At 43.4% G+C, this 64,075-nt stretch overlaps 2 protein-coding genes across 2 annotated transcripts in view; both read right to left on the bottom strand.

Moving 5' to 3' along the window:
- Positions 1-22,817: 22,817 nt before the first annotated feature.
- AICDA (activation induced cytidine deaminase) lies at positions 22,818-32,752 on the bottom strand. The gene is made up of 5 exons (XM_047788573.1): positions 32,633-32,752; positions 26,723-26,870; positions 25,287-25,557; positions 24,612-24,727; positions 22,818-24,238 (listed from the first exon to the last, which is right to left on the bottom strand). The coding sequence occupies exons 1-5, from the start codon at positions 32,638-32,640 to the stop codon at positions 24,185-24,187; spliced, it is 597 nt and encodes a 198-aa protein (XP_047644529.1). The 5' UTR covers positions 32,641-32,752; the 3' UTR covers positions 22,818-24,184.
- A 19,854-nt stretch (positions 32,753-52,606) lies between these two features.
- Positions 52,607-64,075, bottom strand: part of MFAP5 (microfibril associated protein 5) — a 14,782-nt gene continuing 3,313 nt past the window's right edge. The window contains exons 4-10 of the mRNA XM_047787602.1: positions 60,695-60,739; positions 60,489-60,521; positions 59,787-59,822; positions 56,450-56,476; positions 55,680-55,767; positions 54,679-54,752; positions 52,607-53,033 (exon numbers count right to left, since the gene is read on the bottom strand). Coding sequence (XP_047643558.1) covers positions 52,921-53,033; positions 54,679-54,752; positions 55,680-55,767; positions 56,450-56,476; positions 59,787-59,822; positions 60,489-60,521; positions 60,695-60,739 — 416 coding nt within the window. The 3' untranslated portion in view covers positions 52,607-52,920. The remainder of the gene's footprint in view (positions 53,034-54,678; positions 54,753-55,679; positions 55,768-56,449; positions 56,477-59,786; positions 59,823-60,488; positions 60,522-60,694; positions 60,740-64,075) is intronic.

Below are 64,075 nucleotides of genomic sequence, written 5' to 3'. Positions count from 1 at the left end.
TGCAGCAGCTTTTCTACATGCGGAGGGCGTGGCCCAAAAGGAAAATTAAAAAGAAGAATATAGAAATTTTCACCAACAGTAGTATCAAGGACAGAAGGATAGTGTTATATACTGCTCCATCACAAATTACTCCACTACTTTGCAAGTTTTTTTTTTTTTTTTTAATTTTTTTGTCTTTTTGCCATTTCTCGGGCTGCTCCCGCGGCATATGGAGGTTCCCAGGCTAGGGGTCTAATCAGAGGCTGTAGCTGCCAGCCTACACCAGAGCCACACCAATGCAGGATCCAAGCCGAGTCTGCAACCTACACCACAGCTCACGGCAACGCCGGATCATTAACCCACTGAGCAAGGGCAGGGATCGAACCTGCAACCTCATGGTTCCTAGTCGGATTCGTTAACCACTGCGCCACGACGGGAACTCCAAGTTTGTTTTGGTTTTTGTTTTTGCCATACCCATGGCATACCATTCCTGGGCCAGGGATCGAACCGGCACCACAGCAGTGTCCCTAACCACAGCAGTGTCCTAGCCACAGCAGTGAAAACACAAGATCCTTAACCTTCTGAGCCACCAGGGAAGTCCACTTTGCAAGCTTAAAACAACAATAAATGTTTACTTTGTCACAACTACTCTGGGTCAGGAATTCAGGAGTCCCTTATCTGTGGGTTGGTGGCTCAGGATGTCTCATGAGGTTCCAGCCAACTGTCAGCCAGGAATCCGGTCATCTCCAGGCTTGACTGAGGCTATAGAACGTACTTCCCAGGTGGCACACACATGTGGTTACAAGTGGGCACCCGTGGCTGGTCAGGGTTCTCAGTTTCTCACCATGTAGGCGTCTCCACAGTGCTGCTTAAATGTCCTCATGACGTGGTAGCTGGCTTCCTACAGAGCAGGCAGCCTAAGACAGATCAAGGCCAAAACTGCCATGTCGTGGGATCATACAGAATTTCTCCTGAAGAGTCTTAGGGTCACACTGGCCATCCACAGTTCAGTGGTAGGGGGACCACACAAAAACCTGAATCCCGGAGTTCCCGTTGTGGCGCAGTGGTTAACGAATCCAACTAGGAACCATGAGGTTGCGGGTTCGATCCCTGGCCTTGCTCAGTGGGTTAAGGATCCAGCGTTGCTGTGAGTTGTGGTGGAGGTTGCAGATGCGGCTGGGATCCCACGTTGCTGTGGCTCTGGTGTAGGCCGGTGGCTACAGCTCTGATTCAACCCCTAGCCTGGGAACCTCCATATGCCTCGGGAGCAGCCTGAGAAATGGCAAAAAGACAAAAAAAAAAATTAAAAATAAAAATAAAAAGTAAAAAAATAAACATTTTGTAAGCATTAAAGTTAACATGAGCGACTACAAAGTACACTGTTCACATGTGAGCAAACCCCCAAATATTCATAGCTCTGTCACTGAAAACAGGATGGGTATCATTTCTGAAATGCTGGAACACAGGTTCAATCCCTAGTTCAGCACAGCAGATTAAAGATTACGGTGTTGCCGGGGCTGCAGTTTAGGTCACAACTGTGGTTCAGATCTGATCCCTGGCTTGGGAATTTCCATGTGCCTTGGGGCAGCCAAAAGGAGAAAGAAAAACAAATAAACAAACACGGTAAACTCAAATGAGTATATTGATTTGTCTGAGCCTTACATTTACACATCTATAAAATCTGGATGATTGTGGCTTAAGGAAAAGGAAAACTGAAGCCAGAAGCATCTATTTCTCTCTATTGCATTAGTTATCTCCTGTTGGATAAAAAAATCACTCCCAAACCTATCAGCTTATTCAAGACACATTTGTTATCTCAGTTTCTGAGTCAGGTATTTGGGAGGGGCTGAGCAGGGTGGGTCTTGCTCTGGGGGTTTCGGTCACATGATAGGCCTCTTCATAGGTTTCCTTATAACATGGTAGCTGATTGCAGCACAGATATCAAGTATTTGCTTAAAAGTTCATGATACTTCTCTAAAAGAATGTATTATGTTTTTATACAATAATAATACCTAATATTAATTTCCTATTGGAGGAGAAACTGGGTGGTTAGAGATATTGCAGACTTAATACTCTTTTCTTTTTGGTTTCTTTTTTGTTTGTTTAGGGCCACACCTGCGGCATGTGGAAGTTCCCAGGCTAGGGGTCGAATAGGAGCTGCAGCTGCTGGCCTACACCACAGCTCATGGCAATGCCAGATCCTTAACCCACTGAGTGAGGCCAGGAATTGAACCTGTGTCCTCATGGATACTAGTCAGATTCATTTCCCTGAGCCACGACAGGAACTCCCGTGTGTATAAATATATATATTTTAAAGGAATTTAATATACACCTCTATATTCCACTACCGTTTTTATGTTGGCATCTTCTAAATCTACGTTTTTAGTTAAGCCTTTCTCCTGAGACAATTCCTTGCCAATATCTGCATTCATATAGGCATAAGCATGGAGTTCCCAAGTTCCTGTCTTGGCTCATGGATAACAAACTCATGAGGTCTTGGGTTCGATCCCTGGCCTCACTTAGTGGGATAAGGATCCGGCATTGCCGTGTGCTGGGGTGTAGGTGGCAGACATGCCTCCGATCCCACATTGCTATGGCTGTGGTATAGGCCAGCAGCTACAGTTCCTATTTGAATCCTAGCCTGGGAACCTCCATATGCCGTGGGTGCATAATAAAATAAATAAATAAATAAAGGCATAAGCAACTCAGAGTTCCCGTTGTGGCGCAGTGGTTAACAAATCTGACTAGGAATCATGAGGTTGCGGGCTCGATCCCTGGCCTTGCTCAGTGGGTTAAGGATCCAGCGCTGCCGTGAGTTGTGGTGTAGGTTGCAGACGTGGCTCAGATCCCACGTTGCTGTGGCTCTGGCGTAGGCTGGCAGCTATAGCTCCCAGACCCCTAGCCTGGGAACCTCTATATGCTGCGGGATCGGCCCCAGAAAAGGCAAAAAGACAAAAAAAAAAAAAGGCGTTAGCAACTCAAAGTTGATATTGATTGATTGATTGTTTTTTTTTAGGGTCACACCCAGGGCATATGGAAGATTCCAGGCTAGTGGTCAAATCAGAGCTGCAGCTGCTGGCCTACACCACAGCTACACCTGGATGATTATGGCTTAAGGAGAAGGAAAACTGAAGCCAGAAGCATCTATTTCTCTCTATTGCAGTTGTTATCTATTGTTGTATGAAAAATCACTCCCAAACCTAGTGGCTTATTCAAGACACATTTGTCATCTGAGCCTTGCCTGTGACCTACACCACAGCTCACGGCAATGCTGGATCCTTTATCCCACTGAGAGGGGCCAGGGGCCAGAGCAGCATCCTCATAGATCCTAGTCAGGTTCATTACTGCTGAGCCATGAGAGGAACACGCAAACTTAAGTTTTAAAAAGATAAATATTCATGGAGTTCCCGTCATGGCTCAGTGGTTAACAAATACAACTAGGAACCTTGAGGTTTCGGGTCCGATCCCTGGCCTTGCTCAGTGATTTAAGGATCCGGTGTTGCTGTGGCTGAGGCATAGGCTGGCAACTATGGCTCCAACTGGGCCCTTAGCCCGGGAACTTCCGTATGCCACGCGTGCGGCCCTAAAAAGACCAAAAAGAAAAAGAGTACTTTCTAAGCTTGCAATTGCTAAACTGTGGTGACCAGACTCTCTTAAAGATTCATTATGGGAATTCGTTGTTTTTTTTTGTTTAAATATACAGTAGGTACCTTTCAGAGATTCTGTGCAGAATTTCCCAACTTCTTAGGAACTAAAGATACTTTTAAAAGACACGTATTTGAAACTCACGTAAAAATAGAGTTCCATGAAACACACTTTGAGCAATGGAGTACATCTGTGAGGAAACTGAAAAACCTGGGAAGGAAACCTACTTTCTGCAGAAATGATGCCGATTTGAAATATTAACAGAAGCCACAAATGCTGGACAGATGGTAGGTCTATTAGAGGTGCTCAAGTCCTGCCCGAGCAAACTTTCAAACATCAGGTGATGCTGGAGGAAGCTGCCCCAAGAAATCCTGACTTATTGTCCATGTTTTGTGGAAATCGGGATATTAGCCATCCATTTGAGTGGCTGGAATTAAATTTCTTTCTTTAATAAACAAACACTCTCATTCTTTTTTTTTCCCACTTTTTTAGGGCCACCATTGAGGCATGTGGAAGTCCCCACACTAGGGGTTGAATCAGAGCTGCAGCTCCTGGCCTACGCCGCAGTCACAGCAACGCCAGAGCCAAGCCGAATCTGCAACCTACACTACACCTCACAGCAAGAGCAGATCCTTAACCTACTTAGCGAGGCCAAGGATCGAACCCAAGTCTTCATGGATACTAGTCTTAACCCACCAAGCCATAAAGGGAACTCCAATCATTCTCATTCTAGTTATGCTCCTTCTAGTAATGGCAATTATCCAGACTAGGGAAACTTTAAGGTAACTCCAAAACCCAGAAGAGTAAGGAAATTCCCACTGAACTCAATGGGATGCATAGTCAGTTGAGATAGTGGGGAAACTGGGAATACAACTGTCCTACCTTAAAAAATGCAATTTGGAGTTCCTATTGTGGCTCAGTGGTAACGAACCAGATTAGTATCCGTGGAGGGCTCAGGTTCGATCCCTGGCCTTGTTCAGTGGGTTAAAGGATCCGGCATTGCCATGAACTGTGGTATAGGTTGCAGACACAGCTCAGATCTGGTGTTGTTGCTGTGGCTGTGGTGTAGGCTGGCAGCTGCAGTTCCAATTCAACCCCTAGCCTGGGAACTTATATTTGCTGTAGGTGCGGCCCTAAAAAGAAAAAAATGTAATTTGTTACCCACCACCATCAAGAACCTAACTCCATTCTCATAATCTAACTTCAAAATAGCCCTACCTACTCCTTTCAGTTTTGTTCAGTGTCATGTAGATTTTCTGCTTTATTTGCTTGGATTGAATTCCATAAAATCTAGAACCACACAATGTGATTTTGCAGACTGATGTGAGCAGACACTCAGTGCCCAGCTATCTAGATGAAAACAGACCCACATGGAGAGCTCTCTTGAGGCTCATAGGATTAAGGATCTGAAGTTGTCAGATGGCTTGAGTTTGGCAGGTTGGATCCCTGGCCTGAAAACTTCCACAAGCAGTTGGCAGCAAAAAAAAAAGACCCACAGGACTGCATATCAATCCATGTGGAATTTCAAACATAGTTTAAAAAATAGACTCCTAATAGCTTTGGGGGTGGGTGGGTAGGGGTGTTACATGCAAAAGATAAAAAGATCACTGTCAGACCTCTCAAGATCAGCACTCAAAAAAGCTTGACCCTTGCTTTTGAAATTTCTAATGGGACGGAGTTCCTTTGTGATGCAGTGGGTTAAGGATCTGGCCCTGGCTCAGGGCCTTCCGCATGCCATGGGTGAGGCCAAGAAAATAAATACGTAAATAATTTTAAAATTCTGAAGGGAAGACATTTCTCAGCTGACTTCTATAGTAAGTCACACTATCTAGTATAAGTGGGAATAAATACACTTTCAAAATGCAAAATATCCAAACAAACTTATTTCCCATGCTTTCTCAGGACGCCACTAGAGGGGTTTGCTACCTCAAAATGAGGGACTAGGAAGTTCCCGTTGAGGCCCACTGGGTTAAGAACCCAACTAGTATCTATGAGGATGTGGGTTCAATCCCTGGCCTCACTCAGTGGCTTAAGGAGCTGGTGTTATCACACGCTGAGTTGTAGGTAGCAGATGTGGTTTGAATTCTGAGTTGCTGTGGCTATGGCATAGGCCAGCGGCTGCAGGCTTGATCTCACCCCTAGCCTGGGAATTTTCATATACTGCAAATGCAGCCCTAAAAAGCAAAAAAAAAAAAAAAAGGGACTAAACCATAAAAGGAGACTGCTTGGCATTCAGGACACAAGTAATTCAACACAGAAGAGAAGAGAAAAAAAAATTCCCAGGACGATAGTGAAGGGAGATGTCAGGGTAATAGCAAGTAGTTACCAAGTTTGGGGAGAGAGTAAAGAATGCATCCAAGGAGTTCCTGTGGTGGCGCAATGAAAACGAATCCGTCTAAGAATCTTGAGGTGGCGAGTTTGATTCCTGGTCTCGCTCAGTAGGTTAAGGATCCAGCGTTGTTGTGAGCTGTGGTGTAGGTCGTAGATGTGGCTTGGATCTGGCGTTGCTGTGGCAACTAAAAAGCAAAAAAGCCAAAAAAAAAATCCCCTGGGGGAAACAAGCTGCGGGTCCTTGTTCTGCTCTTTAATACAACGTGTCCTCTTTCTATACTTGGAATCAACACCCTCATGGTGACTTGTTTTCTGATCTTATTTTTATTTTTATTTATTTTATTTTATTTTATTTTTTTAGGGTTGCCCCCGTGGCATAAGGAGATTCCCAGGCTAGGGGTCAAATCAGTACTGGAGCTGCCAGCCTACGCCACAGCCACAGCAACGCCAGATCCATCCCAGCCGCATCTGGGACCTACACCAGAGCTCACGGTGATGCCGGATCCTTAATCCACTGAGTGAAGCCAGGGATTGAACCTGTGTCCTCATGGATACTAGTCAGATTCGTTTCTGCTGAGCCATGATGGGAACTCCTGATTTGATATTTTTAAACATCTATTCATCATGAAAGATCTATTCTAAGAGTTCTCAGAGTTCCCGTTGTGGTGCAGCAGAAACGAATCTGACTAAGAACCATGAGGCTGCAGGTTCCATCTCTAGCCTCCCTTGGTGGGTTGAGGATCCAGCATTGCTGTGAGCTGTGGTGTAGGTCTCATATGCAGCTCAGATCTGGTGTTGCTATGGCTCTGGTGTAGACCGGCAGTTGTAGTTCCGATTGGACCCCTAGCCTCGGAATCTCCATATGCCATGGGTGTGGCCCTAAAAGGACAAAAGACAAAAAAATAAAAAAATAAAGGCGTTCCCTCGTGGTGCAGCAGGTTAAGGATCTGGTGTTGTCATTGCAGCAGATCAGGCTGTTGCTGTGGCTCGGGTTCAACCCCTGTCCTAGGAATTTCCACATGCTGCAGGCACAGCCAAAAAAAAATTTTTTTTAAATAAAACATTTAAAAAAAATGGGGAGTTCCCATTGCAGTTCATCGGGTTAAGAACCTGACTAGTATCCATGAAGATTCAGGTTCAATCCTTGGCCTGGATCCATGGGTTAAGGATCTGACGTTGCTGCAAACTGCAGTGTAGGAATTGGATACAGTTTGTATCTGGCGTTGCTGTGGCTGTGGTGTAGGCTGGCAGCTGCAGCTCTGATTCTACCCCTAGCCCAGGAACTAACACAGGCTGCAAATATGGCCCTGAAAAAAAAAAAAAAAACTATTTCTCATTTTAAAGGATAAAATGAATTTTCTGAGACAAGAGTTGCCATGTGCTTGGCCAGCTCTGCTTATTGCCTAATTACTAAAGAGGAAACAAAGCCCATAAAAACCAGAGACAAAGGAATCCACAAACTTGAGCCATTACCCATACAGTTTCTCCTTGTCCTAGAATTCAAATGGAGCTAGCACAGGTATGCGTATCTGTGTACGGACCTGGATGATGAATTTTGTCCTACCCACAAAAAAGTATAGACTTTTTTTACACAATATAATAAGAACTCTGACTTTTTTTTTTTTTTTAGGGCCGCACCCATGGCATATGGAAGTTCCCAGGCTAGGGGTCCAATCGGAGCTGTAGCTGCCAGCCTACACCACAGCCAGAGCAATGCTGGATCCTATAACTCACTGAGCAAAACCAGGGATCAAACCCATGTCCTCATGCATACTAGTCCGGTTCTTACCTGAGCCACAACGGGGACTACAAGAACTCTGATTATAGTGTTAATGACAGCCACGTAGCTTCACTGAGACCCTTCCTATACTTGTTGAGAACAGGCATCCTCTGAAACTGGCCAGGGCACTTCTTCTCAAGCTGAGGTTCTTGAATAATGGAAGATAACTTACAATCTTTCACATAAGAAACTAGATCATCTGGGATAACTATTGTATAACTGAGACTTGTCAATGTCAAGGGCAGCCTGAATGAGATCACTAGGTGTGCCAGAGAAAGATTCCCAGTAACTTGAATAAATTAAACTAAGGGGAAAGCTGAGCCATCCTGGGACACAGGCTGGAATTCTGAACTACTTTCCATTGCTCTGTTATTGGCTATAGTTATTTTGTAGCAAATATTTATGAAATCCCACCTTTATGTGAACTAGTGTAAAAAATCTGAGTAGTCACTGAAACATTCCCAGTTGAGTTCCCATTGTGGCTCAGCAGGTTAAGAACTCAGTGATGAGTATCTACGAGGATGTAGGTTCAATATCTGGTCTCACTCACTGTTGTCCCAAGCTTCAGTGTAGGTCGGCAACCACAACTCCGATTCAACACCTAGCCTGGGAACTTCCATATGCTGCTGGTACAGCCTTAAAAAAAAAAAAAAAAAGAAAGAAAAGAGAAACATTCCCTGTTAGGAAAAAAAAAAAGAAAGTTGGGACTACAAGTAGGTGATCACCCCAAATTCCTTCTATTCTTATGCTGCCATTGACTGATCTTTGTGGGGGTTTTTTGTTTGTTTTTTTGTCTTTTCTTGAGCCTCTCCCTCAGCATATGGAGGTTCCCAGGCTAGGGGTTGAATTGGAGCCGCATCTGCGACCTACACCACAGCTCACTGCAACGCTGGATCCTTTAACCCACTGAGCAAGGCCAGGGATCAAACCCGCAACCTTATGGTTCCTAGTCGGATTCGCTAACCACTGAGCCATGACGGGAATTCCCATGACGGGAATTCCCGTGATCTTTGCGTTTTTAAGGCTCTAGTTTAACTTCATCAATCTTTATGAAGGCCTTTGCAAACTTCTGTAGCTCACTGATTTTAAAATACTTTATCCCTCTTGGCTTAATTTTGGATTCAGATCACATCTATGATAAAGGTAACTGAAACCCCTATGGGAGTTTAAATTAAAAGGAAAAAGAAACCGAATTGCCTGGACCATGACAGCTTTAAAACCCCAGGGGCAGAATTTATTTGATTAACACTCCGAGGTGGTTATTTGTACCGTGTAGGTTTCATGGTCCAAAGATTAGAACAGCTTGTTATGCATCAAGCTAGCCAGGCTTTGCACCTCTCTCCCTCACGGCCTGTGACTTCAGATATGTTCTGTCAGGGCTGGCCTCTCCCTACACCTCACTCTTCCAGATCCTGGAAATCACACTTTTTCTGTCTTCTCAGCCAAGGTATGGGACAGCTCCTGAGCCCCAGGACATGTCACCATCTCTTTTTGTTTTTGTTTTGTCTTTTTGCCTTTTCTAGGGCTGCTTCCCTCAGCATATGGAGGTTCCCAGGCTAGGGGTCTAATTGGAGCCATAGCCACCAGCCTACGTCAGAGTCACAGCAACTCAGGATCCAAGCCGAGACCACGACCTATACCACAGCTCACGGCAACACCGGATCCCCAACCTGCTGAGCAAGGCCTGGGATCGAACCTGCAACCTCATGGTTCCTAGTCGAATTCATTAACCACTGCACCACGATGGGAACTCCAATCAACCTCTCTCTTTGGCTTCCTTAAACTCAACTCTCACTTTGTAAATAGTTCAAGCACACCCTCTGTTCCTGCCAGGATTCTCTTTTTAGGAAATCAATAGGAATTACCGTCTTGCTCTTCCTAGATTTTATAGGCATTGGCAATATTTGGTGATTCACCAGCACGTGAATGGATGTATTGGTGAGTCGTTGTGGTTTCCAGAGCCAGGAATAAAGCAGACACCACTTCTCACCTTGGACACTGGTATGGAATGGAAGCCAGGGACAGCACTCGTGTACCTAGCTCTGGAGGGCAAATACCCAGAACCTGGCTTTAGGTCACATCACATGCCCTTCCCACTGCACCAAGCCTTAGAGATGGCCAGTGATTCAGAGAAAGGACTTCCTCCAAACATCTCTTTTATTCTGGTTCATTTTTATTAGTTTCTGATCTAAAAGATCCAAGAGGGGCATATCTGAATGAAGAAGATTTGTTGAAGATGAGAATCCTTTTTTTTCTTTCAATTGAAGTATATTTGATTTACAATGTCATGTTTCAGGTTTATGGCACAGTGATTCAGCTTATATATATGTGCTTATATATGTATGGGTGTGTGTGTGTGTGTGTATATATATATATACTTTTTCAGATTCTGTTTCCTTATAGGTTATTGCAAAATATTGAGTAGAGGTACTTGTGCTATACAGTAAGTCCTTGTTGGTTTTTTTTTTTTTTTTTTGCTTTTTAGGAATGCCTCTGCAGCATATGGAAGTTCCCAGGCTAGGGGTCGAATTGGAGCTATAGCTGCCAGCCTGGTCCAAAGATTAGAACAGCTTGTTATGCATCAACCACAGCCACAGCAACATCAGATTCAAGCCTCGTCTTCAACCTACACCACGACTAGAGGTATTGGGGGATCCTTAACCCACTGAATGAGGCCGGGGATCAAACCCCCATCCTCATGGATACTAGTTGAGTTCTTAACCCACTGAGCCACAGTGGGAACTTCAGTTATCTATTTTATATGTAGAATTGTGTATATATTAACCCTAGCCTCCCAATTTATCTGAAGAACTTATTAACTTAATTATTAATTATCACCTTCAATCGCTTTTTAAAAGGAGAGAGAGGGCAGACTTGCAGTTTGGACTGGAGGTGAGAGAGACATATTCAAGATGCAAATCATGGGTGTTTCCTTTGTGGTGCAGCAGTAACAAACCCGACTAGTATCCATGAGGATGAGGGTTTGATCCCTGACCTCACTCAGTGGGTTAAGGATCCTGTGCTGCTGTGGCTGTGGTGTAGGCTGGCAGCTGTAGCTCCTATTCCACCCCTAGCCTGGGAACTTCCATATGCAGCGGGTACAGGCCTAAAAAAAAGACAAATAAAAGGGAAGTTCCCTTTATGGCTCAGCACCTTAAAAACCTGACATAGTGTAGGTAATGATGCGGATTCGATCACTGGCCTCACCCAGCGGTTTAAGGATCTGATATTGCCACACACCGTGGTGTAGGTCTCAGACGCGGCTTGGATCCAGTGTGGCCGCAGCTGTGGCATAGGCCTCAGCAGCAGCTCTGATTCAACCCTAGCCTGGGAAATTCTTTTTTTAAATGATTTTAATTTTTTCCATTGTAGTTAATTTACAGTATTTGTCAATTTCTACTATACAGTAAATTAACCTAATCATATATACATATATATACATATACATATATATAATTTTTTGTTAGCTCAGTTGGTTAGCCTAGGAAATTCTATATGCCTTAGGTGCAGCCATAAAAAGGAAAAAAAAAAAAAAGCAGCAGCAAAGCAGGCAATATGTCTAGCTTGCATTTTCTCTTGGTAATTGATGCTTTCACTTTATGCTACAACTTATCATATATCTCAGAAAAGCTGGTGGGTGGTCTGCAGCTCTTCCTGGGCTGAGTATGAGCTTGCTGCTAGGATAAACCGCAGGAGCTGTAGTCTGGTGTATATGTTCTTGATAGAGGAGGGAATTATTCTATGCAATTTCTGTGAAGGCTTGGTTGGTGGGCCAATCATATTTTCTGACAGGTAAATAGCAGAGATGCTCCGAGATTCTGACTGGTCAACTAGAAGACTCAAACAATGTTTCTAGGCTGATGATATAAAAAGAGTGCTATATGAGAGAAAATATAGCCAAGTAAGCAGGACCTGTAAAAATATCCAGTTTTTTAATTTGTTTTGGTTTTTTTTTCAGCCACACCTGTGACATATGGAAGTTCCCTGGCCAGGGATCCAATCTGAACCACAGTTTAATCTTCGCCACAGCTGCTGCAGTGCTGGATCCCTAACCTGTTTGCCACAGTGGAACTCAAATTATTTTATTAATTTTAAAATAATAAGAAATGGAGTTGTCTTATGGCCTAGGATCTGGCATTGTCATTGCAGTGGCTTGGTTAGCTTCTGTGACACGGGTTGATTCCTGACCCAGAACTTCCATATGCCAAGAGTGTGGCCAAAAAAAAAAATAGGCTATACCTTCCTGAATTCCCCAAATCTCTGAATATGGAAATGTTTGTTCAATTTCACAGATGTATCCCAAATCAAATTTCCATGGAGAGTCAAACACTTCTATGAATGTCCTCTTACTACAGGGTAATAAATTCTTCAACCTTTGTTAAAGGTTTTTTTTTTTTTTAGGGCCATACTGGTGGCATATGGAGGTTCCCAGGCTAGGGGTCTGATGGGAGCTGTAGCCCCTGGCCTACGCCACAGCCATAGCAACACTGGATACGAGCAGTGTCTGAGACCTACACCACAGCTCAGGGCACCACCAGATCCTTAACCCACTGAGCAAGGTCAGGGATCGGACCCAAATCTTCATGGATACTGGTCGGGTTCATTAACTGCTGAGCCACAATGGGAACTCATTAAAGTTTTATATATTGCCCCAAGGCATCCTCCCCCCTCCCAAAAAACCAAATGCATAAAGAATAATAAAGGTGGAGTTCCCATCGTGGCTCAGTGGTTAACGAATCCGACTAGGAACCATGAGGTTGCAGGTTCGATCCCTGGCCTTGCTCAGTGGGTTAAGGATCCAGGGTTGCCATGAGCTGTGGTGTAGGTTGCAGACTCGGCTTGGATCCTGCATTGGTGTGGCTCTGGTGTAGGCCAGTTGCTACAGCTCCGATTAGACCCCTGGCCTGGGAATCTCCATGTGCCAAGGAAGCAGCCCTAGAAAAGGCAAGACAAAAAAAAAAAAAAAAAGGAATAATAAAGGAGTGTTGAAATACAGAGATTCTGGTTTGTCAGCTTCCTTTGCACCAGCCTTCAACTTCATGCATATCATGGCAATTTAGTTTTCTAGGGAAATAATAAAACTATATAAGGCTGGAAACATTTTTCCTTCTTTCCTTCTGGGTTCTGTGGCTGGTGTAGAAATTAAATTGACACAAGACAAAGTAACAGGAGAAAAACCATTTTAATTGTGTAGACACAGGAGCCCCATAGAAACGTGAGACTCAGAAAAGTGACCAAAGCAGGACACTTTTATACCTTTTTTATTTTTTAATTTTTAAAATTTATTTCCTTTTTCCTTTTTTTTGGCCTTTTCTAGGGCTGCTTCCCGTGGCATATGGAGGTTCCCAGGTTAGGGTTCGAATCAAAGCTATAGCCACCGGTCTATGCCAGAGAAACAGCAATGCGGGATCCGAGCCGCTTCTGCAACCTACACCACAGCTCATGGCAAGGCCGGATCCTTAACCCACTGAGCAAAGCCAGGGATCGAACCCTCAACCTCATGGTTCCTAGTCGGATTCGTTAACCACTGCGCCACGACGGGAACTCCTATTTTTTTCCTTTTTGGCTGCCCCTTGGCATAGGGAGTTCCCGGGCCAGGGATCGGATCGGAGCTGCAACTGTGGCAACTCTGTAGCCTTAACCTACGGTGCTGGATGTGTATGTGTGTGTGGGGGGGTGGGGGTGGGGTGGAGGGCATCAAATCTGGGGCTGCAGAGACACTGCTGATCCTGTTGGGCACAGCAGGAACTCTTCTATACCGGTTAGACAAACAATACTTTTTTAAAGAATTGACAAGATTAAAGGGGTTCGGCTTGGCAGAGTAAATAGGTGAAGAAGGAATGAGGTCTGTTTATATGCCTTCTTGGCCCTAAATTCCCTGTCTCTGGTGACAAGGAAGCCTTCTACCCCGGCACAGGGAGGGCTCTTTTCACTTGGGAAACTTATCTCTTGCTTTCTGGGAGGCAAATGCGGGTCGGCCTGTCCTGCCTGTACTGATTTTACCAGTTATCTTTCATAAAGTGAAGGACCTTCTCAAGGTTTAAAGACAACACCAGTGTCTTAATTAGTATATGACTTGGGTGAGGGGTAAAAGCTTTCTCAAATTCACCAACTACAGGCATGGGCTTGGGGAAGGAGCGGGCATAAGATAAAATCAAGGAAATATCTAGGGACCATCCTAAGACCTATAGGTCTGAAGCAGTCTTTTCTGGGGCAGGTGTGGGGTGTTTTGTTCTGTTTCTTTTTTGGCCGCACCCTTGGCATGTGGAAGTTCCCAGCCCAAGGGTCAGCCCCCTCGACACAGCTATAACCAGAACCATAGCGTTGACAAGGCTGGATCCTTAAGTGGTTGAGCCACAGGAGAACTTCATATTCTGTTTTTCTGTTTTTCTCTTTTCTATTCTTTTATGAGATGATCAGTCAAATATAGCCACCCCAGGAGACAGAAGCTCGGGAAATGTTTTTTATGCTCACAGATCTTAGAGCCAGAAGGCACAGCTTTCCCTCCCTGCTCCAGCAAATATTTACTCTCTGTAGCCTCCGAGGCAAGAGGAGTTAGAGCCTGGTTGTGAGCAATGTCAGTAGAATTAAAGGTCCATCGTGGAGCTTGACCTATAGCCCAATTTCAGATGCTCAATCAGGCGTTCCCGTCGTGGCGCAGTGGTTAACGAATCCGACTAGGAACCATGAGGTTGCAGGTTCTATCCCTGGCCTTGCTCAGTGGGTTAAGGCTCTGGCGTTGCTGTGAGCTGTGGTGTGGGTCGCAGACGAGGCTCGGATCCCATGTTGCTGTGGCTCTGGTGAAGGCCAGTGACTACAGCTCCGATTAGTCCCCTAGCCTGCGAACCTATATATGCCACGGGAGCATAAGGTGAAAGACTGTTTCTCATTGACTTTGTAGCACCAACACCAAAACGAGTGTTGGATGAAATGTGAACAGGGATCAAAAGACACGTGATACAGAAAGAAATGACTCCTTCCCTCTGCTTGAGGGGGCTATGGCCAGCCAAACCAGTTGCAGTTACCAGGACATGTAATTAGATTCTGTGAAGTTTGTGTGTGTGTTTTAATTTGAGGGCCATACCTGCGGCATATGGAAATTCCCAGGCTAGGGGTCGAATCGGAGCTGTAGCCTCCAGCCTACACCACAGCCACAGCAACACTGGATCCTTAACCCACTGAATGGGGCTAGGGATAGAACTGCATCCTCATGGATACTAGCGGGTTTGTTTTTGCTGAGCCACAATAGGAACTCCTGGTCTGGACCTTTTCTTTCTTTCTTCCTTCCTTCCTTTCTTTCTTTTTTCTTTTTTTTTTTTGTCTTATTGCCTTTTCTTGGGCTGTGACCGAGGCATATGGAGGTTCCCAGGCTAGGGGGTCTAATTGGAGCCATAGCCGCTGGTCTATGCCACAGCCACAGCAATGCAGGATCCAAGCAGCGTCTGCAACCTACACCACAGCTCACGGCAACACCGGATCTTTAACCCACTGAGCAAGGCCGGGGATCGAACCTGCAACCTCATGGTTCCTAGTCGGATTTGTTAACCGCTGCGCCATGATGGGAACTCCGACTTTTTCAAATTAAGTTTTTATAAACTACTCAACACCTCTCATTTCTAATCCCTACTGACAATACTTGAGTAGTAACATACTTTTTTTTGTTTTGTTTGCTGTTTGCACTTATTACTATTTAAGTTTTATTGAACTATAGTTAATTTACAAGGCTGTGATAATTTCTGCTGTACATACTTTGAATGGCCCAAAAGATTATTTGGGGCAATTAAATTGTTCCTCTTTGGGAAATTAAAAAAAAAAAAAGCCAATGAGAAGTTCCCGTCGCAGCTCAGAGGAAATGAATCTGGCTAGTATCCGTGAAGATGAAGGTTTGATCCCTGGCCTTGCCTAGTGGGTTAAGGATCCAGTGTTGCCATGTAGGTCGAAGACACTGCTACACCTCCCATTGGACCCCCAGTCTGGGAACCTCCATATGCTGTGGGTGTGGCCACAAAATATATGTAGTAAAAAAAAGCCAATGAGCCATAATGATTAAGAATCAAAAGTAGAGGAGTTCCCATTGTGGTAGAGTGGAAATGAACCCGACTAGAATCTATGAGGATGCAGGTTCGATCCCTGGCTTTGCTCAGTGGGTCAGGGATCTGGTGTTGCTGTGAGCTGTGGTATAAGTCACAGACTCACCTCAGATCTGGTGTTGGGCTGTAGCGTAGACTGTAGCGTAGGCTTGTGGTCCTAGCTCTGATTTGATCCCTAGCCTGGAAACTTCCATATGCCCAGAGTGTGGCCCTGAAAGCAAAAGCAAAAAAAAAAAAAAAGAATAAAAAGTGGAGAAGATAGGAGTAAGAGTATCTATGATGTGTTAAGTTATCACGGAGAAGGAAATTTGAAAAGAGGAAGACAGCCGGAGTTCCCTGGTGGCTCAGTGGCTTAAGGATCCCATATTGTAGCTGCCGTGGTACAGGTTCCATCCCTGATCCAGCCACTTCCAGATACTGCAAGCGCCGACAATAAAAAAAAGAGGAAGACAGCTAATAAGGGAGAAGAAGGAGATGCTGAGCAAGACAGAGGCCATGTGGTCCCTGAAAAAGAGACAGAAGTATCCACTCACTGGAACCCTCATAGTCACTAGTGAAAAACCATGGCACTTTTCTATTTGTTGTCTGAGTGTGACTGTAAAATAAATCCCCTTTTTTATGAGTAAATTGAGTTGGTTTCCATTATCTGTAACTAAATAAGCTACACTAAGGCAAGTATAGAATCTCAAATACCTAAGTTTAAATCCATCTCTAGGTTAGCTGGGCAGGCTAAAACGTGTAATACGGCTAGTACTGTGACAAGCATCTAGTCTGAGCTCAAAAAAACATCAGCTCTCTGTAATGTGTTCTTTTTTACTTTGGGTTTTTTGTTTGGTTTTGCTTTTCATGTAGACACGCTGCAACATGGGTTTTATGTATCAGTTTTGTGAGGCTCCAGTTACTCAAACTGGAGTATCTTGTAGATTGCATTTATAGTCAATAATCCATTTATTCTAAGTATTTTACATAATCTGGGCGGGCCTCATTAAGTTGTTTTAAGGATTTAAGGAGAGAACTGAGAGGCTTCTCTGAAGATATTTCACCAGAGGACAGAAGTCTGCCCAGAATTCTTCCTCCCAGTCCTCCCAGCCTGTAGGCAGATTCTGGACTCTGCCCAGAGCTTCAGCCACGTGAGTTAATTCCTCAATTCCTTAATGTATTATGTATGTCTCTTGCTGGTTCTCTTTCTCTAGGTAAACCCTGACTAGATTCCCTTTCCTGCGCATTGTCCAACACTCCAAGTGTTTCAGAAATCAATGGTAATTGAAGGAAAACTTTTAGCCACGTGGGATCTATGTGCAAGACTTGTTTTACTAGAACCTTCTCAACTTAAAAGCAGTGGCATATTCTATATGTCAGTAAACACTGGAGAATAGAAAAATAGTGAATTCCTATTGAGTCCTAATTTTTAAATGTTATTTTTTTCTTCTTCAATATTCTTTAAAAGTTACAAATGACACTTTTATTTTTTTGTAGAGTGAAAAAAAAAACCAAAAAACAAAAAAATTTTTAGGGTTCCTTTCACCCCCACTTTTTTCTTCCCATTCAGTTTTTCTTCCTGGAAATAACCACAGCTGATAGTTTGGATTTTATCATTTCAGCCTTTGGTTAAGCATATGTGTATACATATATACCTTTATGTACATGCAGATTTTAAGAAACGTCTGTAACCTATATATACGCATTAAAGTACATATGAAATTAAGCTGTATGTAAGTGTTTTATAGAACTTTCTCTCTTAGCAATATGATTTGGATATTTTTGTATTATGTCTCTACATACGCAGCTTTAAATCAATCTTTTAAAATTGTCGCGTACTTTTACTAAGAATGGCGGTTTTGTAATATATTTATCATTCTACTGTGGACTTTCTTTACTGCAGTGTTGGAATGACTATGCTTATATATGTAATCTTGGGTACACGTGTGAGAGATTTCTTTAGATGAGATTCCTAGAAATGGAATGCTGGATTAAAGGTAATGTATATATGAAATAGTCTGGGGAGTTCCTGTTGTGGTTCAGCAGAAAGGAATAGGGCTAGTATCCATGAGGATGTGAGTTTGATCCCTGGTTGCATCCTCACGGATGCTAGTCAGGTTGTAACCCACTGAGGCACAACAGGAACCCCCAGAGGATTTTTTCATCACAGAGGCATCATTCTAGTTCTAGAAATCTAATACATTACTATTAACACGTCATAATAGTGACTTGCAACTTTTTCAAGCTGCATAGTATTTGTATTGTTATTTAACTTCCCACATAGTCACATAAGAATGACCTTGGGGAGTTCCCTTGTAGCCAGTGGTTCCAATTCCAGTTCCACCTTGGAATTGTGGTCAAAACTAATCCAATCGGTAGAGAAGGAAGTTAGCTGCAACCTGGGTTGCCAGATTCCATCTACCCATATCAGGTGACTAAAATTTAGTTGCTAAGAGTCCTTGGGGAATCTGATAACAAATCAACTTAGAATAAGAATGACCTAGAAAAAGCCTGGATTTCATGTAGTTCTCAGATTCCATGTCTGGTCTGGATCTCTAAATCTCTGGGCAAGCATCTACATTATGGTCCTTAATTTTGAGCTCATCTTAGATACTAAATTTTAAAATCTTTAAATAGATTAAATACTAAACTTGGAAGTCTGGGTTTGAATCATAGATGATGAAGTTGATCAAACCAGTTACATTAATACCTTTAGCTGTAGTTCAAGATAATATGCATTCAAATGTAATGTAAAGAATCCTGCAGTAGATATTGGCATTTTAAGCTGAAAGGTTTAAAGGAATTAGATTAAGCCTGTTAACAGTATTGAGGTGGAAATATAACATTTGTTTTGCCCTGTTATAGGTTTAATTTATTATGTTTGTTTGCAAATCTTCCCTATAAAGCAGTTTGGGTGGTATAACTTAAAATGTTGAAATTAGTGTAATCAAATTTGCTTTTTATTTTTTTATTTTTTTGGCTTTTTGCCTTTTCCAGGCCCCCCCCACCCCCCGTGGCATATGGAGGTTCCCAGGCTAGGGGTCTAATCAGAGCTGTAGCCACCGGCTTGTGGCAGAGCCACAGCAACTCGGGATCCGAGCCACGTCTGTTACCTACACCACAGCTCATGGCAACGCCAGATCCTTAACCCACTGAGAAGGCCAGGGATTGAACCCGCAACCTCATGGTTGCTAGTTGGATTCGTTAACCACTGACAAAGCCACGACGGGAACTCCCAAATTTGTTTTAAATTTAATCTCTGTTTCGAGTTGCTCTAATGTTAAAGAACATGTGAAAGGGATCACTCTTATTTAATACAAAATAATTTGTGTCATTTAACACAAATCACATAACACAAACTTTATTTTTTTGAAGTTCCCGTCGTGGCTTAGTGGTTAATGAATCCAACTAGGAAACCTGAGGTTCCGGGTTTGATCCCTGGCCTTGCTCAGTGGGTTAAGGATCCAGCGTTGCCGTGAGCTGTGGTGTGGGTCACAGTCGCAGCTCAGATCCCATGTTGCTGTGGCTGTGGCGCAGGTTGGTGGCTACAGCTCCAATTAGACCCCTAGCCTGGGAACCTCCATATGCTGCGGGAGAGGCCCTAGAAATGGCAAAAAGATTAAAAAAAAAAAAAAGATTTTTAATTTTTTCATTGTAGTTGATTTACAGTGTTCTGTCAATTTCTACCGTATGGTAAAGTGACCCAGTCATATATATATATTCCTTTTCTCACATTATCCTCCATCATGTTCAATCACAGGTGACTAGATATAGTTCCCTGTGTTATATAGCGGGAACACAAACTTAAAGAAAAAAAAATAGTTATTTAAATTTGTGTCTTTAGTGAATTGAACCTTTATATAAATTGTAACACACTGTATATGACATCTTCTGTGATTAAATTCCCCAATTTTCTTGAACAGGTTCAGCATTTATTTCTCATAAAAAAAAAAACAAAAAACATCATCCTCAGAAACTCAATATAATGTAATAAGAATTGGTAAATACCATAATGCTTGCAATAGACTATACAAGAGATGTGAATAGCTCCAACTAAGGTATGTCAATGGCCTCCAGCCAAAGACCAGGAAGAACACACCTACAGTTGGACAAGTAAGACTGATGACTCTTGCCCCGACGGGGAAACACCCGTCATGGGGCACCAGCGAAGTTTCTCTGTAAGAGAGTGTTTCTCTTACCGAGACGCTCCACAGCTACTAGTTCAATTATAGACTTTGGTTTGGTAATTTATTGGAGAAGGATCTAAGGAAATGGAGGTTTGCTTTAGATTGACATTGTGAGGGAGTCGGTTAATCCTATGATTGTTGACACTAAGCCTTTGGGGAAGAGCTGTAACTGGTAAAAAAGTAGCAGCCATTCAAGCCAAGAGATGGGGTGTTTGGTATTTTTGTGGGTGTCTCCGACAAATAGTGCATGGTGGTCTTAGAGTAATCTTGTCTGAGGTTGGCGTTCTTTAGGTTTTTTTTTGTTTTGTTTTCTATGAGACTGTTTATGTCCAACAAGAAAATGATATGGCCCGGTTATGTGTACCAGGCCAGTTCTCAACTGTCAGGAGCTGCCCCTTGCCCTCCAACTAAAGTGCTAGTGGAGCATAGAGAAAAGTAAATTCAAGAGATAATTTAGCACACCAAGTCTATAGGACCGGATACGGGGGCAGACAGTGAAGTCAAGTGTGGTTTCTAGGTTTCCACCTTATAAATAGGACGGCAGTGCTCTAGGACCAGGTTTGTATAATCTTCCAATTAAATACCAAAAATATATGAAGAATTGACCTTGATATGCCCATTTCACAGATGGGAAATTAAAGCTTTACAAAGTTCCAATACCTTGCCCACTGTTGCATGAAACCAGAACTCTAGATTTAACAATTTTGGGCATTTTCATATCAATGGAAATGTAGGATAGTTGGTCTTTTGCATCTGGCTTCTTTCACATTGTTTCTAAGGTTTATCTATGTTGTAGGATGTATCAGTACTCCCTTTTTATAACCAAGTAAAATACCATTCTATGGATATACCCCTTCATTAATCCATGGATCAGCTGATGGACATTTGGGTGTTTCCACTTTTTGGCTACTATAAAAACTGCTAGAGTAGTCATGTACAAAGTTTTGTTTGAACATATGTTAATCTTCTTGGATATTATGCCAAGGAGTGAAAGTGCTGTGTCTTAGAGGACGTGTGCGCATGCATGCGTATGTGTGTGTTTTCTTTTCAAGGCTGCATCCTTGGCATATGAAAGTTCCTAGACTAAGGGTCAAATCTGAAGCTGCAGCTGCCAGCCTATGCCAGAGCTCAGCCAGATCCGAGCTTCATCTGCAACTTACATTGCAGCTCACAGCGAAGCTGGATCTTTAACCCATCGAGTGGGGCCAGGGATCAAAACTATGTCCTCAGATACTAGTCTGGTTCTTTACCACTGAGCCAAAATGAATTGGCTTTTGAGGAATCATCGAATTGTTTTTCATAATACAGTTTTACATTTCCACCAGCTAACACATGACTGTTTTAATTTCTCCACATTCTCACCAATAATCGTTTAGTGTCTCATTGTGATTTTGATTTGCATTTCCCTAATCACTAAGAATGTTGAGAATCTATGTACTTACTAGCCATTTGTAAATGTTCTTTGGAGAAATGTATTTGAATCTCTTGGCCATTGTTAAGTTAGGTGGTCTTTAGAATCTTTTGTATATTCTGGATACTCAACTCATCAGATAAAATATTTATAAGTATTTTTCCCCCATTCTGTGAGTTTGAAATCTGAATCCCCCCAAAAGAATTCCCCTGCTGAATTTATGATTAACCTCTCTGTCAAAAATTTTATTCCCTTTCTTGTCCCACCCCCATTCCCCTTAGGATTGAGTCTTAATTAAAGAAAAGGGAAGATTGAAAAGGACTCTTCTGGGTACAAAAGCCCCTCTGTGTCCCCCATTTCTTGTTTCTTGAAAAATGTTTTCGTATCTTAGGCCTTCCCTGAGTTTGAAAGACCAGACTTAAGCAGGTACTACTTAGGGCTGGGTTCTTAGATTTAGGTATTTGATACATTTTGAATTAACTGTTGTGTGGAAGAGGTTCACATTCATTATTTTGCATATAAGTTCAAGTTGACCTAGCATCATCTGTTGAAAACACTGTTCTTTGTCCCTTTGAATGGTCCTGGCATCCTTGTCAGAAATCAGTTGAACATTGACACATGGGCTTATTTCTGGACTCTGAAGTCTGTTCTATCATATTGACTTTGTTGTTGGATTTTTCATTTTCTTTTTAGGGCTGCATCTGTGGGGCGTTCTTTTTAGGGCTGCATCTGTGGCATATGGAGGTTCCCAGGCTAGGGGTAGAATTGGAGCTGTAGCTGCTGGCCTACGTCACAGCCACAGCAACGCCAGATCTGAGCCACATCTGCGACCTACACCACAGCTTACGGCAATGCCAGATCCTTAACCCACTGAGCGAGGCCAAGGATCAAACCTGCGTCCTCAAGGATACTAGTCAGATTCGTTAACTGCTGGGCCACGATGGGAACTCAAGATTTTTTAAAAAATTATTATTATTTTTATGGTTGCACCCACAGCATATAGAAGAAATTCTGGGGCCAGGGATTAACCCAAGCCACTGCAGTCAGATTCTTAACCTATTGTTCCACAGCGGGAACTCCCATACTGACTTTGTAATTTAAACTTTTTTTTTTTTTTGGCTGCAGCAGCAGCATGTGAAAGTTCCTGGGATAGGGCGCGAACCTGCACCATAGGCACAACCTGAGTAGCTGCAGTGACAACATCACAGCCTTAACCTACTGTACCACAAAGGGCACTCCTGTAATTTAACTTTAAAAATCATTGGGGATACTTTAATTTGGCATTTTATCTCCAAAATTATTTATCATTTATTCAGTTGATTGAAATGAGCCAGAATCAAATCTGCTGTGGGAAAAATTTACTAAAAATCAGGAGAATGGTTTTATAGCAATTTTATTACAATACTAGACCACGACAGAATCACGTGCTTGCTATTAGAAGCATTTCTAAAGGTATAAACATTCAAAATGTTTCAAAGGTAAGACATTAGGAATCCATTTCAATATATCGGAAAGGGAAAGAATGATAAAAAAAAGATTAGATATTACGTAGCACAATATACAATATGAATGAGTAATACATGAACAAGGATTTTTAATAATTAACTTTCAGAAACTATATACATACAGTAAGAGTAGAATAATACAATTAGGAGTTCAAATTTTCCTGTGGATTTGTTTATCTGCCTTGCAAGGGTTGCTAGGTGATAACTGCACAGTGATATATGGTTATTCTGATATTTTTCTCACAGTCCAGGGGAGTTGTTAGGGACAGACAACTGCTCTCCGCCGTTTGGCTCACTCTGCTATTTTGCTGGATAAAACACTTTCCTTAGAATGGTCATCCTTTCCAAATATTCTTTTTTTTTTTTTTTTTTAATCACAGCCTCTTACATTTCTTTGAGAGAAGCAATGCATACATACAAAAGGGAAAACCTTAACCTGGCTGGCCTTACTGAGGTTCAAAAACCCACCAAAGAGAATAGATTTTTCTTAGCTTTCAAGCAACTCCCTTCGGGGAGTTCACTAGTTTTATGGGAAATGTGTGCTTTCAAAACTTACTGTCAAAAGATCTGTTTGCACATTTGTTACTTGAGGCATCAATTCACTTTTAGAAGGTCTTCATTCATTTTAAGATCCTTTATTATAAAGAGCCTGAAGGTGACCATGTGCATTTCATACCAAGAAAACAAATTCTCTTATGTACAAACCTGAAAAACATGCTTCAGACAATTAAGACATACAGCACATGCTTGGATATTAATGCTCTGAAGAGATGGCTCAGGGTTTATCATCACCCAGGTTCTCTCCTTAGAAAGTTCTATAGAGCACAGCCTGACAGAAGCTTGTTCGCTTGCAAATGAACGCCAAAGGAAAAGAGCAGAAAAAATCTATCATTAACACCATGGAAAACTCAGAATCTAATAATGAAGGATATTGGTTATAAAAATTTGATCCTTTCACCCTGCTCTTGAAGCATTTACCTTCTGCTTCCTCTCTGCTTAATGTTGACACTTAGGTGCTCCAAGGACCTGCAGTTCTGACATCTCCCAGTAGGGTGCGATGTTGCACTAAAAACTGCACCAACACTGGCATTACCCTGGTGGGCCTGTGTTCGTTGCCTATTTTCAAGACGTTTCTTAAAGTCATATATGAATACTTTTTTCCCTAAACTCAAAAGAAAGAGAGTTGAAGAAAAACAGAATTCTTGAAGGACTGTTCTTGAAGGATAGCTTTTTACCCACTATCTTCAGAGATATTTCTTTGTATGTGGAGGCTGGTATCAAAGTCCCAACGTACGAAACGCATCTCGTAAGTCATCAACTTCATACAGGGGCTGTGGAGAAAGAGTGGGTGACGTTGGTAACATTTTTAAAGAAAGTAAGTTGAGAGGGAGAGGAAGTAGGAAGAAGGAATTTTACAGGAGAAACGGATCCTGAGAAGTCTAAGAAGATGTGAGTGAGGAAAAAGAGGGGAAGGAAGGAAAGGGAATCTTAGCAGAGGGCTCTGAACTGTGAAATAACAGAAGAGCAAACTCAATTACAGGAGAAATGACAACAAAAAAGAGAAAGTTTTCATCATAGGAAAAAGTGATAAATAGACACATATGCACAGAGGAAAATGCAGGGAATATAGGAAACAATAGAAGTCGCTGTAGGAAAAGATGACTTTGGGAGAGAAAGAAAGTGAGAAGCAGGAAAGTCCCTTACCAAAAGAATGCGACGAAGCTGTCTGGTCAGACGAACCGAATTTTCATGCAGCCCCTCCCAGGCTTTGAAACTTCTTTCGCGATTTTCCACAAAAGTATTCCAGCAATAAAAGTAATCTTCAAAAAAAAAAAGGGCCGGGGAAGGGGGTAGAAGGTGGCTCAGATCTCACTCAAGTCAAGAGGAAAGAGAGAAAAACCCGGCCCCCTCAATTCTCATTTCCCCCAAAGCCTCGGGTCCAAGTCATTGATTCTTTTCCTCCAATTCTAGCTGATTTTTTTTTTTTTTTGGTCTTTTTGCCTTTTCTAGGGCTGCTTCCCGTGGCATATGGAGGTTCCCAGACTAGGGGTCTAATCGGAGCTGTAGCCGCCGGCCCACGCCAGAGCCACAGCAACGCGGGATCCGAGCCACGTCTGCCACCTACACCACAGCTCAAGGCAACGCCGGATCCCTAACCCACTAAGCAAGGCCAGGAATCGAACCCACAACCTCTAGGTTCCTAGTCGGATTTGTTAACCACTGCGCCACGACAGGAACTCTTAGCTGATCATTTTTGACTCCAAAGGCAAACTAGTAACACCCATAGGATTCTGCCCCCGTGAATTTCCCCTCTGGCTCTTCCCACTCTCAATGGCAAGCCCCGCCTGGCTGAGCTGGGTGGAGGGGATCCCCGCACACCTTTGAAGGTCATGATGGCGATTTGGACCCCCGCGCGGTGCAGCCGCCGAAGCCCCTCAGGCTCCGCCTTGTAGCCGTCGCAGAAGTAGAGGCGCGCGGTGAAGATCCTCAGACTCAGGTTGGGGTTCCCTCTGAGGAAGTTTGCCACGTGACGTGCACAGTCGTAGCAGGGGCTCCAAGACGTGAACCAGGTGACACGATAGCACCGGCCCGGGTCCAGGTCCCAGTCGGAGATGTAACGAAGGAAGAGCAATTCCACGTGGCACCCGGACTGCACAGAGAGTGGAAGGCTCAGAGAGGGTCCACTGAGCCTTCATGTTGACTGGCGTGCTGGTTGCTTTTACGGTCATTAATGTGGGACCCTCCCTCTGTGACATTTTATTTTGGAGTGTCTGCAGTTTTGTCCTGCAGGTGTCAGAAAGGTTAAGCAACTTCCGGAAAGGGTGCAGTGCTAAGTGGTGACCTCAAACTCTTTGCCCTAGGAAGGGGAAAGCCTATGGATTTGCTGTGGAATGGGGAGGATGGAATGAGTTGAGTGGATGAAAGAAACAGCATCATGCTATCACAGGGCTTTCATTTGCGTTTGTGAAGTTACTTTTCCTTCTTTGGAGGGGAAGGAAAATTGCTTGGAAGTGCCTGTTGACCTCACTAGCTGGAGGTCAGGAAATTTGGGGTTAGGGCATAGATTTCGATGAGGCCTACAAGAGGTGCTGGCTGCTATGGTCTAAGAGCAATGAAATACAGGCAGGTCTTATTTTACTGTGCTTGGCTGTATTGGATTTTGCAGGTTTTGAAGGTGTGTGGCAAGCCTGCCTGGAGCAAGTCTCTCCGTGTCATGTTTTCCAACAGCGTTTGCTCACATTGTGTCTCTTGCAAATTTCAAACTTTTATATTTGTTAGGGTGATCTTTGTGGTCAGTGATTTTTTTTTTTTTTTTTTTTGTGGTCAGTGATCTTTGATGTTACTCCTGAAGGCTCAGATAGCAATTCTGAGCAATAAACTTTTAAAATTAAGATTTGTACTTTTGGGGGGGTTTAGATATAATGCTCTTGTACACTTCAAGGACTACCATATGGTGTAAACACAACTTGTATCCCCTGGGAAACCAAACCACTGCCGTGGCAACACTGGCTCCTTAACCCATTGTGCCACAAGAGACCTCCTTTTCCCTAGTTTGTAAAATTGCTAAATACTCAATTTGTTTTTCACATTTAAAATTCAACCTGAGGAGTTGCATTAGGTCCAGTGCGTTAAGGATCTGGCATTGATGACACCCTTTGAGGCAAAACTGTTGTGCTTGCATGGACATGTGAAAAAGGTTTCAGGAGTCTAGTGGAGACCAATGAACAGGCTGAAAGTAGGACCATAAGCAGGAGGCTCTAAAAGTGCCTTGAGTTTAGCTTTGAACGGCCTGGGAAGGAAATTTTAATTGATACCTTGTTTCGAAGGTGCCCGAAGTCCAGTGAGAAGGAGGTGGCACTATCCCGCCGCTTCACCACATAGCACAAGTAGGTCTCGTGGCGGCCCTTGGCCCAGCGCACGTTTTTGAATTGGTAGAGGAACTGCCTCTGCTTCATCAGGAGGCTGTGGGTGAGAGGAAGGAGGAAGTGTGTGCAGGAGCTCAGCTGATCCACCCATCACAGCAGGCTTGCTTTCTTTTAATTTAATTTAATTTAATTTAATTTTATTTTATTTTTTTGTCTTTTTGCCTTTTCTAGGGCCGCTTCCACAGCATATGGAGATTCCCAGGCTAGGGGTCCAGTCGGAGCCATAGCCACCGGCCTACGCCAGAGCCACAGCAACGTGGGATCTGAGCCACATCTGCGGCCCACACCACATCTTACGGCAAGGCCGGATCCTTAACCCACTGAGCGAGGCCAGGGATCGAATCCGCAACCTCGTGGTTCCCAGTCGGATTCGTTAACCACTGCGCCATGACGGGAACTCTTTTCTTTTTTTTAATTAATTAATTAATTAATTTTTTAGGCTTTCTTCAGCTTTTTAACAAATCTGATACTTGGGCCAAATCAGAGAAGATGCTCTTGCCTTCTTTGCTGGATGATGCCTGAGACTTACTGAATCCAATATAAACCCCCTTTCATGCTTATATTTAAGACCAGTCGAGAGACAGCAAGAACTTCAAAGCCATAGGCAGGACAGTCTACCTTCTAGATGCTGATAACTTGGAATTACAAACATGTTCTCTCGTCCCATACTGATCTTCTTGGGTTCCCCCTCCAATCTCTAGCTAAATGTCCAATGTGTACCTCAAACATGCTCATAACAGTATTTATCCCCAAATTGCCCTCCATCCTGACCTGCCTCTCTTCTCCCACCGACTTTCCACCCTCGGTAACCAGGTTCAAAGCTTGGGATCATCTGCTTCTTCTTCACTCCTCATATTCAATTAATCCTCTGCATTTACTGATTGGTCCCTGTTCTTTTCCCTCTGTTTTCGGTTTCAGTCCAAGCCCTAATCTTTACCACTGGCCTAACCTCTTATCTCTCCAGTCCCTTCAAAATAACATTGGCCATGCTGTACCAGAGGGACCGCACAAGAAACCCAGGTGTGAGACTAGACTATCATTCCCACGCCAAAAACCCCCAACTTTTTTTTTTTAATTTCTTTTCTAACTTTTTTTTTAGATTTTTATTTTTAAATAAAGATTTTTTTTCTTTTTTTCTTTTTTGGCCATGGCTATGGAATGCAGAAGTTCCGGAGCCAGGGATGGAACCCATGCTACAGCAGTGATGACCCCAGATCCTTAACCCACTGCACCATCAGGGAACTCCCCAAGAGCCCCTAGGTTCTGCCCACAGAATAAACTCCAAACTCTGTAACGTGGTATTTAGGCCAGCTTTTTCAGTATCAATCTACATTTCTAGTTTCCTAGGACTTTTTTTCTCTTTTCCCCACCACTGCAGCCCTCCTCCCCCCTCTGTTCCCTGCTGCACTCTTTTTTTCTTTCCAGTGACATTGCTGATGCATGTCCCCTGACCAAATGCTTCCTGCCTTTTCCCTCTGGGCAAAACCTTTACATCCTTTAAAGCCTAACCACAATTTCAGCTCTTCCGGTAAGATGTATCTCACAGTCACTATCCCAAAATTTCTAGGCAAAAATCGAATATTAACAGCAACCAAACCCTTCAGTGATTTCCTGTTGTTCTCTGCTTACCCCATCAAAGCAGTCAGCCTTTGTAATCAATTGATTGCTGACATCTGTCTCCTCAATTAGACTTCCTATTTTGAGTCAGGAAGTGTCATTTTTTGAGTCAAATGTAAAGTCATGGGAGTTCTCCTGTGGGGCCTCAGGTTAAGGATCTGGCGTTGTCACTGCAGGGGCTCAGGTTGCTGCTGTGGTGCAGTTTCCATCCCTGGCCAGTGAACTTCCACATGCCTTGGGCAAGGCCAAATTTAAAAAAGTAGAAAATTAATACTTGGCTGTCAACTTGAATTACTCCAAAAAAGTAGACAGAAGTTTTTAAATATGAAAGAATTTAAAAGCTTAGAATACCAATACTAATGATAATTAGACATACTATCTAGTGACAACTACTGTTAACATGCCTAAGTTTTCCCTTCTGGTCTTTTAATAGGTATAAATTTACAGGATTTGATTATGCTGATTTCTTGTGTAGTTTTGCAACATAACATAATTATTTTGCTGTGTTCACACACAGGGACAGAGTGCTCTGTTTCCTAGCAGCTTCTTTGAGATGAATTTGTGGAAATACTCTCTGCTAACACAAGTTTCTCTGTGGTTGTGAGCATAACCCAAGCTATAGTGTGGTTAATAGCAAAGCCCGGTAGTGTCCCTGGTTTTTGTCCCGCTGTGCACTTATCTAACTGGTGGAGAGAATTCTGCCATCTAGTGACAATGAGCAGAAGTGCAGAGAACTTGTAAAAGCAATGACTTAGTAATTTGAATACGGTTTGCTGGCATGAGAATTGAAACTTTAAAAAAAAATTTTTTTTTAAACATTGAGGTATAATTTACATACTTCACCCACTTAAATGTACAATTCTATGAATATTGGCAGATGTAAACATCCAAAACCCCAATCAGGATTCAGAACATTTTCAGCGCACCCCTCCCCACCAGTTTCTTCATGCACCTCTTCAGTCCGTTCTTTCCCTCCCTCCCAGGCCCACCGCTGATCTGCTTTCTGTAGCTATAAATTACTGCTTCTTTCCTAGAATTTCATATAAAGCAGACATTATGACCTCCTTTGTGTGTGTCTGACTTCTTTCACTAAGCATGTTATGACTTTGACATTCATTCATGGTGGTATGTGTATCAAGAGAGGTTTTTTTTTTTTTGTAACTGCAAAGCAATATTCCATTGGCTGGGTGCTGCACATTCATTCAGCTGTTGATGGACAGTTGGATTGTTTCCACTTTGGGACTCTTGTGAATGAATAAAGCTTCTACATTCATGTACCAGTCCAAAGACATAATGGACAATATGCTGATTATTGATGTTTTAATAATGGAGTACATGAGATAGACCCTGAATTTAAAAGTCAAGTGCTCTAATATTTTGTTAAATAAGCAAGGGCTGGAGGTTTTTTTTTTTTTTGTCTTTTTTGGGCCGCTCCCATGGCACATGGAGGTTCCCAGCCTAGGGGTCTAATCAGAGCTGGAATTGCCAGCCTATACCACAGCCACAGCAACGTGGGATCCGAGCCCGCATCTGCAACCTACACCACAGCTTGTGACCTATACCACAGCTCATGGCAATGCTGGATCCTTAACCCACTGAGCGAGGCCAGGGATCGAACCCGAAAACTCATGGTTCCTAGTTGGTTTCGTTAACCACTGAGCCACAACAGGAATTCCAGGGCTAGATATTTTTAAAGTTATTGCACTTTGAATATCTTGAATGCAATTTGAAGCTTATTGGAATCCATTTTAAATCCTGAGGCAGAGAATTAGACATATTGCCCCATATCCATTATGTATATAAAACTATAAAAAATTAGTCAATCATTATTTTAAAATAAAAAATGTATATTTGGCAAGAATCTGATTTGGATGCTAACAAGAATCTAATAAAAATTGGCTTGGAGTTCTCTTGTGGCCCAGTGGGTAAAGGATCTGACATTGTCACTGTAGTGGCTTGGGCCACTGCTGTGGCACCGATTCTATACCTGGCCTGGCCTGGGAACTTCCACATGCCATGGGTATAGCCAAAAAAAAAAAAAAAAAATTTAAAAACTGTGAAAAAAAGGGGGGGGCCGCTTTATTTTACACTACTTTTTTTGGCTGCCCTGGGGCATATGGAGTTCCCAGGCAAGGGATCAGATCCAAGACGCAGCTGCAACCTGGGCTGGCTCCTTTAACCCGCCGTATGGGGCCAGGAATCGAACTTGTGTCCTGGTGCTGCAGAGATGCAAGCAATCCCACTGTGCCACAGCAGGAACTCCAAATTGACTTTATTTTAAAGTGATAGTAATTTACTATGGTAACCACCATAGCACTGCCACCGTTACTATTACAATTGTTAATTGTTAATTAACATATAATCACCCTCAGCATATTACATACAAACCAAATACATAATAAATGCTTAGAAAAGAAGAAACATTCTCTTTGGGGCCCAGTTTTAAATAGGTTCAAAATTTCCTTCTACTTTTAACCTGCCTTCCTGGGCTGTGTGGATGGGAAGTGGGTGTGGGGAGGGGGGACTAGATCATGCACTGCAGGTGGGGGGGAGGGGTGTTATCTTGAGGAGGAGGAAACGTCCAGGAGTACAGGAAAGGACAGGACTTAGGTTAAGGAATTCAGATGGCCTTCTACCTCCTACCTCACATGAAAATACAATAGTTCTGTTTCCATCAGAAGCTACCAGTCAGAGTGAGTTGCATCATGGTCACCTGTCAATTAACGTTTGGCGGGGTTGGGGCGGCGGAGCTGTTAAATGACTTTCCTGATTCATCACTTGCCCCTAACGGGCTAGGAACCTGTTTCTACACCCTGTCCTCTTCGTGGTTTCTCTTCAGGGTACGAAGGACTCAGCAGAGAGAGTCTTTCACGTCCGCAGGTTGACAGCTGCTAGGACAGCTGTGTTCCCTGACGCAGAACACTGGCTGCATCCCCAGCAATGCAAACCAGAGACAGATGCTTTAAAAATAATCAGCCTCTCCTGCCGTGTGCCGTCACTACTGGGCTCTGCAGAGAGGCTTTTCCTTAATGAAAATAATTCTCTCCTATTGAATATCATCTTTTCTCCTTCTCTGACTTTCTCTGAATTTTGACTCTTTTTACCATTGCTTTGCATTTCAGTATTTACAAGCATCTCCACTGAGTCCTGTTCCTCTCTTGTAGCTGAGATTCATTTTCAAAATCTCACTGTGAACAGAGCTGACATTTGACATTTTTGCCCTCAAAATTTTCCCAAAGAACATTTAGTCTACCATTAAGATTCTTGGCCACGTGGTTTAGATCCTTTGTAAAAGAATGAAATTGAGATAAAGTATTTGGATTAGATGTAAATTTTCATGCATTCGCAGTAATCATAAAAACAGGAATAAGCTCTATGAAAAAAAGTTCTATGATAATGTGTCATAAACTTCATGTGAAGACATTTTGAAAATCATACAGACTACACACTAAAGAAATTATGTCTGAAGGAATTGAAAGACAATGGAAATAGTAAAAATGCCATTAACTGCCTAACAATTGGGCCTATAATATTAAAAAAGTTGCTTGAGTGAATTAATCTCCTCATAACAGACACAGTCCTAGTGACTTTCAAGCAATTAATTTTGAATATAGGCATTTAAAAAAATAATTTCCTGAGTGTAATTATTCAGTAAAATCTCCCTTGGAAAGCTATTCTTCAATGGGTTTTCTTGTTGAATGTTTACAGAATTTATTTATTTTGGCCATGCCTGCAGCTTGTGGAAGTTCCCAAGCCAGGGATCGAACCTATGCCACAGCAGTGACCTGAGCCGCTGCAGTGACAACAACGGATCCGTAAACCCCTAAGCCACCAAGGGACTCCTGTTTACAGAATTATTAGTTACCACTACTGCTTTTAGTATAGCATTGCTCTTACCTTTTCATGATTTGAGTCTCTTAACATTTACTTAGTTAATATTACTACCATCAATGAGTGACAAGTCCATATATGGTGCATAAAAGTTAAGAAAGAGAGAATTTGGCAGAAAGCATGTAAGATCTGAACAGAAGATGAGACAGATCCAGAGAAATAAATGTGCATCTTGACCAAGCAAATCTTGTGAGTCAGACAGTGATAGGGAAGAAAGGGAGAGTTTAGCCGTCTCATTACTCAGATTTGCTCTGAGAGAAAGGCCACCCACCCACAAGCAGACTGCTTTACCTGTCCATGGTAGATTCCAGAGTGTCTTTCTTGGCTCCCTGAGACTCTTAGGCCAAGGAAAACTTGCCTCCAGCACCACTGCTGCTGCACTGACTTCTGACAGTGCATTGGCTCCACACATTCAAATTTGAACTTGCCCCCTTGGGCTCCTCCCCCAGTAGCATCACCACCACCAGGGACCCCAGCAGCCTTCCTCCTCCTGTCTGGGTCCAATGAAGATGGGCGGGGGTTGTCATGAGTTGCATAGGTAAAACGGTTGAGGGCCACTCTGCTTCATGTATGGGTTCTTTTAGGGCTGCCTTTCTAAAAATTCAGTTCATGCTCCACAGGTAATAAAGATCAGGAGACAGGAGGAGCAGAGAGTTTGGAAATTTGTAATCATGGTGAAAATGATTAATTTTAAAGGCATCATCATAATAATAGGAATAGTATTTAAATAGCATCTTTTTTAATTTTAATTTTTTTTTTGGCTTTTTGTCCTTTCTAGGGCCACACCCATGGCATGTGGAGGTTCCCAGGCTAGAGGTCTAATTGGAGCTGTAGCCACCGGCCTACGCCAGAGCCACAGCAATGTGGGATCCGAGCCGCGTCTGCAACCTACACCACAGCTCACAGCAACGGTGGATCCTTAACCCACTGAGCAAGGCCAGGGATCGAACCCGCAACCTCATGGTTCCTACTCGGATTCGTTAACCACTGAGCCATGACAGGAACTTGGCTCAGTTCCTGAGCATCTTGTTCCATCAGCCAATGCATGTATTCCCTCATTTAATTACACAGTATCTCTGAGTCTCAATAGAGACCAGCGCTAACATCTTTAGCTGTGTGGCTCAGCAAGTAAACTCAGTTATATAGGACTTAGGACAGAGATTTCGCCTCCAAACTATTGATTCCCCCCCCCTCTTTGATTGCTTTACAAGAACAGCCAGAAGACCAGATGACACCAAAAATTAACTTTCAGATAAGTCATCTCCACAAAAGCCATATATTAATTTGAACTTAGAGGCAACAGCATCTGAAACACTTGAAAAATATTTCAGGAGTTCCTGTTGTGGCTCAGCGGAAGCCAGCCCAAATAGTACCCATGAGATATAGGTTCGATCCCTGGCCCCGACCAGTGGGTTAAGGATCTAGCGTTGCCGTGAGCTGTGGTGTAGGTCAAGATCCGGCTTGGATCTGGTGTTCCCGTGGCTGTGGTATAGGCCAGCAGCTGCAGCTCTGATTCAATCCCTAGCCTGGGAACTTCATATGCTTTGGGTGCCGGCCTTAAAAACAAATAATAATAATAATTAGTTCATCAGACGGAATTGGCATTTAAGAAATAGCATGGAACTTGGAAAACAGATTGAGCTTTTCAAATAGCTATTCCTTTCCTGATACAAACTGGTCTATTAAGATTTTGCTTCTCAGAGTTCCTGTTGTGGCTCAGTGGGTTAAGAATCCAACTAGTAACCATGACGACGTGGGTTTGATCCCTAGACTTGCTCAGTGGGTTAAAGGATCTGGCATTGTTGCTGTGAGCTGTGATGTAGGTCACAGATTCAGTTCGGATCTGGCGTTACTATGGCTTCGGCGTAGGCCGACACCTGCAGCTCCTATTCAACTCCTAGCCTGGGAACTTTCACAAGCAGTCCTAAAATGAAAAAAAAAAAAAAAAAAGGTTTCTCCCTCCTATTTGAGTCCATATGCATTCTATTTATTCATTCAATAAAAAATTAATACCCACTAGATAGTAGGAACTCTCCCAGGTGCTGGGGATACAATAGTGCATAAAGCCACAGCGGTCCCCTTCTCTCTTCCTGTCTCAAGGCTTTGAATACCATCTGTACCTTTGATGCCCAAGTCTGTGGTTCTAGCTTGGACTTCTCCCTTGAACTCAAGGCAAGTATCTATCTTCCACCTCAGCATCTCCATCGGGATGTCTGATGGGCATCTTAAACATGGCTAAGTCTAGTACCTGTTCTCACTCCCAATCCATAACCACCTCCTTTGTCACGTTCCCTGTCTCAATGACAATGTCATTCATTACTCAGGCCAACCTGGCCGTCTTCTTGATTGCTCTCTTCCTTTTTAAATCCCATGCCCAGCTCCCGTTAACTCTGTTTTCAGAATAAATCCAGAACACGGATTTTTCACAACCTCCAGGTCGATGCAACCTGGATGATTGTATTCAGCCTCTCAACTGGTCTTCCTGCTGCCTTCCACCTTTCTTCAATTAGTCTATTCTCCCCACAGCTATCCAAGTAGTCCTTCCAAAACGTTTCGGATTGCGTTGCTCTTCTGTCAAAATTCTCCATGGCTCATTCTCAGTAATTGCCAATATCCTTACAATGGCTCACAAGACCCTCCACCACCTGCCCCGCCTTAACCTGTCTTTTTGCTCATGCAAAGAACATGCCTCAGCCTTTGCACATGCTGGTTCCTCTGCCTGAAATGCTCTTCCCTTGGATATTGTTACAGTTGATCCCTTATTTTACATCTTTACTCATAAACTCGTTGTAGTTGGAGTTCCCGTTGTGGCACAGTGGAAACAAATCCAACTGGGAAACATGCGGTTGTAGGTTCGATCCCTGGCCTCGCTCAGTGGGCTGAGGATCCGGCATTGCAGTGAGCTGTGGTGTAGGTCGCAAATGCGGCTCAGATCTGGCGTTGCTGTGGCTCTGACGTAGGCCGGCGGCTACAGCTCCGATTAGACCCCTAGCCTGGGAACCTCCATGTACCGTGGGTGAGGCCCTAGAAAAGACAAAAAGACAAATAAAATAAAAAAAGTTTCAACTCTATTACACCATTATTTTCGCTTTTCCCAATTTATATTTCTTTAGCACTTATCACTTAAAATACACTATTATTGTCTATGTTCATTGAGTGCACGAGAGGAGGGGTTTTTGGTCTTTTTTTTTTTTTTCTTCTGTCTTTCTGTTTTTTTCTAGGGCTGCACCCATGGCATGTGGAGGTTTCCAGGCTAGGGGTCTAATCAGAGCTGTAGCCTCAGGCCCACACCCAGCCACAGCAACACAGGATCCAAGACATGTCTTCGACCTACACCACAGCTTACGGCAATGCCGGATCCTTAAACCACTGAGCGAGTCCAGGAATCGAACCCGAAACCTCATGGTTCTAGTTGGATTTGTTAACCACTGAGCCATGATGGGAACTCCAGCTTGTCTTTTTTTTTTTTTTTTTTTTAATTTATGGAGAAAAAGTACCTAGCACTATGTTGGCATGTAGTAGACACTGAAGCAATGTTGAGTAAAATCAATAAGAATCTTATTGAACTTAAATTCAAAAGGGGAAGAGACATGAATCAAGTAACTGAACATGTAAATATATAATTGAAAGTGATGGGCTGGCAACTCAGCTTTCCTTGACAGGACGTTGAAATAGCTCCCATCTCAGTCTTGGAATTATTTTGAATGCTTATAATGATTAGGATGCGGTTAGGAATGCTTATCTTGTGCTAAGCACTTTCAATCCAGGTAAGCCTAGGAAAGCTGGTTGTGGGAACAGTGTCTCCTAAGCTCCTGAGTTGTGATCAAGGTCACCGATTCTATGAATTACAAATTCTTTGCTTCCGTGTAGGTCCCCAGTCAGGGATGGAAAGATGCTAATTCACCCTCTAAGACTTATCTAGGAGGGGGTGGATTTGATGTGGGGCAAGCCTCACTTCCCTTTAACCATGCCATCTCTCACTTTCCTCCAGGACAATCACACCAAATTATAAAGGTTCAGTGGGTTTTACCAAAGCCTTTATGCATTAACAGATTAATTATGGCTCTCATATGGTTGGCAAGGAGTCTCTTCACAGGAGCCTTGCTCGTGACCACACCCCAGTCCTAGCCTTGCTCCTCTGTCCTCAGGTCTACCCCCTCTACTACAAATCCTCTTTTCTATCTTGTATTGTCATGGGTTATTCTCACCTGCTTCCTTTATAAACATTCATTTCTCCAAATCTCTCACATGCCATGCCCACAGCATGGTGAAATTTCCCCAGGCCAGGGATCGAACCCTCGCCATAGCAGCTACCTGAGCCACAGCAGTGATAACGTCACATCCTTGACCCACTGAACCACCCTATTCTGACCATTTTAAGGGCATAGTCCAGTGGTATTAACTGCATTCACGATGTTGTGCAAACATCACTACTGTCTCCAAAACCTTTTCATGACCCCAAAAAGAAACTTCCCATGATCATTAAGCGATCATTCACCATTCTCCCTTCCATCTAACCCCTGCTAATCTATATGAATTTTCCTATTCTAGACACCTCATATAGGTGAAAACATGTTATAGCAGACTTCAGAACTTCATTCATTTTTATGGTCAGCCTTACTCCAAAGCCTATGTGATACTATCATTCCCGTAAAATCTACCCTGCAGATCTTAATCTGACCATATCAGAAATCTTCATCAGAGCTGCAGAGAAGGGTTTTCCCCCTATCGCTGTGTCTTTAGAATTGGTTTGGCTGCATATATCAGGCAAACTCAATAAGTTACTTATGCAAGATAACATTTCTCTCCCACATTAAAAAAAAATGTGGACAATTTTGGTCTAAGTAATGAAGTCTAAATCTGATTGAAGCTGGGACTTTTGGAGTTCTTTGTTTCGTCAAAAGAGTCTCTGTTGGCCATTTTTAGTCAGAATGAGAATGTTTTCCCATCTCTCATTTCAATGATGGAACATGAGTTTGAGCCAAGCACCAAAAAGATATACGAAAGCTGCATGTTGAGAAACGTACAGGACCAGGAAGTGTGGGAAAGAATAGAGAAGGGCAGCAATCAGTCAATTCCTTCAAACCGGTTTCCAAAACAGAATTATCCATGGATATTTATTCTATTGTATAAATTAGATTGGATTGAGTTTGCAAAATCTAATAAAAACAACACAAAATAGTCAATGTACGTTCTTTTGTTTTTTGATCATGCTCACAGGATATGGAAGCTCCTGGGCCAGGGTAGAACCCATGCCACCACAGTGACACAAGCTGCTTCAATGACAACTCTGGGTCCTTAACCCACTGAGACACAAGTGAACTCCTCAAGGTACAGTCTATACTATCTTCTGATGTGAAAATTTTTCCTTTCAGTGTATAGACTACATAAAGAAGATTCTCTCCAACATACACAAATGTTTTAGATATTCAGGACTTGAAAGTGAAGGTGCTGGAGAGAAAAAAAGAATCTGTTGTGTTTTGATGTTCTACCCCTTTGCAAGCAATTTAAAAAGTGCTTTTATAAGTACTTGGCGCAGTGGGTTAAAGTTCCCTGTTGTTACAGCTGTAGGGTAGGTCATAGCTGTGGCTCAAATTTGACCCCTGGCCTGGAAACTTCATATGCCATGGGTGCAGTCAAAAAGAGAACAAACAAAAAACTAAAATACTTGATAATGAACACCATCTTTGAAAACTGAAATTCATTTATTAATATTTATTGAAGACCTGTTGCGAGAAAGCGTAAGGCTGAGCTTTGTAGGGGAACAGTGATACACATTATATTTAAATTTTGCTTAAAGCTTTAAAAATAAACAATACTTAAATGACAAAATTAAGGTATTAAATGTCAAAAGACTAAGTCCTAGCATCTCAGATTTGAAAGAACCTTAGCATTTATCTAGCCCCGTGTTTCTCTGGGATATGCATATCTTAGCATTTATCTAGCCCTGTGCTTCTCTTGGGTATACATATCTGGAGCTATGCCTAAATTTGAGTACATGGCAGTAGATCAGGGAGTTCAAAACTATAGGATAGAAAAGTTATGCTATCCTAGAACATAAAAATTTCAAAAATTAGGGGAAAACAGTATTTTCATTTAAAATTATTTAGAGTCGAATATATATAATATGCATATTAGTGTTTTTTTGAAACTTTTTTGAAACCATTTTTGGAGTTCCTTTTGTGGCTCAGTGGTTAACGAATCCGACTAGGAACCATAAAGTTGCAGGTTCGATCCCTGGCTTGGCTCAGTGGGTTAAAGATCCGGCATTGCCGTGAGCTGTGGTATAGGTCACAGACGCTGCTCACAGATGCTGCTCGGATCTGGCGTTGCTGTGGCTTTGGCATAGGCCGGCAGCTACAGCTCTGATTAGACCCCTGGCCTGGGAACCTCCATATGCCGCAGGAGCAGCCCTTGAAAAAGCAAAAAGACAAAAAAAAAAACCCCAAAAACAAAAAACCATTTTTTCCTCATTATCCTCTCTCAACCCCATATAAAAAGTAAAAGTCCTTGGAGTTCCCACTGTGGTACAGTAGAATCCGACTGCAGTGGCTCAGGTTGTTGTGGAGCCTTGGGTTTGATCCCCTCCCAGGCACACTTGGTTAAAGTGTCCAGCGTTGCTGACTTGGATTCAATCCCTAGTCTGGGAACTTTGATAGGCATGGATGCGGCCTTAAAAAAGAAGGCAAAAAAACTTTGAAATCTTCCATGTCATGATTTTTATTCTCCAACACTGGCAGGTAAATAGAGCAACAGGAAAATGTTAAAGGCAAAACATAGATTCCAGGGGAATTTCAGCTCAGTGTGGGTGATTTGGGATTACAGTCTCGGATGCTCAGCATTTCTCATTTTACTCTTTATAGGACAGTTTAATGGGGAAATGAATTGAGAAGCAATGATTCCATAGTTCTCTATAGAGAATTATAGTGACAGCATCCCAAACAATGGCCTCCTGCCCTCCTGTTGAATCCCAGTATCAGGACACACATCCACCCACTCGGTGCCGTGGGTTCAGAGGAAGAAGAGATCCTAAAATCTCACAATAGACCTAGTTTCTTTTTTTTGCTTTTTTTTTCCTCCTTTTTATGGCCGCACCTGAGGCCTATGGAAGTTCTTGGGCTAGGAGTCTAATCAGAGTTACAGCTGCTGGCCTATGCCACAGGCCCAGTAATGCAGGGTCCGAGCCACATCTGCGACCTACATCACAGCTCATGGCAATGCTGGATCCTTAACCCACTGAGTGAGGCCAGGGATCGAACCCTACTCTGGTGAGTGGATACAATTTTAATAGAGACAATAGGAAGCAGAGATTTTCTGGAGGACAGTCTTGGAAGATAGACTTGGGCCCTAGATTTGCGCCTTTCACTTAAGAAACACCTGACTCTGGGAAAAAGTTCTTTCCTCACCAAGTGATGCCAAGAATCTACTTAGCTTTATCGTGTGAGTATGAAAGCACAGCATCTGGAATGCGAATTTCTCATCCTCTCTTCCAAGTGTCAGGAGCAATGTGAGCAAAAGCAGAACCATAGCGATGTGCTTCTTAGGTATTAGCCACAAGGATTCGCTTATTCTGATTTGAGTGATGGCTCATAACAAAACAAGGATGACAAGCAACAATGAGATGTTACTCGTATTTCATAGAAGCTTCTTAAGAAAAAAAAAGCTTTCTAACAAAACTGAGAGTTATATAACTGCATAATGGTGGTAAAATATTATTCGAGGCATGATTCATCCAGCGTAAGATAATAACTTTATTTCTCCAAAAGTCCCTGCTCACCTTTCTTCTTTTAAAGGAAAGTACATCTCTTAGGACAAGAGCGTTTTTCATTCCTGGAGATGTGGACTTAGGGAGATTATAAAAAACAATTTTCTGGGCTTTCCTTCAGCTATTTTTAAAAGTTATTTTTCTAACTCCCTTCTCCCCTCACCTACTTCTCTTGAAGTTGAAAACCACCGGACAACCTGGTTGGGTTATTTTTAACAGAAAAAACATGACTTGGAAATTGCAGCATGTCTGGTGGCTGAGTGAAGTCTTGGACATCTGGACTTCACCATTGTTAACCTTCATGAGAAGCACAAAGTGGGGTTTCGTTATGGCCGGTGTGTGAGGCCAAAAGGCCCCCTGGGAATTTTCCAGGCTTTACATTCCTGTGTCTGAGAGCCGAGGTGTTCAGGCAATGACTCCCCAGGCCACTATTTTGGGGCACCAGGTAGATTGTTCAATATGATACTTGCTTGTTTTTGAAAGAGCCCAAAAAGGTTTCCGCGTGGGTTCAAGTGTGGTCTTTGGAGTGCTTCAACTTCTGCATTTCCCGATTTTTGTTTTTCTCACTTTACTGCCAGCCATGTTACTGAATTTCTCTGGGGGAGAACAGATCTTGAAACACATACAGGAATTACTCACTCAACTTCTGCTGTGCAGCTGCCCAGGACTTGCTGAGGTTGAGAGCACAAATAAGTGTACATTAAAAGTCTGGGGCTGGTTACAGGGCTAAAGAAGGGTTATTTTTGATGGGAAAATTAACCAAACACTCATCGATCAGGTACTTATAAGCAATAGTATAAGGTAGCGGAAAAAGTTGGGTTTTTTAATTAAAAAAATTTTTTTTTTGCCTTTTCAAGGGCTGCTCTCTTGCCCCATATGGAGGTTCCCAGGCTAGGGGTCCAATTGGAGCTGGAGCCACCGGCCTACGCCAGAGCCACAGCAACACGGGATCCGAGCTGCGTCTGCGACCTACACCAGAGCTCACGGCAACACCAGATTCTTAACCCACTGAGCAAGGCCAGGGATCGAACCCGCAACCTCATGGTTCCTAGTTGGATTCGTTAACCACTGCGCTGCGACGGGAACTCCAAAAGTTGGGTTTTTATAATCAGACACAGGAAGACTTGAATTCTGTCTCCATCATTTCCTAGTGAACTGTCTTTGAGTGTTCACATGCCATACGTTTCTCTTTCCCCATCTATAAAACGTGGATAGATAGTACTAATATAGCTAAACTTAATTGTGTACTTTATGCCAGATTCTGTCCTAAGCATGTTACATATATTATTTAAATCTACGAGGTAGGAACTATTATCCTAATTTTCAGGATGTGAACATTGAAGCTCAAAGAGTTGAAATGATTATCTTAAGATTGGTAAAAATAGTTCCTGTCGTGGCTCAGCAGAATCTTGAACCTGACTAGTATCCACAAGGGCATGGGTTCGATCCCTGATCTTGCTCAGTGGGTTAAGGATCCAGCATTGCCATGAGCTGTGGTGCAGGTCGCAGACGTGGCTCAGATCTGGCGTTGCTGTGGCTGTGGTGTAGGCCGGCAGCTGCAACTCTGATGCGACCTCTAGCCTGGAAACTTCCATATGCCACTGGTGCGGACCTAAAAAACAAAACAACAACAACAACAAAAGATTGGTAAAAATAATTGAAATAAGTGGCTCTGTGTGGAAGGTATTCTATAAAGAACAACTGTGTGTGTGTGTGTGTTTGTGTGTGTGTTTGCCATTTCTTGGGCCCGCTCCTGTGGCATATGCAAGTTCCCAGGCCAGGGAGTCTAATCGGAGCTGTAGCCACTGGCCTACGCCACAGCCACAGCAACCCAGGATCTGAGCCGCGTCTGCAACCTACACCACAGCTCATGGCAATGCCAGATCCTTAACCCACTGAGCAAGGCCAGGGATCGAATCCACAACCTTATGGTTCCTTGTCGGATTCGTTAACCCCTGCGCCACGACGGGACCTCCAAAGAACAACTGTTTTTATAAGTTGTTTGTATAAGTTGTTATAAAACAACTTATACAAGAAGACCAGATACTTGAAAAAGGTTATGATTATCAAGTCATCTGCTCCCATGATTCAAAACTTTCTGATGAGGAATAAAATGTGAGTAATTTTGAGATTCTCATATGGTGTAAGTATATAAAATTGCATATTCCAGTGTTTAATCCCTACAGATTTTTTTTCTATTTTTTTATTACTCGAATTTATCACATCTGTAGTTGTATAATGATCATAACAATCTGATTTCACAGCATTTCCATCCCACAGCCCAGGCACATCCCCCCATCCCCCAAAATGTCTCCTCTGGAGACCATAAGTTTTTCAATGTCTGTGAGTCAGCATCTGTTCTGCAAAGAAGCTCAGTCTGTCCTTTTTTCAGATTGTACATGTCAGTGAAAGTATTTGATGTTGGTGTCTCATTGTATGGCTGACTTCACTTAGCATGATAGTTTCTAGGTCCATCCATGTTGCAAAAGATGCTGGTATTTTGTTCTTTTTAAATCCCTACAGATTTTGATTCAGTAATTCTGGAGTGCAACACAGGACTCTGCCTTTTGGACAAACAGCCATTAATTTCAAGCAGGTGGGCAGTTTATATTACCCTAGAGGACACCTGGATCTGAGTCTCCCCTAGCTCGAAAATGATGCATATACTTCTGGAAAATGTGTGTATGGTTTGCTTGCTTCTTAAGCAATTGAAATGCTCTAAATAATGTTCAGGGTTTTGGGGTTTTCTTCCCTTTTGTGGGTATGTATACTCCAAATTCCATATTTGTTTGCTCAGTGATATAAAGAATGATGTGATTCCATTGACTGGCAGAGATAATCCTGATACACATAGCTCTAAAAATGGATAAGGGACAATTCCTGAAGTAAGGTTAGCAGATTAAAATTGATGTTACCTGTAGAATCTCCATCCTCCACTCTATTTAGTCAGTTATTGGAGTTCCCATTGTTGCACAGTGGTTAACAAATCCGACTGGGAACCATGAGGTTGTGGGTTTGATCCCTGGCCTGACTCAGTGTGTTAAGGATCCAGCGTCGCCGTGAGCTGTGGTGTAGGTCGCAGACGTGGCTCGGATCCCACGTTGCTGTGGCTCTGGTATAGGCTGGTGGCTGTAGCTCCGATTTGACCCTTAGCCTGGAAATATCATATGCCACAGGTGCGGCCGTAAAAAGACCTAAATACAATGTAAGGAGTTCCCTGGTCGCTTAGTGGGTTAAGGATCAAGCATTGTCACTGCTGTAACATGGTTTGACCCCTTATCTTAGGAACTTGCATGCCATAGGCGTGGCCAAAATTTTTTTTTAAATCCTGATTAGGAGTTCCCACTGTGGTGTAGTGGGTTAAGAATCTGACTTCGACAACACAGTTGCTGCAGAGGCATGGGTCTGATTCCCACAGTGTGATCCAGCATTGCTGCAGCTGCAGCTCAGATTCAATCCCTGGCCCAGGAGCTTCCATAGGCCACGGGTGCTGCCATTAAAAAAACAACAGGAGTTCCTATGGTGACTCAGCAGAAACAAACCTGACTAGTATCCATGAGGACACAGATTTGATCCCTGGCCTCACTCAGTGGGTTAAGGATCCAGCATTGCCATGTTGCAGACGTGGTTTGGATCTGGCATTGCTGTGGCTATAGCATAGGCCAGTGACCAGCAGCTACAGCTGCTTTTCGACCCCTGATCTGGGAACCTCCATATGACTTGAGTATGGCCCTAAAAAAAGCAAACAAACAAACAAAAAAGCCCAAAATACAATACAAAACAAAAACCTGATTGATTCAGGGGCTTCAAGGGACTCAACAGCCAGAAAAAGGATGAGAATGATGATGGGTGTTCTCTTGGTATGTGTAAGCAGAGGGTCAAGTCCACAATTAAGAGACGAGAAGGTGGTATGTGCCCTGGCGCAGAGGAAAGAATAGAAATGGGAATGGGATGGAAGAACCCAGATATTAATTGGAAATTCACTTGACCAGATCAGGAGCTTATGGGGGAACTGAAACCTATGGGCAGAGCTGTTCAAACTTGAGATCCGTCTGTCCCTGAACAGGAGGAAACCCAATTTGTAGTATAAAATAAAGGATGACTCTATCCTTAATTGAGAAAAGAACCTGAAAAGAAAACACGAAAACATGCCCTATGAGAAGGGGAAGGTGTTAATCAAAGAAGACCCAAGTTGAGTGATAAAGGAGTGACTCTAATCTCACTGAGGGAAGACCCCCCCCCCGTGTCTTATGCAACTTTATCCCCAGCACTGTGCCAGGCTCGAAAGTTGCTGACTGAAGGATAATGAATGACTCACACGGACACGGGGGCCTGGGTGTCAGGTGCTATTCTAAACATCTTACTTAATCTTCACATAATCCAGGGGTTCGGTACCATAGTGCTCTCCTTTGACAGGTGAGGAAACGGAGGCACAGAAAGATCAAACTCACAACGGTGAAGTCAAGTCACCCCTGTAATCTAGCTCCCTGAGGTCAAGTCTGTACACTTGATATCCTGAAGAAATCAGAGAAGCCGTGATTACGTTTGACTAGTTTGGAGTTCACATTGTGGCTCAGCAGTAACAAACCCGACTAGCAGCCAGGAGGACACGGGTTTGATCCCTGGCTTCGCTCCTTAGGTTAAGGATCCGGCGTTGCCGTGAGCTGTGGTGTGGGTTGCAGATGCAGCTTGGATCTGGCATTGCTGTGGCTGTGGTGTAGGCTGGGAGCTGCAGCTCCAATTCGACCCCTAGCCTGGGAATTTCATATGCCATTGATGCAGCCCTAAAAAAAAAAAAAAAAAGAGAGAGAGAGAGACAAACCCCATCTCAAACATGACAATGGTCTCTGTGCTGCCCACCTCACAGGGTCACTCTTGGAATGAAATGTTTATTAAGGAAGGAAGGGAGGAGGGAGGAAGGGAGAGAGAGAGAGAGAGGAGTTAACTATCGTGGCTCAGTGGGTTAAGCACCCAACTAGTATCTATCCATAAGAATTCGGGTTTGGATCCCTGGCCTTGCTCAGTGGGTTAAGGATCCGGAGTTAACCACAAGCTGTGGTGTAGGTCCCAGATACAGTTGGGATGCTGTGTTGCTGTGGCTGTGGCTTAGGCTGGCAGCTGCAGTTCCTTTTCAACCCCTAGCCTGGGAACTTCCATGTGCCACAAAAACAAAAAACAAAAAAAACAAGCCAACAATGTTAAAATTTTAGTCACCTTAGCTGAGCAGTAGGCTCCACTGCAGGAGTCAGCCAGTAAGGACCAAGATGTTCAGTGCAGGGAACCCAAGGCCAGGACATCTCTCCAGGGCTGTTGTCAAGCTCTACATATTTCTGGCCGGGAACTTATCTCTCCTTCCGCCAAATTGTGCTAAGGAGGCTCCCCTAAGCAGCTGCTCTGTCCCTTTCCTGGATGGTGGGGAAGATGAAGCCTCCTGGCTGGGATGACAAAAACAGCTGTGGGGGTTATACCGGGTGACGCGCCTGTTCCAAACTGCAGCTGTGCACTGCGGCAAGAAGCCGCTCCTCCTGGAGCTGCACCCCCGGGGCCAGCAGCCAGATCCCAACCAGCTGCCTCCTCACTCCCCCAAGGGCTGTGGTCCCATCTGGCCCTCCTGTCCTCACAAAGGTGGCCAGATGTCCAGGCAAGACCAGGGGTACCCCCGACCCCACAGCCCTGCCAAACCTACCTGTGCTCCTAGCTCCCCAGGTTCCAGTGCTAGAGGCTCAGCCACTGCTACAAAAGTGAACCTGCCCTGCTGTAAAGATTTTGGATGCTGAAAAAAATTAAATGTAAATGAGGCAGCACAGGGAGTTCCCTTTGCAGCTCAGCACAAACGTATCTGACTAGTATCCATGAGGATGCAGGTTTGATCCCTGGTTTCACTCAGTGGGTTAAGGATCCGGCGTTGCTGCGAGCTGTGCTGCAGGCCGGCAGCTACAGCTCCAGGTTTGACCCCTAGCCTGGGAAACTCCGTATGCCATATGCCCCTGGTGCAGCCCTAAAAAAAAAGACCAAAAAAATATTAGGCAGCACATCGTTAGCGTCATTGGCATCAGAGCCTTGGCGGATTTCCATACCTCTCCACTGGTTAACCAACCGGCAGGCTTTCTCTCACTTTGTGACAAGGGAAAGAAGAGTCAACCAACCTACTTAAGAACAGCGTGTGTGTTGCGCGGCGGGGGGGGGGGAGGGGGGGGCGGAAGGATGACACAGGGAGAAACCAATGCGCTTCACTAGGAAAAAAGTCCCAAGGTTTTATTAGCTATGTAATAGTCTTAATGGCACAAAATCCTTTGAATGCATGAGTTTGTTAATTCTCAGAGCCATCAATTTTTATTTATTCCCTTAGGATCACACAACGTGAACGCTACATTAGGACTGGCCCTGACACAAATGCCAATTCTTTTATGTTAAAACGAATGCACCTTTTATCATACCTGGAATTACCTTGATTTAGTGTCTAGATAGATGTCTCATTTATAAATAGACTTTTTCATTTTTTTACATGGCAAGAGAAATTATTCTTGCCATGTGTTATTAGATAGAATACACTTTGATTCTTATGAATTGTAATTTAATTGTGAATAATTAAACTATGGTTTAATTTATGAAATATTGTGCTTTAATTATTGATTATTACATGATGTCAGGTCTTTCTGTCCCAGGTATTCTGAAATAATAACATAAAAGAGCAGAGTTGTTTAATTATGCTCGTTTATGCACGTTATAGCTCACCTTCCAACAAACAAATAGGTTTCTCTTAATAGCCAATTAAGGAGCTGTCATGCATGACGAAATGATCTTTTTTTTTATCAGGGCCGCATATGGAAGTTCCCAGGCTAAGGGTCCAATCGGGGCTGCAACTGCCAGCCTACACCACAGCCACAGCCACTCCAGATCCAACCCGAGTCTGTGACCTATACCACAGCAACACCGGATTCTTGACCCACTGAGTGAGGGTCGGGGATCCGACCCACATCCTCATGGATACTAGTCGGATTCATAACCTGGTGAGCCACAACGGGTGCTCAAGTGACCATTTTTGAAGTAATTTTTTTTTTCATCGCATTGATTTTGATGTTGATGTTGCACATTTTCATAGGCTTATTTGTATTAATATTTATTTTTCTTCCCCAACCCCAATCTCACCCATTTTCGGGAATGGGTGGGTATGTGTGTGTAATTTTATTCAAATGGAAGCAATGTTTGTTTTTCATTACCCATCGTTGTAACTCCTTGCGGTTGACCATTTGGGACAGAACAACGTATTTGGGAAACAGGGTGGTTCAGTTGATACCTCAATGCCCATCAATCCCTTAAGTATATTGGAGTTATTTCCTTTTACTTGCACAAAGCTCATTCGTTACTTTTTTAAAAAGGTGCATCTCGGAGTTCCCGCCGTGGCACAGTGGTTAACGAATCCAACTAGGAACCATGAGGTTTCGGCTTCAATCCCTGGCATTGCTCAGCGGGTTAAGGATCCGGCGTTGCCGTGGGCTGTGGTGTAGGTTGCAGATGTGGCTCGGATCCCGAGTTGCTGTGGCTCTGGCGTAGGCTGGCAGGTACAGCTCCCATCAGACCCCTAGCCTGGGAACCTCCATATGTCGCAGATGCAGCCCTAGAAAAGGCAAAAAAAATAAAATAAAAGGTGCATCTCACAAATTTATGAGATCATCCTGAAGGATTGTTCTAGAATTTCAATCATGTACTCCAAAAAGCTACACCATACAGATTTATGGCTGGGCAAACACACAGAAGAAAGGAAAAGGGAGAGGAGAGAGACAAACATTAGAGGCAGAGAAAAGAAGTTCAGGATCCCTGGCTTAGGAAAAAACTAGAATCTTACTGAAACTGATTGGACAAATTGAAAGAGGAAAAAAAAAAACCCTCATTATAAACTATTTTTAAAACCATTGAGGGTTTGAGGTGAAGCGAAGCTCATTTTGTCAACAGGAAGCTTTGGGCTCTGCACCTCTATTTATATAAACAACATTTGCTTTTCCATCTTAGTTTCTGCCCAGAAGTTGTCTGACCGCTGCTTCTGGTTCTGGTTGATGGGTTTTTAGTTAGAAAAAAAAAAAAGAAAGAAAAGAAAACCTGTGACCACCTGTTCCTCTCTCTCCACCACAGAAAAACTCAAGTCACTTTCGCTGGTGTTTGGTTAGTGAAAAATGCTAAAACATACACGGGTCTCGATTTTTAGTGGAGTGTTGTATTTTTAACCTAATCTTGCCTGGCTGAGTTGACTAAACGGTAAGGACTGTCCAGCCCCTCTTCCTTTGTTCCTTCTCCTGGTGTCCCTCAATGCCAGCCTTTCAGTCCCTCGCACCATAGTTTGCAACATAGTGTGCAAATTCCCTTCTCACCCATGTGTGAATTCCCATCTTCTAGCCTCTGGGTTGTACTGCTGCCTTGCTATCAACCTGTCATCCCTCTGCCATCTCCTTAGCCCCCTGGTCTGGGGCTCTTCTAACCTCTTAGATTTCATTCTTCACTTTGTTTCAGCTGTGTTGGTGCAAAAGGAAGGGGAAGCTTAGAGACTGCAAGTTGCTTGCGCCCTCTGACCAGGTGTAAAGTGTTTGGTTAGACATCAACTTTCACCACCAGCGTTTTGAGGCGGAGGAGGGAGGGGTTTGTGGCTGGCAACACAAACTGCTGGATGTCATCAGAAGTAGGGCCCAGAAGTGGGGGGACAGCTTGGGGTTTACATCGCCTGAGTCAAATGAATACTTAGAGAAAGTGTGAGTGAAGCTCTTCTCAGAGTATGGTGCACACTTGAATGTTCCAGAACTCGTGCATTCAAGGAGGAGGAAGAATTTTCTTCACTCACAAAGACTGAAATATAGGAAGAATGTTAGGCCTAGAGCAGGATCCACTCAATTTTAGAAGAGAACATGAGTTAAAACTTATTTTCAAGTGAGGCAAGTAGGCAGGTGACTCTGCTCTCTCTTCAAGGAACCAGGAAGGTGTTCAATCTCAAATTGCCCCATGGTACTTTTACCAAATCTTTTAATTCCTACATGAAAGATGTATTGTTTTAGGAGTTTCTGTTGTGGCACAACAAGATTGGTGGCCTCTCTGCAGTGCTTGGAGGATCCCCAGCCCAGCATGGTGGGTTAAGGATCCCAGCCTTGCCACAGCCTCAGCAATGGCTAAGACTGCAGGTGGGATCTCATTCCTGGCCCGGGAACTCCATATGCTGTGGGGTGGGCAACAATGAAAAAAGATCCACTGTTTTAGTTCATCAAAATGTAAGCACCTTGCTTAAGAAGGTTGTCATTTGTGTTCATCAGAAAAAGAATATTAGTACTAATATTCGAAAATTAGCAAAGATTTTCAAGTCCTTTCATAGAAGGAAGAAGGAAAGAAAACTAGAACATCAGGAGCGGGCCAAGTGTAAAAAGGCAGTGAATGGAATTCTGCAGACTGGGAAGGGAGGATAGAGGGAAAGAAGTAGGACAAAAACCAACCCTTCAAATTGGACCAGTTCTAGAGTTCCTGTCATGGCGCAGTGGTTAACGAATCTGACCAGGAACCATGAGGTTGTGGGTTCGATCCCTGGCCTTGCTCAGTGGGTTAAGGATCTGGCATTGCCGTGAGCTGTGGTGTGGGTTGCAGATGCGGCTCGGATCCCGCGCTGCTGTGGCTCTGGCATAGGCCGGTGGCTACAGCTCCGATTCAACCCCTAGCCTGGGAACCTCCATATGTTGCGGGACTGGCTCAAGAAAAGGCAAAAAGACAAAAAAAAAAACAACAAAAAAAAAACAAACCCCAGACCAGTTCTTAGAGCAAAGTTGTGAGGGAAAACAAGACTTTGGAAAGAAGAAAGAAAGTATGGAAAATGAGTTAGGAACATTGGTTTGCTTGGGTCAGTCAGAACTGCAGCTAGGACTTATATATACACCACAGCCACAGCTTGTGGCAATGCCAGATCCTTAACCCACTGAGTGGGGCCAGGGATTGAACCCGAATCCTCAGGGACACTCTGGTTCTGAGCTATAATGGGAATTCCAGAAATGTTGGTATGCATACTGAGGACAGTGAAAAAGACAGAGGACATGAGAACAATGAGAAACAGCACAGGCATCTGATCAGGCAAAACAGAAGCGGAGGGTGAAGCATGAAACCATTGGGCCTGAAGGGGGCAGGAAAGGGAAGATATTTTCCACGGGAGCTGAGGAGGGAGCCACATCTGGCAGAGCATAAACACAATTTGGGATGTTGAACCAGAGGTCAAGCTGTGGAGGGAAGGATGGAGAGGAGAGGAACAGAGGTCTGAGCGATGTTGGTCCTCAGCTCTCAAAGTGGGATAAAAGCGTAAATTCAGGTCGTCTTTCTAAAATACAGGTCAAGAAATAACCAGATCAAAGACCACGCTCTTCTGAGTAGGAAATGGGGAAAAATAAAGTATTTAATTTGCAATATACACACCACCAGGATTGGGGGCCTTGCTGGTGGAATGACACCTCTGCATGCAGTGGGAGGGTCAAGTTCATGAAGAAACCCTGTGCCTGTAGTTACAGTGGTTACAATATGCATTGACAGTGTCTGTCTATATACTAGTACATTGGCTTTGAGAGATTGGGGCAGGAATTACATGCTTTGGGGCTTTTGCTAGCATTTCTCTTTAATCATTTGAGCAAATCCTATTAAACGGAATTGCTTCTTAAGAGCAAGAATCTAGGCCTCATTTAGATAGTTTTTCCGCATTATCAAAGGAATCCCACACTTGGACTAAGTGGAATCCTGTTATGTATAACTCGTTTCAAAGTTCCCTAGTTTCTATTTAAATTCCGTCGGCTTTTTAAGAAAGTTACTGAGTTAGATGAAAGTGAGTCCAAAATAGATCATTTGTCCCTTGCAATGAGATTTGGCTCTGTCATTGCAGACTGCTGTCCTAATAGAGTACTTCTCTCCTTATAAAGTGGTGGCTGTGAATTAGACTGCATCTAGGCTTCAAGAAATAGGAACGATGCATTTAAGTCTCAGATCATTGGATTGAAAGAAACCTTAACTTTCTCTTGTGTTAGAGGTGGGGAAATTCAAACCAGGGCCTAATGAGGGAACATGACTTACCTGAGGCTACTCAGCGGCTGCTAGAGCCAGGATAAGATTTCAGGTTGTCTGAATGGTGTTCCTTTTACCCTTTCTTGTAAACTGTTAGGTAAACTTTATACCTGGCTATTAAAGTTCAGGCTTCTTAGGCCCTATATCAGGCTATTTCAGAATCCATATGTACAATGATCTCTACAGATTCTGGTAAGTTGTGGATGAAAGACAACAACTCAAGGAAATTCAGAGCAACATATGGTTTCACATTAGGTTGTCTACATAACTTGTGGAGAAGGGCTAACCCCACTACTACCATAAATGAGTAAGTAAATGATAAATGAGACTTTCTAACCCTATTTGCAGATTGAACAACTGCATGAGAAATCGCATTTTATACCTGGTGTTCTCTCTCTCTCTTTATATATTTATTTGTTTTTGGTCTTTTCTTGGGCCACTCCCATGGCAAATGGACGTTCCCAGGCCAGGGGTTGTATCGGAGCTGTAGCCGCCGCCCTACACCACAGCCACAGCAGCACAGGATCCAAGCCGAGTCTGCGACCTACACCACAGCTCACGGCAACGCAGGATCCTTAACCCACTGAGCAAGGCCAGGGATCGAATCTGCAACCTCATGGTTCCTAGTCAGATTCGTTTACCACTGTGCCACGACGGGAACTCTCCCTCCCTCCCTCCCTCCCTCTCCCCCCCCCCCCCCCCCCCCCCCCCCCCGCTTTAACCTCAGCCTCTGAGCTTGACAGAAGGCAACAACATTTTTGGTGTTTATGCAATATTGTTAGCAAGGCTGTAAAACTCTTGGCTATGAAGAATTTTCTAGGACTAAAAATTGCAATAATCCTTCTCATAAAAAGGGGTAAATGTTGAGATAATCCAGCAAAATAGTAAAAGAGTAAAGAAGACTATGTTGGTGAATGGAAAATAAATGATGTTTAGAGTTCCTGGTGGCACCACAGGCGAAGTGTCTGGCATTGGCTTGTGTTCAATCCCTAGCCCCAGTATTTTGTTATGCTGAGGCTGCAGCCAAAGGAAAAAAAAAAGAGAGAAAAGAAAAAACAAAATAAAGGAAGTTCTATGTCTAGTTAAGATAGTGATAACGGAGTTCCCATCATGGCGCAGTGGTTAACGAATCCGACTAGGAACCATGAGGTTGCGGGTTCGATCCCTGCGCTTGCTCAGTGGGTTAACGATCTGGCGTTGCTGTGAGCTGTGGTGTAGGTTGCAGACGCGGCTCGGATCCCGCGTTGCTGTGGCTCTGGCGTAGGCCGGTGGCTACAGCTCCGATTCGACCCCTAGCCTGGGAACTTCCATGTGCCCCGGGAGCGGTGCAAGAAATAGCAAAAAGACAAAAAATAAAATAAAATTAAATTAAAAAAAAAAGATAGTGATAACTTCTTCCATCCTCTGAGATCTATCAGATTCATCAATTAATGTTATTTTTAATAGTATTTTTATTTATTTTCTCAAAATTGTATGTAGAATGTTTGTACGTAAGCCACTCGGTCATCCTTTATCTTTCTAGGTCTATGGTATTGGGAAGCAGCAAAACCATGCAATAATATAGACTGTATTTTAAGTACTGAAAAATGAGATAAATTGGTGAAAAATCAAGTAGGGGCCAAAGCTAGACATTGCCAAGGGATCGGTTTAAGAAGTGCTAATGTCTGTGGGTTGGCTGACCATGCTTCCCTCTTCCTGGAGCATCCTCTCCCTCCCACCCACACATTCTTCGTTTCCTCTTCGTTGCTCACAGGCCACGGGGGCTCTGCAAATTCCCATTTTCACAGGGAGGAAGGCGGAAGTAGTTGGAGCGGCGGAGTCGCCTTGGCGGTAGACCAGCCATCTGTCGGCAAAGCTCATCTAGAAGAGAAGCAGCATGAGGGGGGATGAGAATGCAGGAAGGTGGCCAGGGCTCTCGTTTTAAGGAAGGAGGTGGTGGAGTGGAAGGGACGAAGAGAAGTAGATCTGGGTGAGAACTCCATCTCCACCGCTTACTGGTTATTTACCATCTACCAGATCGTTGCTTCACTTCTCTGAAGCTCAGAATCCCTTTCTGTAAAACAAGCATTAAAAGACCTGTCGCGACGATGCAGTTGTGGGTATTAAAACGAAAGAATGGGCGCACCTGTACCCCTGAAACTTAGAAGTCAACTATACTCCAATAAAGTTTAAACAAACAAAAAAGACTCATTTGGAGATAGCAATGTCTGACAAAAATTGACTGGACATCTAAATACAGTCCACCAATTCTAAGAACCATTCACATTGTTTACTGTGAAATTTCAGAGGTAGAGGAAGGTCCTAGCCCAGGTGGTCGGTAAAATTTTAGGTTCCTCTATATAGCTTGCTCCCAATTGTTCTAATTGGGGACGTATTAAATAGCAAAAAAAAAAAAAAAAATCCTTCAATGCATTTTTAAGTGTTTACTTTGTGCCAATGGCTAAATTTAGCAAGCCCCCTGGGACACTTGAAAGTGCCTAGAGTCCCTAATACTCATCCTCAATGTCAAGGTGCTTCCCTTGCAGGTGGCTTGCACAGAGTCAAGGGGAGCAAGCAGCAAGTTTCCTTCTGTGAAGTCAACTACAGCTCTTACTCAGGGGCTCAGTGCAAGGTGGGCTGCTGAGCCAAAAGTAGCTGTTTCTGTGGTGCCTTTGCCAACCGCAGCCAGAGTTTGGGGCTGGCCAGGGGGGAGGTGAGAAATATCTTTTTCCCACCATGCATGGTGTGTAGTAACCACATGTCTTTGGACCCTTGTAATTGTTTTTGTAAGAATCTTTCTCCCTTCCTCTACCTCTGAAATTTCACAGTAAGCAATGTAACTGGTTCTTAGAATTGGTGGACTGGGTATAGACGTCTCGCTGATTTTTGTCAGACATTACTGTCTCCAAATGAGTGTCTTTTTAGTTGAAATTTTCTGGGCGTATAGACATACAATGTTGTATTCGTTTCAGGTGTACAGCAAAGTGATCTGTTATATATCCATTGTTTTTCCCCATATAGGTTATTGTAGAATATTGAGTAGACCTCTCTGTGCTACGCAGTAGGTCCTTGTTACTTATCTATTTTATATGTAGTAGTGTGTATATATTCATCCCATCCCTCTAATGAATTAGTGGCTTTTTAAAGATTAAATTCTAGAGTTAAGAACAGGACAGCAGACCAGTAGAGTCTGTTATTTAGAATGGCTGGCTTGGTCTTTTCTTCTAGAACCCTGTTGAATGATCTTGCAAGCAGGCAGTGCATCAGAAAGCTCTACCTATATGTGAGAGGCGAGAGTTTAGTTTGGTTAGAGAGAGATCTAGGGTTGCTTTTCTTAGGGTCATGTATAAAGCACACTGATTTCCTTAGACTTTATTTGGGGTAACGTGGGTGGAGCAGGTGCTGATGGAAGTTAGGGAGTAGCCCCGAGCTCTCCTCCAGTGAGACCTTGGGTCCGTTAGCATCCTGTCCCTACTTACCTCTCTCTTTACTGCCCTGACCACTGAAAAGCCAGACAGCATCTCACCTTTCATAGCTTCATGTTCTTTACAGACAAGACGGGAGCAGATCTCATTGTTGATGATGTACATGCGCCGTAAACTGCCAGAGTCCCAAAGTCATGGTGCAGGAAGGAGATAGAAAAGGCATTGAGAAATAAATTGAAAAGAAAGAAAGAAAAAGCATTGAGAGGGAGAATTGGCCTAGCCTGAGATGCCTCTTCAACGCTTGTATTTCCCACTCTTCCCCATCTATTCTCCCCTTATCTGTATTTCCTTAAATATTTCAGACTTCTTTCCTCCCCCTAACCCCAAATAGTGCAGGAGATGGAAGGGCATCAATTTCTCTTCTTAGTAACACTTTGCATACTCCACCTTTACACTCCCAAGCTTTATATCCCCCACTATTCCTCCCTATTTTCTTTTTTCTTTCTTTTTTTTTTTTTTTTTGTTTTGTCTTCTGTCTTTTAGGGCCGCACTCGCCGCATATGGAGGTTCCCAGGCTAGGGGTCTCATCGGAGCTGTAGCCACCAGCCTACGCCAGAGCCACAGCAACGCGGGATCTGGGCCGAGTCTGCAACCTACACTACAGCTCACAGCAACGCCAGATCCTTAACCTACTGACCAAGGCCAGGGATTGAACCCACAACATCATCGTTCCTAGTCAGATTTGTTAACCCCTGAGCCATGACGGGAACTCCCCTATGCCTCCCTATTTTCTATCTTTGAGCTTTTGTGCCAGCTTTTTTTTATGAGGTAGTAAGTTTGATATGCCAGTGTTTGCCTCCTGACCATCTTGCCTCCGGGCCTCACCTTCATTTGCCTTCTAGCATCCATATTTGTTAGCCTAACTGTTCTCCGTGTACTTCAGCCTACATTCCACATTCTGATGGACACCTTCAAGAATACTAAGAGGATAATGCTAATAACTTCTGTCCCTCCAAAGACTAAAATTTCTAGGGGGGTGCTCATTGAATAGTTGATATCAAGACATTCTCACAATGCTCTTTGGTATTCTGGGACCCTTTACCTGGTGAAGCATGACTGATGGATGCATTGCTTGACTGGCCGATGCACGGAGTAGAGTCTTGTGCAAGCGAATTTCTCATCTCGGCACTCTGGAGACCCCAGCGCAGACAAGGAGAGGCATAACCAGCAGGCATAAAAACAGAGTGTAAAGAGATGGAGGAGGGGTGATGGAGTGGGAAAAAAAGACAAAGTAGTCTCTACAGAGGATCGTTGTAAATTGGGGCATGTTCTTCCTGCTCACCAAAGCAAAGCAATAGGAAATTGGCTAAAATGAAATTTAGGTGCTTCCCTACTTGAAAGCAAAGTAGATAAAATAGACTTCCAGGAAGAAGTCCTTCTAGGGTTAAACCGGTGGCAACATGAAATAGCAAATTGAAATGCTAATAATTCCATTCTAAACGATGAAGTTGGGTCACTAGTTCTCTGTTCTGTTAGTTTTCAACCTTAGCTACACATGAGAATTAAAAGTACGTTAGAGAAAGTAAGACATCTACTGTAATATTTGAAACCTTGCAAGCACTTTCCAACCCACAAACCAACACATAATATCCAAAGGTAGTTTAGGGAGAGGGCTATTCTGGTCCCATCTTTCCCCCCTTGACTTTTATTTACAACAAGAACTCATTAAAAAAAGTGGGGTGGTATGGGGGGATTTTGAAGAATACTGCGAATATTCTTTGAGAAGGAATCAGAAGAACAAGGAGGTAAAGATTCCTCAGGAAGAAAAAAAAAAGGTTAAGGAAGGAAAAAACATGCAAAAGGTAATCGTACCTGTGGTATTTTTATCACTGAGCGAGGCTAGAAGGCAAAATTTTATTCAGTTATTACTAGTTCTAGAAGTCACTGCCCTGTAACTGTCAGGTTGCCTTACTTGATGCCTACATGGAGCACCCATGAATAGGAAACAGATGAGTTAATAACTCTGTAGGAACTTAGAAAAGAAAAACAAAGGAGGGAGTTCCCGTCGTGGCACAGTGGTTAACGAATCCAACTAGGAACCATGAGGTTGAGGGTTCGGTCCCTGGCCTTGCTCCATAGGTTAAGGATCCTGTGTTGCCATGAGCTGTGGTGTAGGTTGCAGACGCGGCTCAGATCCCGCATTGCTGTGGCTCTGGCGTAGGCCGGTGGCTACAGCTCCGATTCGACCCCTAGCCTGGGAACCTCCATATGCCGCAGGAGCGGCCCAAAGAAATAGCAAAAAGACAAAAAAAAAAAGGGGGGGTGGTTTTTAAATTTTAAAGTAGAATTGATTTACAAAATGTGCCAATTTCTGCTGTACAACAGAGTGACTCGGTTATATGTATTCTTTTTTTTTAATATTCTTTTCCATCCTGGTCTATCCCAGGAGATTGGATATAGGTCCTTATGCTGTATAGCAGGACCTTGTTGTTTACCCATTCTAAGTGTAATAGTTTGCATCTGCTAACCCCAGACTCCCAGTCCGTCCCGCCCCCGACCTTTGCAACCACAGGTCTGCTCTCCATGTCTGTGAATCTGTCCCTGTTTTATAGATAGATTCATTTGTGTCTATCAGATGGGGTGTTCTGAGCCACAAAAGTGAAGAGACTTAGAGAAGTCAGCATGGGAAATGTCATGGGTTTTTTTTGTTTTGTTTGTTTGTTTTTTGTCTTTTTGCCTTTTCTAGGGCCGCTCCCTCGGCATGTGGAGATTCCCAGGCTAGGGGTCTAATCGGAGTTGTAGCCGCCAGCCTGCGCCAGAGCTACAGCAACACGGGATCCAAGCCACATCTGTGACCTACACCACAGCTCACGGCAACGCCGGATCCTTAACCCACTGAGCGAGGCCAGGGATCAAACCCGCAACCTCATGGTTCCTAGTCAGATTCGTTAACCATTGAGCCACGATGGGAACTCCTATCATGGGTTCTTTGACAAAAGTTATTTGGTAAAGAACAGCAAGGGTCTTAGTCATAGCCAACCCTGACCTAGGGGCAAGTTAAATACCGACTAGTTTGTAGAATGGAGTCTAAGTCAAGGAGTAAGATGAGTCTTGAGGAAATAGACTAACCATAGAAGTTCTCTGTAAAAATGTCACAGGAAGGGTTACTAGGAAGAGTGCTAGGTAATTTCATCTATCCCATGGTTTCAATCAATGGCAGGTTTATATGCTAAGACTTATACATATGTCTAGCCTAGATCTTTTAATAAGCTCTAGGCCTACAAATCCAACTGCCCCTTTGTGGAAGTGGTCATGGATTTTTCAAAGATCCTTCCATAGCTCAAACTGCCTTATCTTTCCCTTCACCAATTCAAATGGTACTTCAGTGAATGGTGCCACCATCTGCCCATTGGCTACCATCTAAAGAATAGAAGACTGGACATCATCTCAACAGTCCCCTCTACCTTACCTCTATCACAGTTCAGGCCATCAGCTTTTACTGGGACTACAGAAACAGCATTCTCGCTGGTTTTCCAATTCAAAATTCTGCATCAACTATTTTTCTGGTTTTCTTTTTTCCCCCCAATGCAACCAGGTTTCATTACACAAAACTTTATTGTCTACTATTTACATTCATGCTGCTGCTATATAAACATACGCAAATTGCCAGCATGAGTTACTCATTGCTGTTCCCCACTGAGCTAAAGATATTGCTTGAGAATTAGATCTGATAGCAACTGTCTTTTATTCCCATGCCTAGCATTTGCCCATATTTTTTCTCTATCTAAAAGCTCTTCTGGGAGTTCTCATCATGGCGCACACAGCAGAAGCAAATCTGACTAGGAACCATGAGGTTGTGGGTTCGATCCCTGGCCTTGCTCAGAGGGTCAAAGATCTAGTGTGGTCATGAGCTGTGATGTAGTCACAGACATGGCTCGGATCTGGTGTTGCTGTGGCTGTGGTGTAGGCTGGCAGCTGCAGCTCCAATTTGACCCCTAGCCTGGGAACCTCCATATGCCACGGGTGCGGCCCTAAAAAGACAAAAAAAAAAAAAGGGAAAAAAGAAAAGCTCTTCTGCCTACTATTATCTTTCAAGAATCAACCTAGTCAGGGTTCCTTCCTAACTCTGAACGTAGTTATCAATTCTTTTGCTTTATCCTGATTATAGTATTTTGCGAAACTGAATAAAGTTATCCATTCATTTGTGTGCCTTGTCTATTAGACAAAAAAGATATCTAGGAATCAGTTTTGTTCACCTTTATCTCTCTGACACCTAGTATCAGGCTTTTAGTAATCGTTTTGTTTCTCTCTAGTTTCTACCTCCTTTTCTCATGTCTTATATATTCCTCATTCTTTTTTAAAAATGTTTACCTTTTTCTGCTGTGCCAGGGATAGAATCAGAGCCGCAGCAGCAACACCGGATCCCACTGCACTGGGCCGGGGATCCAACCCCAGCCTCCACAGAGACAAGCTGAATCCCATTTGCGCCACAACAGGAACTCCTTGATCACTCAGAAAAGCTCAGTTTCCCCAAGTGTGTACCAAGTTCTATTTGCTTTCACAACTGTTGAAGATGCTATTCCCTCTGGCTGGAGCACCCTTTCCCTCCCTGACTGTATGGCATGCTCCAATTCTTCTTTGAAGAACCACTACTTCTTCTAGAAAGTTTCCCTTTATCTTCCCAAACACTTGTTTACATTTTTGCCTTTCTTTTTTTTTTTTTTTTTTTAGGGCCTCACCCATGGCACATGGAGGTTCCCAGGCTAGCGGTCCAATCGGAGCTACAGCTGCTGGCCTATGCCACAGCCACAGCAACGCAGGATCCAAACCATGTCTGCGAATTTCACCACAGCTCACAGCAACACCAGATCCTTAAGCCACAGAGTGAGGCCAGGGATCGAACCCAAAACCTCATGGTTCCTAGTCAGATTCGTTTCTGCTGCATCACAATGGGAAGTTCTACATTTTTGTCTTGCCTTAACCCACCCAGTCTTGGAAACTTTGAGAGAAAAGTCAAATCTTGGTAGTTTGTATACCAAACACCTAGCACAGTTCTTGCTTGTTAGGGGATCAAAAAGGGCATTAATTTGAACTGTTGGAAGAATGTGCTACACAAGATGGTATTTAGTACATCAACTGTACTTGCTTCCACCACGGGCTCTGGGGAAAGCCCAGAACAGCCCTGCTGGCCCTGGGACCCCAAACTCACCAAGGTCATCTGTGGAAGGTTCCATATCGGCCAGAACTGAAAAGGCACAAAACAGAGGTGTGAGGAGGGCTTTGACTCAGCAAGCAGAAGGCAGAGCATAAATGGGGTAAATGGAGATAAAAGAGCAGGGTTAGGGCTACGACTGGGTTTGCGTATTATGCCCAAGGGAATAGAGTTCATTGAAATAATTGTGAATATTTTTTGACCTGTTGACATTACACTAATTTTTGGAAGCCTCTATGATCCATGCTTTTTTAGGCCATTAGTCCCATTTGCCACCTCTTTTTAGAGGATGAAGAGACCTCTTTCCCACTGTCACTGAACAACACACCCACTATCCTTATATCCTTCTCCCAGAGATAAATATGAGTCAATCAAGATCTGGAATAAATATTGTGAATGTTAATAATGTCATTTTAAAGAACTGGAGTGGGGAGTGGTGCAGCGGCTAGCGAATCTGACTAGGAACCATGAGGTTGCAGGTTTGATCCCTGGCCTTGCTCAGTGGGTTAAGGATCCGGCATTGCCATGAGCTGTGGTGTAGGTCGCAGACGTGGCTCAGATCCCCAGTTGCTGTGGCTGTGGTGTAGGCCGGTGGCTACAGCTCCAATTAGACCACTAGCCTGGGAATCTCCATATGCTGCGGGTGTGGCCCTAGAAAAGGCAAAAAGACAACAAAAAAAGAACTGGAGTGAAACTTGCCTGTTTCATCTGTAGCAGGTTCATCGACCAGATCTGCAAAGATACAACACAGGGAATGAAAACAGGCATGTTGATAGCATCAGTGAAACTAAGATACTAAGACAACAGGGCTCTGAACTTCTAGTCTTTTTACTTTGTATAGACATTGTCATCAATCTTTCTATTCTCCAGTATAAAAGCAAAGAAATAAACAAAAAAGAGCTTACTAGGGTCTTCCGTGAATGTTTCTGGAATTACTGGAGTCACATCATCTGCACAGAAACAATTGGAAAATTTTCTGAGCCTTCTCGATCCTCGCCCCACCCCACCCCCACCCTTGCACTCCCTTCAGGTGAAATTGTCTAGCATCGCAGCTGCTGTGTAGCAAGATCCCACAACTGTTTTTTGTTTCTTTTTGTTTGCTTCCTAAATCCATGAATATAACCCCACAGTCCTAGCCAGAGTGTTCTTCCTTATTTAGAGAACTGAATGAATCGCATGCTCATCAAATAGTTTGCCACCAGCATCCCCTTTCTCAATGAGACTTTGGTTAAGTGTTAGAAATAATAGAATAACAGATACAGCTCATTTGGGATTACCATGTGCTTGCTTTTACAGAGCACCAGGAGAGTAAATAACTCACCCAAGGTCATGCAGCTTGATGACCTCTTTCTTTGCAATACTTATTTAACATGCCAATTGTCTGTCTTTCTTTTTATTTTTTTCTCGGTCTTTTTGTCTTTTTAGGGCCTCACCCGCAGGATATGGAGGTTCTAATCGGAGCTAGAGCTGCCTGCCTACACCAGAGCCACAGCGACGCCAGATCCGGGCTGCCTCTTCAATCAACACCGCAGCTCACGTGCAACGCTGGATCCTTAACCCACTGAGCGAGGCCAGGGATCGAACCCTCAACCTCAGATTCCTTTCTGCTGTGCCACAATGGGAATTCCCACCAAATGTCTCTCTTTCACTGTGATTTTGATATAAGTGGATATCAGTTTGATAATGCTTTACCAAAGAATGTCCACAAAAGGTAACATTGATAATCTTCTGATGCTCAGTGAGAAGTGAGGTAAAGAGAGGGGAGAGGAACTGCCAGTGTTAGCACAGGATGCCTTGTTGTTGATCCGTGGAAAGTAAAAGCAAAAGGAAAAGAAGTAAAAATGGCCCAGCTCTTAAAAAAAAAAAAAAGATTGAGTTCCTGTCTTGGCGCAGAGGAAATGAATTCAGCTAGAGACCAGGAGGTTGCGGGTTCCATCCCTGGCCTCTCTGAGGTTAAGGATCTGGCATTACTGTGAGCTGTGGTGTAGGTCACAGAAGCGTCTCGGATCCTGCGTTGCTGTGGCTGTGGCATAGGCCAGCCGATACAGCACCGATTGGACCCTAGCCTGGGAACCTCCATGTGCTGTAGGTGTGGCCCTAAAAAGACAAAAGACCAAAAAAAAAAAAAAAAAAGGCCCAGCTGTATAACACAACATTTAAATCATCTATACTTTAAATAGGTAATAAATTAAGTAAAAATAGTTTAGGTCTTAAGGTAGAATCTATTTATACAAACTAAAAAATTGTATCTGAAACAAAAAAATTTTTTTACTAAGGTATAGTTAATTTACAATGTTATGTTAGCTTCTGATGTACAGCAAAGTGATTCAGTTATATGTATATATACATATTTATATATTTATGTATTTCATATTTCCATTTTATTTCAATTGATTCAGTTATATGTATTCTTTTCACTTGTAAGTTATTACACAAAATTGATACAGTAGGACCTGTTAATCCCAAACTGGAATTCCCGTCATGGCGCAGTGGTAAATGAATCCGACTAGGAACCATGAGGCTGCGTGTTTGATCCCTAGCCTTGCTCAGTGGATTAAGGATCCGGCGTTGCCGTGAACTGTGGTGTAGGTCGAAGATGTGGCTCGGATCCCATGTTGCTGTGGCTGTGGCATAGGCCGGCGGCTGCAGCTATGATTGGACCCCTAGCCTGGGAACCTCCATATGCCATGGGTGCGGCACTAAAAAAGACAAAAAAAAAAAAAAAATCCCAAACTGCTAATTCCCACCCCCATCACTACTTTAAAAAGCAAAGTAACAAAGCAGTGCTAAGAACTAAAAGTTCAACAAATATCCCCATCCCTGTAATTAACCTTCATTATACATCGCTTAGAATCATAATCTATTTTACCCACTAGGGGTCAGTAGATTCGCAGTTTGACTTCAGTGTATCCATGTCATTTAAAATCATTGAGAATAGTTATTTTGATGATCATTGTACTAGAGACAAAACACAAGACTTTTTTTTTTTTTGTCTTTTGTCTTTTTTGTTGTTGTTGTTGTTGCTATTTCTTCGGCCGCTCCCACGGCATATGGAGGTTCCCAGGCTAGGGGTTGAATCAGAGCTGTAGCCACCGGCCTACGCCAGAGCCACAGCAACGCGGCATCCGAGCCGCGTCTGCAACCTACACCACAGCTCATGGCAACGCCGGATCGTTAACCCACTGAGCAAGGGCAGGGACCGAACCCGCAACCTCATGGTTCCTAGTCGGATTCTTTAACACTGCGCCACGACGGGAACTCCCAAAACACAAGACATTTTGAAAGAATTTTCCCTGTGTATTGCTTAAATCATCATTTAAACAAAAAATCCCGGATAGAAAATCATCTGAGTTTTTAAAATTTTTAACACTATGAGCTTTCTTCAAATTTTGATAAAAGGAATTCAAGCCTGTTCCACTCCCACAGAATATTTGAAAAACCACTGACACCAATCATTCCAGAGGCTGTAAGAAGGGAGTGGATCCTCTCCAGGGTGTAGTCCAATCCTGCCCTGTTTCTTCTTTCCCTCCAGCTACATTCCAGTCCAGCCACTCACAGAAAGAGAGGAAGCTGTGGGTGAGCAAAGGGTTTGAGAGAATCCTAGCCATGCCCTTGATTTCAGGCAGGGTCCTAGTATTCGGTGTTTAGCCACCTTTTCCATGAGCTACCACCATATGAATGCTTTATCTAAGATTTATGAATGTTCTCGTAGAATATTTCTGCTTGAAAAGCATCATAGGGTCATAAACTAGGGCGGGACCTTAACCTGCCCAAAGAAAGGAATTTGGATTTTTACTTTTGCTAATGCTGAAATGTGATCTAGATTCAAGAAGCTAGGGATTCAGATCTCCTTACGAGGAAAAAAAAAGGCGGGGGGGTTCTATAATTTGTATCTCCCCTACCAGGAGGCAGAGCAGGAAATTGCATTGTGCCCCAGTCAACACATATAAAATAGAAACAAGTTTAATAAGATAATAATTGACTCATAATGTCCTTGCCATGTACCTTATTTTTTTTTCTTTTTTGGCTGCCCTGTGGCATATGAAGTACCTGGGCCAGGGATCAGATCCCAGCCATAGTTGCCACCTAGGCCATAGCTGCAGCAATGCCAGATCATTAACCCATTGTGCTGGGCCAGGGATTGAACCTGTGTCTCAATGCTCCCAAGACAATGTGGATCCTAACTCTAAAAGCATCAGTTGTGACTCATTAATGGGCTCCCTACTGCCATGCTCTCAAGGGTTGGGAAAAGGAGGAGAAATGAGAATTATGGTGGATGTCTGGAG

This window comes from Phacochoerus africanus, chromosome 7 (assembly GCF_016906955.1).
Source record: "Phacochoerus africanus isolate WHEZ1 chromosome 7, ROS_Pafr_v1, whole genome shotgun sequence".
NCBI lineage: Eukaryota > Metazoa > Chordata > Mammalia > Artiodactyla > Suidae > Phacochoerus > Phacochoerus africanus.
Note: the sequence above shows the minus strand (reverse complement) of the source record. Positions and strands in the feature narration are given on the sequence as shown.

Bases quoted from the DNA above. Each gene is read 5' to 3' on its own strand.
- AICDA (XM_047788573.1), bottom strand. The intron at 24,728-25,286 runs GTGTGCGGGGAT...TTTTTTTTGAAG, and splicing joins CGCCATCATGACCTTCAAAG to ATTACTTTTATTGCTGGAAT. The intron at 24,239-24,611 runs GTAAGGGACTTT...CTTTCTCCACAG, and splicing joins AGCTTCGTCGCATTCTTTTG to CCCCTGTATGAAGTTGATGA.